General features: G+C 35.2%; 4 protein-coding genes and 1 long non-coding RNA gene across 7 annotated transcripts; 1 reads left to right on the top strand and 4 right to left on the bottom strand.

The window, feature by feature from the left end:
• Window positions 1–24,592: 24,592 nt before the first annotated feature.
• LOC121321454 lies at window positions 24,593–26,043 on the bottom strand. Of its 2 annotated transcripts, none has more exons than XR_005950941.1 (3): window positions 25,956–26,043; window positions 25,476–25,528; window positions 24,593–24,904 (listed from the first exon to the last, which is right to left on the bottom strand). It is a non-coding gene; the product is annotated as an uncharacterized LOC121321454 (long non-coding RNA). The 2 variants fall into 2 exon arrangements; XR_005950940.1 differs by lacking the exon at window positions 25,956–26,043 and adding an exon at window positions 25,650–25,728.
• On the top strand, window positions 24,903–31,908 carry LOC121321453 (polypeptide N-acetylgalactosaminyltransferase 5-like). Of its 2 annotated transcripts, XM_041260415.1 has the most exons (10): window positions 24,903–26,490; window positions 26,641–26,807; window positions 27,023–27,142; window positions 27,771–27,906; window positions 28,334–28,453; window positions 28,596–28,713; window positions 29,698–30,027; window positions 30,235–30,315; window positions 30,940–31,095; window positions 31,526–31,908. In XM_041260415.1, the coding sequence occupies exons 1-10, from the start codon at window positions 25,289–25,291 to the stop codon at window positions 31,664–31,666; spliced, it is 2,571 nt and encodes an 856-aa protein (XP_041116349.1). In that variant the 5' UTR covers window positions 24,903–25,288; the 3' UTR covers window positions 31,667–31,908. The 2 variants fall into 2 exon arrangements, with proteins under 2 accessions (XP_041116349.1, XP_041116350.1); XM_041260416.1 differs by lacking the exons at window positions 30,940–31,095; window positions 31,526–31,908 and adding an exon at window positions 30,869–30,937.
• A 323-nt stretch (window positions 31,909–32,231) lies between these two features.
• Window positions 32,232–36,175, bottom strand: LOC121321615 (zinc finger protein jing homolog). The gene is made up of 3 exons (XM_041260621.1): window positions 35,259–36,175; window positions 34,999–35,097; window positions 32,232–34,065 (listed from the first exon to the last, which is right to left on the bottom strand). The coding sequence occupies exons 1-3, from the start codon at window positions 35,992–35,994 to the stop codon at window positions 33,653–33,655; spliced, it is 1,248 nt and encodes a 415-aa protein (XP_041116555.1). The 5' UTR covers window positions 35,995–36,175; the 3' UTR covers window positions 32,232–33,652.
• A 7,025-nt stretch (window positions 36,176–43,200) lies between these two features.
• LOC121321581 (cytohesin-interacting protein-like) lies at window positions 43,201–49,248 on the bottom strand. Its single transcript, XM_041260585.1, has 8 exons — window positions 48,523–49,248; window positions 47,646–47,695; window positions 47,441–47,495; window positions 47,113–47,215; window positions 46,884–46,977; window positions 46,455–46,521; window positions 45,663–45,729; window positions 43,201–44,725 (listed from the first exon to the last, which is right to left on the bottom strand). Exons 1-8 carry the CDS (start codon window positions 48,688–48,690, stop codon window positions 44,253–44,255), a joined length of 1,077 nt encoding a protein of 358 aa, XP_041116519.1. The 5' UTR covers window positions 48,691–49,248; the 3' UTR covers window positions 43,201–44,252.
• Window positions 49,249–53,298: 4,050 nt separating this feature from the next.
• LOC121322436 (activin receptor type-1C-like) lies at window positions 53,299–71,870 on the bottom strand. The gene is made up of 9 exons (XM_041262403.1): window positions 71,655–71,870; window positions 68,727–68,951; window positions 59,811–60,047; window positions 59,332–59,562; window positions 58,485–58,652; window positions 57,192–57,348; window positions 55,825–55,949; window positions 55,297–55,427; window positions 53,299–54,709 (listed from the first exon to the last, which is right to left on the bottom strand). The coding sequence occupies exons 1-9, from the start codon at window positions 71,782–71,784 to the stop codon at window positions 54,602–54,604; spliced, it is 1,512 nt and encodes a 503-aa protein (XP_041118337.1). The 5' UTR covers window positions 71,785–71,870; the 3' UTR covers window positions 53,299–54,601.
• Window positions 71,871–72,089: the final 219 nt, after the last annotated feature.

The following is a 72,089-nucleotide window of genomic DNA, read 5'->3' as shown; positions in this document are numbered from 1 at the left end:
ATCAGATCTACTGGAAAAAATGCATTTAAATGTTTACAATAAGCAGTATAAACATTACACTCTAAGACCTTCTCTTATTAAATCTTGCTACTGGCTCCTAAGAGCAGGCAGGAGTTGGGCTGCTCCTTCTTTGGTCAAGAGCTCTATTTCTTTATAATTGTGATGTTACTATATTTAACATTTGTAATGGTATTTTACATTATTTGGTTTAGTTTTGGTTTTGATTGTGAAGCTGCTTCCTCCAACCTAATCTGGTTAGTTAGACTTTCATTGGCTAGCCTTTCTAATTTAATAATGCGTTCATATTAATGTTCTTCCCTTAATTTACAGTAATATAATAGGCAGTTAATCACATATTTAACACATTTGTTTAACTAATTGCAACTACTGTGTGGAATGAGAAACAACTGTCTGTTTAAAAACAAAAATGTTCACTGTTTTCTTTTCTGAGAGACAGTTAGAAACCGTACTGTCTGACATATGTCTATATCTATCAAAAACAGAGAGAGAGCACTATAACAAAGCAGAGTATGGATCCCAAAAAATCACTAGAAATACCATTACTGCTACTAATATTGAAGTGCAGAGTATCAATGTATACTGTAGATTCTTAGACCAGTTAATAAAGAGCATAAGTCACTTTTTAACTTTCAAACTTAAAGAACAACACCAATCTATCAAGCTACAGTGAACTTCATTTCATCTGTGCTATCCAAAGAAGGCGATGTTTGAAACGTAAAGCAAATTATTAAAACAGTGAGGAAACAACTTCATCTTTAAAAAAAAAAACTGCTCAAGCAGCAACATCTGTGAATAGTCCTTCATTAGATCTCAAACCTCAGAGATGCATACAGATCATGTACAGAAAGGATTGATTTAACTGTTCCTAATCTCATGCTCTGCTCCATACTACTGCAGATTCGAATTTCCTACCGTAGTCTTAGACCTGCTGTCATCACTTATACCAATTTACAAACTCTATTAAAATAATGTAATACTAAAAGTTATTTTATTTTTCATGTAAACTGCTTTTCAGTTTGAATGCTGGCAAACAAAACAACTAAAGTCCTAAAAGCATGTGTCTCAGGTTTCACAACTAGGTAAGGATGGAAATATATCAACCTCTTACGAGTGGGTTTTCCCAGCAAATATTTTCTCAATATTCATATTTAAAATCTTGACACAACACAAAATAGAATGCCAGACTGTGGTTAAAATAATTAAAATAATTTAAACAAAACACATTTTAGTAATTCTACATTTTCAGGTTTGTTTTTCCCTTACAATTAGAGAGCGTTGTACAATGTGACTATATTAGCTACACAAATGAAAGATAGACAACTATAAATAAAACACACACACGCGTCTGTGACCAGTTTAAGCCAAGGTCAAGAAATCTGCTAGTATAAATGGGGGAGTTAATTGTTAATTTCTTCATAGCAAGAATTATAGAATTTATAAACTTGCTCTGGCCTAGCTTATGCGCAATCAGGTTATGAGATGTCACCGTGCTATTTGCTTAAATACAACAGCACCCTCTGCAGCTTCTTATGAAGAGTAATATCTGTTGCCCACATGTTTCTCAAGATCAACTGCAGACAGACTTGGAAACAAATTGCCAGTGTGTAGAAAAAAAAGCATAATTAGAATATCTGAGAACAGACTGTAGTAGGGTATTACTATTAATGTCTTATGAATACAATGACATTATAAACACAGGAATTATTTTAAAAAGCATGTTGTTCTATATATGTATATTTAATATATTTTAAATGAGGACAGCATGCAAAAAGGTTTTTTTGATGTTTGCAGTACTTACAAATGTAAAATTGGTAAACATGACTGCATGCAGGTAAAATAACTATCCATGGGTAAACAGATTTTCCGAATTCTTGTGGTGTTTGAGAACATTGTATTTTTGTTTTTTTATAAGGTTACTATTACTGGTAAGTTGGTAACACTTTACATTATATGTCTCTAATTGCTGTGATTTTGCATAATAGTTACTTAGTAAATAAATGTGTACTTACACATAATTACAATGTTATTATGCATAGTTACAATGTGTTAATCTTTTTGCGCATTATAATTAGAAAAACGCGTAAAATATTGGGATTGGGAATTAGGATGGGGGTTATATAATATTGTGTGTGTGTGTATATATATATATATATATATATATATATATATATATATATATATATATATATATATATATATCATGCAAAAAGAGTTACACATTAAGTACAATGTAACTATGCATAATAATGTGTATAACTGTGCGTAATAACTATATTGTAAGTACATGTGTACCCATTAAGTAACTACTATGTCAATACTACTTGGGGCTAATGTAAAGATAGGCGTAGTGCAAAATCAAAATTGCCTGGCGGCCAGGCAATTATTTTACCCTGGGGACTATGTAAGTTTAAGAGCAACGCAAATTAGTCAACATGCATAAAATAATGAGCTGCAATCTTGATAATGAGTGTCTCAATGAGTGCCACCTGTGCATCAGGCTATTCAGTGGCCACACTTACAGCCCAGAGGTGAGGCAAGAGTACAGAGAGCAGTAGGTGCTGTATGAAATTTGTGGAGCACGAAAATCAAACCAAACAAAAAAAATATGTCAGAGGAAGGGCAGCAAAGTCCCCTTGGCGCACAGAAAGGAAAAGAAAAGTTTTCTGAGGAGGAGCGAAGGGTCCTTACGGCTGAGGTCACTCAGCATGAAATTTAGTTATTTGGAAAAGCCTCAGCCAACATCAGTTATGCTACCAAAGAGGCCATATGGTCCTCTACAGTGGAGAAAGTCAATGCTGTCGGTTTTACCAGGAGGACAGTCAACCAGGTGAAGAAAAGGTGAAATTCAGTTATTAAGTCTAGGATGATCATCAGAGACGATAACACCTTACCAACGTATCCTCCGGCATCCCAAACAAAGTGACCCTGGATTTGAATATGCAGGGTCTTCTCCGTATTGTCCTTCTCATCCGAAGGTTTTCCTGCCTGTCTTCAACAAGAGCCAAGCGTCACTGCATCATGAAGAGCGCCACAGCAGCCATTCTGAAGCCAATTTCTGGTCTATGAAGGTGTATGGTTTTATACAGCTCTTAATTATTCACTTCTACAGTTGTTTGCACCTTGGAGGAGGCGCAAAGTTTTTAGAGGGTCAGCAATTGCCCAAGTGCTAGGCAAAATCCTTACAACTCATTATAATGTTTGCATCCGCTTAGTATTCCAGATCCCAGCCCAATTCCATGCTCTTTTCTTCATTTGAATACATTTCAATATCATTTAAATGGATTCATGATGGCAACATGCTAATTTGATAGCGTGTGTACATACGGCACATTTTTAGTGGCTGCTAAAGTCCCACGTTACGGCCACTAAACACGGTTTGCGTGTACCAAATGTTTGGCAGCAATATGGTATGTGGTCGGAAGTTCTAGTGCATTGCATCACCTCAAATTGTGCAGACCAAGATCTAGGGATATTTTCTTTAATTAATCACAATTACAATTACAATTGCAATCACATGAAGGGTTTCAAGCTTGTCAGTGTCCAACACGAACACAATGAACTTTTGAACTCTGAATGAAAAACCCCCATGCTGAAAGTTAGCTGAATGTCCAAAGGAAACAATAAAAAAGGATAGTCCTATATCAGAAATAACAAGCAAAAAAAGTGGATTGGCTTCAGTATATTGTACATAGCCCAGATCTACATAATTACAGCAAAGGATTTTGCCGCTATCTTACCAGTTTCATATTCTTCCAATCACAGTCTTTCCTGATTACAAAAAAAGTCATTATATTAAAGTCATTCTTAGATGACTAGGGGAACAAATTGCTTTAGATAGCTATCACTCCCTTCAGCGTGTATAATTGTGCAATGATGTCCAATTGTAACAGAAGACAACACGATAAGATAAACTATTAACCAATTCATCTATCAAACAACGCAATTTTAAACTTCAAAATATCTACACTACATTATAGGAGGTATGGATTCTGGTTGTAACATTTTCATGCAATTATTTCCAATAACATATTGTATATGTCCTAATGCCAGCTAATCTGATATTTTACCGAGCACTAAATTGTTGTATTTCTTTTCCAGCTTACAGGGACTGTTATAACATATTTCATTTAAAAAAATGTATATAAAGTAATAAAGCCTAGCTTTAAATTTATTTTATCCCTTCCAGCACAAAATAAAAAATGACTGTGCTGCCACTACCTGATTCAATCAAATGCAATGCATTGGATACCCGCAGGCTACAAGTGTAAGAAAAAGCTGACTTGTATTTTAATTAATAATGTGATACCACATTCTCAACAGCATTTGATTTTCTTTTTTCATATTTCTTGTAAACACTTTCCAGACACCTCGTAAGCTGCTTGTTGTTGTGTTTTGTTTTGTTTTGTTTTTCTCCAGAATTCACACTGATCCTGTGTATTTGGTCCTTAAGAGAGCCGAATGTGACTAGTGCTGCCGCAGAGACAATTACAAGCCTTTCATTCAGACATTGTAATAATTAGTCACATAACTGAAGGAAAGGAACTGACATAACAGTGAAGTTACTTAATGAAACATAATTAAGAATATATATCATTTTTTCAGGATCAGGCAGGGAGGGACTGTTGAGTGACTGTTTTCAGCACATTCACTTTTGTATAACCTGCATGTCTCTAGGTACACAGTAGCAGGAAGATGTAAATTTGACCAGGTACTGTACATGCTGGTACATTGACATTGAACAATGAGAGCTTCCCAGTGGTTCATCCATTAAGGCACAGCCGCTCTGGAGTGGCCAGTCACTGTTTTGAATCCTGGTCGTGCTGAGTTAGAGATCTTTGGCAGGGGCCCACAGGGTTTGCTGCATAAACATTGTGCTTACGTGGGTTGGGGAGGAAAATTGTCTGGTTATTGTTTACCTCATCATACTTCAGCAACCTCTACCACCTGTCAGGCTGGGCCCTTGCCTCCAGGACAGTAGCTTGGTATCATCTGCTTATTGGTTTCAGGAAGCTATTGGCTGAACAGCAGGAACAGTGGTCGCCTATTGATCTTCAGTCCTTCTGATGAGGCAGCATTTTTAAATTGGACAAAAGTATGTTTATTAAGAAATAAGTGTTAAGTGTTCTACTTTGAGTCGTTAAGCTTGTTCAACAGCTTTGCTCAATGATTATAGGTTAAAAGAAGTATCCTGCATTTGTGTATAAGGATTACTTGTTGGTTCCTAGATAGATTTTCCATTAACCATAGAAAGCTATAGATGGTGGTTGAGATGATTTTAAAGGGTTTATTTTTGAATGACTGAGCATCATACTTTTTAATTTCTAAACTACTGAAAGTATTTTAAGAATCAGCTGTTTAGACAAAGTAAACTACAAATATGCCACATGATTCCTTGAAAACTTGGTTGCTTTTCTGGAAAGGAGAATTTGCCCCTAACCAGCACGTCATGATCAAGCACCATAAAGGTTCCGTGTGGCTTTCACTTATCTTGCTTCTTTTGTTTTGGCCTCTCAGTCACATGTGATGAGGCCGAAATGGGAGATGACCATATTAGAGCCTGGAGGAAGGGCTACCCTCAAACATGGATTCCCTGAGGTTTTCCACTACCAACAAACCTGCAGGGAGAGCTAAAAACAAACTGGAGAGTTTGTCAGACTGGAGAGGCTGGGCTCTTCCTTTCACTTTCATGCTTTTTTCTTTTTTTTTTTTTTTTTGTTTTTTTTTTTTTTTTTTTTTTGTTTTTTTTTTTTTTTTTTTTTTTTTTTTTTTTTTTTTTTTTTTTTTTTTTTTTTTTTTTTTTTGTTTTTTTTTTTTTTTTTTTTTTTTTTTTTTTTTTTTTTTTTTTTTTGTTTTTTTTTTTTTTTTTTTTTTTTTGTTTTTTTTTTATTTTTTTTTTTTTTTTTTTTTTTTTTTGGTTTTTTTTTTTTTTTTTTTTTTTTTTTTTTTTTTTTTTTTTTTGTTTTTTTTTTTTTTTTTTTTTTTTTTTTTTTTGTTTTTTTTTTTTTTTTTTCTTTTTTCTTTTTTTTTGGGGGGGGGGGGGGGGTCAGTATTGCACCATTGCAGCTTGTTGCATTAATCATTCATTATTATTTTATCCATACATGGTTTGGCTACATCGTCTTTTGCAGGGAGGTGGTCCTGACTGCTTTTCTGGAATGAGAATCCACCCCTAACCAACACGTCATCACCAGGTGCCATAAAGCCGTGTGGCTTTCACTCATGTCACTTCTTTTGTTTTGGCTGCCTCTTCCCCTGCCACCACCTTGCAGCATGCCTTGTCCTGGGAGGATATGGCCCTGAGTGCCACTTTCTATCTGTGGCGCTAGGATGCATGATATTGTTAGTTTTTTTCCTAGCTGGCTTCTCTAGAGGCCTCTCTGGCCAAATTTATCATCGTTAAATCGTCTGTTCAACTGAAAATCAATAAACATCACATTGTGGATTTTCCATTCTGAATATACTTTTCCATATCATTATTATTAATGGTTTTGATTCCAGTAAACTCTGTAAACCTGGGCAAATCAAAGATCACAGTAAAAAAAAAAAAATTAAAAGTCTTCGTCACATAATAAAGGTTAATAAAGGGAGTGAACTTGTACTTTTTTGAGCAATATATTTTAAGTAATAATTTGCCTTTTTTCTCTCTTCTCTCTGCTTAATTCAATCACAAATAAAGTATTTTGGAGAATTTCAACTAATATGTTTTAAAGTACAGTGTGAAAAATGATCCATTTACCAGTAATATCCTTTTCATACTCACCTGTTCTCTCACCTGAATCTATTATATGTCATTTAATATCAAGATTGTTTTTCCCAAAAAAATCTATTAATTTTGAATGTCTCAAGGTTGACATATTTTCAGGTAACAAGTTGATCTGAAGTTATCTAAACATGTTAGGAAGGCATTGATGTAAAACCATTGGATAAATACAGCCTTGTCATACAACACTAAAAGACATTTTTGTTTAATTTTAAAATCTGCAGTATTTGTGTGGCATTGTAACATTCACAAGTGTTACATTTGTATTTCTTTTGTCTAATTAATTATTAAATAGGTTTGTAAAAAAAAAAAAAAAAATAATAATAATAATAATAATAATAATAATAATAATAATATTATTATTATTATTATTATTATTATTATTATTATTATTATTATTATTATTATTATTAATAAACTTGCTGTACAGTCTTTTTCTGTTTATTATAAACATTAAATATGTATTTCATGAATTATGAAAGACAGATAACCTTTGTAACTTAACAACAAACTATATTATGCATGAGAAATATGTTAGAACACTGATATATCAGAATGGGCTTTGCTTACAAAGGGTTGTAAGCAGAACATATAACCCTACTGTTCTGCTCTGAAACCTTCATTCAAAAAAGCCTGCAGAATGCCTACAGGGGGATACACTTGGGCTGGTAGCAACCTTTGTGATGCAGTCACATACTGTACCATGCTTTGCTGAACATTTGGATATTGATGCATCTATTTAAAATTTTTAAAAAAATATGCATCTAAGGAAAGTAATTGGCATCAGTTACCAAATATACGTTTAAATAACTTTCTTTTACAAAAACAATGTACATGTTATACAGTATAAACAGAATACCTCATGAACCTTGATAGTGCTGTGGTTATTTCCCTCATGAGGATAGCTGTGCAATAACTGCAGTATTCTAAGAGTGTTTCTGTAAGCAATTCAAATACTCTCTTCTCTCTCTCTCTCATTCTCTCTCTCTCTCTCTCTCTCTCTCTCTCTCTCTCTCTCTCTCTCTATCTATCTATATATATATATATATATATATATATATATATATATATATATATTATATATATGGAAATTCCAAGTTTATATAAGGTTACTGTTTTATAATAGTACTGTAGTTTTAATTGTGACACAAGAAAATGTGTACTGTACTCTTATCTAAAGGAATTGTATTTTAAGAATGCCTTCTGCATAGTTAAATGTTCACAGATTACTGAAAAAAAAATAAAAAAATTACTTATGAGTAAACAACTTCGCAGCAAATTAAATATGATTATTTCTGCCCTAAAAAATGACTGTCTCTTCTGTTCTGTCGAAAGGTCAATCATTGCCTCAAACCCTGATGTGTTCACTATGACCTGGAAGCACCACTGATGACCCTGCAACCAGAGGCCGTAAAGAGTTGATCATCTAACATGCAAACTGCCCTGAGACATGGAAGTCTGACATGTTTCCTTATTAAAATGAACACGAGCAATATGCATCTGAAGCAACTGGGAAACCTGTGCCAAAAATAAATATAAAGAGGCAGCATTTCCTTTTATAAGCCCTATGGTATGTTTATAGCTTTCTCTCTGAGCAAAGTAAACCAGCAATCATTTTAAAAGGGTCTTTAATACCAGTTTTTCCACCTCAGATGTCTTTTTTTTCTGGTTATTATAACTTTAAACAGAGACAAAGAACCCAAATACATGTGTTGTAAATTAATGACAACAGCTGTTCTTTTTGTCTACAGCCATATAGGTTATGCAACAAAGAAATCTAATAATTAAAAAAAAATAAGGGGGTTGATTTGTGATATTTTTACATTGACAAAATGCTACGCTAGTCAGCACAAAAGTATCCAAAACATGTCAATTATTATTAAAATAAGTACAATAAAATAAAAATTAAAAGTATACAATAATACCATTATTCCATCAACTTAAAAGGTATTTGAAATATATATATATATATATATATATATATATATATATATATATATATATATATATATATATATATATATATAAGGTATGTATTAATGATTACATTATATATAATGATATTATGAAATGATTAGCAAAGTGCCCTTCCTGTTACTAAACATGCTTTCTAATGACCAATTAGGAGAAACAGTTTGAGATGATAATGATTGGGAGTTAATAGGGCATTGGAGGTAAAACGCAATCCTAGCATTTTCTCTAACATTTACCAAGTTAGTTGCTATATAATATATACAGAATTTGTTTTAGTCTTTCAGTTTTTTCAGTCCCTAAGCATTTTCTTATAATCTAGCCCATCTCTATCAAGAAGGTTATGGCAATTATAGATTTTATCAAACAATAGCCAGTCCATGCACTAGTCAGTCTTGCTAATTGAACTAACTGAAATACCACTATTGAGAAATGTTCCTTTGTATCCAACTGTGGAAGGCAATTGAGTAGCTGAAAAAGGGTCAGGTTTTGTGACCCCTTTTATACGAGTCAATGTAGTGCTACAAAGAAAGCGACTCACAGAGCTTCTGTGAATCCTACCATGAGCGCTGGGCAAAATATCTGTAACATTGTGCTTCAAATCAAAATATCTGCAACATTGTGCTTCAAATCAAAATATCTGCAACAATGTGCTTCAAATCAACCCTTTCTTTCAGACACATTATAGGAAAGCAAACACATTTGAAAAGCTACATCACTCATCTATGGTGTGAAACAAATACTAAACTAAATGTACACTTTTTATTCTTCAATTTTCAAGGTGTGGTATCCAAGCATAATCAACAAGTACAGAGAAACATTATCTGTAATTGACAATCCTAGGAATGGAAGACCAAAAAAGTTGTCTAACAAGGATGAGCAATACTTGAAGATAATATCTTTATGGGATAGAAAGAAGACAAGCTTTGAATTAACAACAGAACTGGCAGAAGACAATTCAAAGCTTCTCTTCTTTCTATTCCTTAAGGATATTATCTTCCATTATTATCTTCAAATCAACAGTACGAAGGTCACTTTTGAAATCGGGACTTAAAGGATGTGTTGCAGTAAGAGTACCTCTGTTGAAAAAGGGGAACAACAAAAGTTGTAAAAGGCTAAAATATGCACACAAAAAAAAACAGAAACTGGACTATGGAACAATGGTCAAAGGTTTTTTTAACTGTTTTCAATACCATTGGCTTTCAGGGTCCTACAGGTTTTGTGTGGGCAATTACTGCATCTTTTGCTCAGAGCACCATGGATACAATTACAACATAGACCTTTGTATCTGAGAGGTACAAAACAGCTTATATAAAACTTTGTAAAGTTATTGATGATGGCTGCCTTTTAATAATAATTCCAGATGAGAATTTTATATATATTTTATATATACACACATGTGGAGAACAGACTTTTAAATAACACTGTTAGTCAAACTTGTAGCAAAAATTGTTTTATGAAAATATGTATACATTATTTCTATGTAATTGAACTATATGAATAATCACTGCAGGCCAGTCACTGTGCAACAGACAGTGTGAAACTCCTCTTCCGACTGCAAGATGCGAATTCATCCCCATTTGAATTCCTGTAGTTTTGCCATGCTTATCCCATTGCAGTTCTATGGGCCCGTTAACAAGACACAGCTACGAACGATACAGTAATTCTGTTACTCTTACAATAACAAATGGCTGCAAACTTTGAAATAACTTAAAAGTAGGACCATGCACTTTATGTTTATTAAAATGAGTGTTTATGATCCTGATTGTGACTATAATGAACAGGTGTACGAGCCAGCAAGAGCTTACTGTGCCTCCTCTATTTGTGAGGGTTGTTGTGTCTTCAGGGGTTTCAAGGAAAATGAGTATAAGAAGGTAGTCTGAAGGTAATTTGAAAGGACTGAGTACTAGAAATTATTTTTCCACTATAGAAAAGATGGGGTTTGTTTGCCTTTAATATACTTCAAGACATCAAAACAATGTAATACAAATGATTTTCTGCACACAGAATCCAATCATTTCACTCACAAAGGTAAAATATTAAAACAAAATGGGAAATGGTTATTTCTATCATTCTAATTCACCTCACAAGCAACCTAAAAACATGCATTAGTTTCATTCAGTGACTTTAGCCTCTGGCTATTCAGTGTGCTGTATATTAGTTTTAAATACAGATTGCTTGCAATAACACTGCAGTGTGATCCCTGCTTGAAGTGAAAAAAGGGTTAGGATTGCCTTACATCTACAGCCCCACTGAAAACGTTTATTCAATCAAAGGGAGAAATAAATGTAGTCCTTCAGTTCTGTCAACTATAAACTATTATTGATCCCCTAAATGACATTTTTTCATGCTGATCGATCAAACACATTATCTTTTTTTTCCAGTCTGTTACCAGCAACTGGAACCTCTGGAGTGTCAGTAAAAGTGACCAGATCATGTATGGTCGGAAATTTTGCTTAAAGCTAAAAACAAAAATTGTTAACATAATGTTAGCCCTTGTGTTCAACAGCAGTGGACCAATATGAGCAAAGTGTTTCTTGCCCGAGGTTAACCATTAAACTGTATAAAACCTATTCTTTGTGAGTATTCTGTCCTTGATATTCTGTTGCCTCTGCTGTATAAGCCTTCCAGCTGGCATATCCCTTTGCTTGGCAGCATGAGAACATGAGACTAAAACCTGTATTGCCTGTTACCGGTTTCAAATATCAGCTGAGACCAGTATTCCACCAGGGACTGCTCAGAAATCATGTCTAAAATATAAATTAGCAAGGTAAAGCTAGGGCTTGGAAAATGTTATTATATTGTGCAACATTGTGGAGCGACTTGCAGCAACATGTATAGTGTCTCTCTACAAACCTTTTGGCAAAATTATGGGCATCCATCTATCAATGCATCTGGAATGCCCTACTATGAAATTATGAATATGCGTACCTTATAAATAAAATGGCTGTAATAACAATGTAACAAAAGAGCATTCATATTTATGTATTTATTCATTCATTTATGATAGCTGTATACTGTATATACTTAAAGAGCATGGAGTATAGGAAGGAAATATCATAGCTGCTTCAGTCGCCACATGCTGGGGACTTTAAAATGTAAACCTTTTAAGCATCCCTGTAGCCTCAGTGGGGCTCTCATCATCAACCATTAATATAATCATAAGGTTGTCCCCCTGCAACACTGCCTCTAGTGGATGTAAGTGGATGTGATGACTGAAACAAAATGGTAATAAGCAGATCTAAACAACAAGAATATATTATTTAAGATCATTCATAGTCATAACCGTACACAAGCTGCTCTTTAAACAGTTGACTGACCTTCAAAATGTCAATCATTTAACTTTATTTTTAAATACTACTGTTAATGTTACTAATCCATAGCAGAACCATTAGCAAACCATGGCATTATCAACAATAGCAACACAATGTATTTGGAACAAATCTTACACCTGTAATCTTGATTATTACGGTAGCTCACTGGTACTGAAATCATACAGTACAGGATAACTCAGTGTATTTTGGTTCATTGTCAAAATATGAAAATGTCACCAATGTGGTGCAGTATCACTTCCATCCTTATCTCATACTGTTCTACTGTAGCTGTCTTTGTGCTGTCATTGCATTGTAAATGCAGACTATTTAGAGGACTATATCTCATTGCGGTTTTCCTTATTTTGTACAAATCTGTCTTTATGCTTTAAAATTACTGTCTGATTTCAAAGTTGTTGATATTAAACAATTTGTAGATTTTTCTATTTCTACCTTAATGTAAAATTTTGTGATAGTCAGAACAAATTAGGCCTAGCCCCTCAAATTATCCCAGATCTTTTTAGTTAAACTTTAGAAGAAGCATCAAAGGTGTCCAGAGGTAACTGAGACCGTGATTAGAAGCAGTAAGATCACAGTGAGAGGGGAGCTGAACAGCAGTACCTGTAAAAGAAAGTTCCTTCAGACCTTCACAGTTTCAGATAGGGATTTGGGGAGCTGCTCTAACTAGAGGCCAACGGTAAAACCTTTTTTGTGCATCCTGGGACATTTATACACTAGCAGGACTGACATCACAATTCACAGTGCTCTGCAAAGAAAAGTGCTTTAAACATTTTTGGGGTTCTTTACACCATTTTCAGGTTTAGTCTTTGCAGTGTTAACAACCTAAAAAACGGCCACTATCAAGGGAATTGGAATTACACTGTTTAAACCTTGTGGAAGTGTTCACACAGTAAATTGTCTCAAACTATAGTGGTACTTACACAAGAAATCAATTTTTGATTAAAAATGGTGTTTTCATGTCTAGGTAACATGTCAACACTTGACACACAGTGAAAACAACTAATAGTGTTCCTAGCACATCGGTGAAAGCTGGCTCGATCTACAGCTCTCAAAGTGAAACACACTAATCTACTTGCAGTGGACAAGTAATATTAACCAGATCCATTTATAGACATAAAACTGACAGAAAGATACATAAACTGCTAAATAACTTTATTATTTCTTAAAATAATAAGACATGTGTTGAGGCTTACACATATTGGCAGGATTGTACAATACTGTTGCATGATCATGAGTACATTTCTCAGAGATGTCCAGGGTTTATGATCTATGTTTTGCTTCTTACTATTTACCAATGATATGTATACAAATCTACACTTACTGTACCCAGTTTAAAGCTGAAAGCAGAAACACTTGAATGTCAAACTAATGTTCTTTCAAGTTAAACTGTTTTACAAAATGACTCTTATTAACATCACTGCATGTATAAACATGTTGATTTGAAACCAGGATATTCCCACATTTAATTATTATATATATATATATATATATATATATATATATATATATATATATATATATATAGTTCAAAGAGCCAGCTGCCCAACATTTCAATACATGTTGTACATATCTTTCTCAAGGGAGCATATATATAGGTTTCATGTCAGCAGTTGGAATCAGAATTAAGTCTTCTTAACCAGTGATGGTTCTGATACGGTTTACAGGCTCCAGTTTAAAAGTGATATGAACTGCTTGTCGCTAAAAATACCACATAAAACCCTAAAACCCTACCAGGAGTGAACTGACCACCCTTTGATTTACAGCTATCTCGCGTGTGATGCAGCTTTCACTGTCTCATACAAAAAAGAAAGGTATTGGCTGTGTTTCTGTCTTCATCTTAACCTTAACCTTGGTGGTTCTCATTAGATAGTGTTCTTTCTGGTTAGTGGGGGATTAGGCTATTTTTAAGAGATTTTCTGTATGCTGTCTTTTTAAGATATTTTATTTTATAAATGCAACACATGCATTATTTACTTTTGTGGGGATAGGCTAATATCTACCTCAAGGAGGATACTTATATTAGCTGAGTGGAACAAAGGAAATACAGTAAAACTAGCAAAAATAAAATCCCCAAAGATAACACTGTTAATTAAGGTGACTACCCATCCTGCAGTACACCATTTGCATACTTCTGCATGTGCACTTCATCTATTACACAGTACCACCTGTTATTAATTGTTTATATCAATATGTCGCAACTTGATACCCACTTGTCAAAGGGAACTTTGTGTAATGCAATGTGTACAATATAATTATAAAAATATTGGGCATGAAAATGTTTTTAAGACATGCACTTCTGTGCAAGCAATCAGCTCCCAACTACATTAAGAAACAATGAATAGATCTTTAAAGCTCACTCAAAAACTGAATGCTTTCAGAGTTGATGGCATGGCCAACAGCAGCAAAACTTTAGCACAATACTTCTGGCAGTTGTAATGAACAATATCAAAAGAGCGACAGCTTGTCTACTAGCAAGACAAGCCTCCTAAAAAGTAAACCTATTCTGGTTTTAACCTATTCTGGTGATAATTCTGATAATTCAATTATTATGGAAAATTATTTTAAACAGCGTAAAATGTAGGAAGTTCAATTTTTTTTCCTTCTGTTTCTGCCACTATCACTCCAGCTATTGATAAGATGTCTAAATTTATTGCAGAATAATTCTGCAGGAAAAGAGATAAAAGGTTGCTGAATAAAATATGAGGCGAAGGCTGTAAATTGTAGCAATGCATATCATTTCATTCAAATGTAGGAGGCAATTACCATCTGCTATACTCATCAGTTCCATCCTTTATGACTTAATTATATGTTTAATGCTATCAGATCAAGGAAAGGGCACAATAGATGAATGAGAGAGAGAAACAGAAAAGATTCCGCAACAAGACAAAAGGCAGATGAAAAGTAACATAGAATAGAATTGATTTCATTTGTTGAAAAATATAGTTAATTTAAATACTATATTCATCCATCCCCTTTGCAATTGTGAGATAATAAAAACCATGTGCTTTCCCATGCACTTCATACAATTTTCACAAAAGCAGTTAAGTTTCTGAAAACTGGAAGTCTTTTTTTCCCATATTTGTTGCCAGCTATGTAACATTTCAAGAATGATCGCTGATGGAAACTTCAGTTGGTCACCTTGTTTATATTACAGAAGTTATGTATGCAAAAACTTGTAATAATAAAGGCTGTAAAAACTTAAGACAACATTCTGCAATAAAATCAATTGCTGCTTTGTGCAAAGGAACTTTTGATACCAAATAAGTAACATTTATAAGTAGAAATGGTCCAACGAGACTTCATGCAGGATCAATTTTAAAATGTGCTTTATGGGTATCCCTTTCCTTTGGTAAATTGGTTATTTATAGCATATTAGAAATATTGTATATATGTTACCCTTCAAGTGTTTATACAATGATTACATGGTATGTATTTAGCCAGGTATAAAACCTGTTGCATCCTCTGGGATGATCTAGCCTTTGCACTGTGGAGATAGGGAGAAAAATCCATTGTGATGAAATATATTATTCTTCTTAACACAAAGCCAAATGCAATATATTTACATTAAGTGCCATGTAGTCAGGTGATCATATTGTATCAACTGTCATATTACTATATGAAGCAAGGAAGATTGAAAAGAAGAAAAGGATTTGTGTTGTATTGTATTGGCTTTGAAGATCTAAAAGCCAGAAAATCAGCTCTTATTAAGCTGGCACCAGCAGTGTCTTCTTTGAAGGGTTGTTTACTTGCAGGCAATAGCTATATAGTACAATTTAAAACAAACCTCTGTGAAAATGATGGGAAAAGAGCCATGATGTTTAAAGTTTATATCATTCTGAGTGGTTACTGTAATAACTCAAATATTGTGTTTTTTTTTGTTTTTTTTATACGGTGCTCTGATCTGAGTTCAGAAGCTGCTCTTCAGTTCTACAGTAGTTGAAGTGTCTTTATATTAGTAAGTGTCAGCACAATCTAATGAACAGCTACTGTGGATCAGGTTACCTTTTGTATAGCACTGGCTCTTACTGGAATACAGACACTTGTGTGTGTTACTTATACCTGTGTCTGGAAGCTAAAACAGAAGAGCAGCTTCTGAACTCAAGTCAAAGCTCCTTAACTCAGAATTTAAAAGAAAAACTGCATTTGAGTAAAATTAAAAGAATCTGGTACAGTAAAATGCACACGTTTCAGTTCTTTGTCTCAGTGTGGTTTTGAGACTGTAGTAAACAGTCTGTTGAGCATGTAGAGTGTTCAATATGTCTCTCCCGCAGATCATAATCTGATATGCTACTTTAGCAGCACTTAGCACTGATAGACAGATAAAAGAAACATGAAACTCTAAACACAAACTCTATACTTGCCCTTTCTTATCGCAATGACCTGCTTTCAGTCTACATGCCCAACCATACCCTGCATTAACAAGCAGGCTTGTAATTTGAAGTAATAAATAATGTATTATTAATTAATAATGTTGTTGTTGACATTGGTTTTTGTTGACCCAAACGATATTCTAATCAATGCATTTTTGTCTTCTAGAACTGACTATAGCTAATCCCTGTTCACAACCTATATTTCATAAACCTATTTTATAAAACAGGTAATATTTATGAAGTTGCTTTTATGCTACAAGCACAATAATTCTAAACTTTTAACGCAAACAGTAAATGTTCACATTGCCAAATCAAATTGTGTTTAAAGATCTACTTCAAACAAACAAAATCAAAAGCACCATCTTGTGGCTAAACCTGGACATCTGTTTTATTACTTACACTCAGCATACAGTACTAGGAGAGTCTGGTAATCGTGTTTTAAATATTACTGAATCGCACTATTACATCTTTTAATGTTCAATTACCAATAGGTTTGCATATTTGATTCAACATGGGATCCAAATCAAGATGGCCAATATATCGACAAATATGAAAGAATTAAAACCAGTGTAAAAAATCATAGAAAACCATTTTAAAACGTTATAAAACTTTATTAATTTCATATTCAAGCTCAGTTGTGTCATTCTCAACACTGGTGCCAAAACACAAAATAGTTTGAGGGGCCAGAAAATATTTGGCTGAAGCAGTTTTGCACAATGTTACAATTATATAAGTGACAGACAGATGCCCACAAATTTGCATTCTGGGCTTCTTTGAATTAATCTGTAATGATAAGAACTCAAAAGGGACCTTGCTGACTTCTCTGTGGGTTATATAGCAGGGGCTGTGTGCCCTTTCTATTGATTAATGGATATCATTACAAAGTGAAGACATTCTGTACCTCATGCCATTGTCGTGCATTGAATTCTGACACACTGGACATTTATAATCATCTTAACTAGCTACTGAGCTGTTAGTATTCACTACAAATGACTGAATTTAAAACCTGTGATACAGTTTGCTTATGTTTTTTATCTTTGAAATGCTGATTGGTTCCTCTAACTTATTTATTGCATTTCATGGTCCATTTAATAAAATTTTGCAATGGATAATTGGCAAACTGTTCAAACCACATTTTGCTGACTAATCCCAAGTTTTGGCACCAGTGTTGAGAATGACACAACTGAGCTTAAATATGAAATTAATAAAGTTTTATAACGTTTTAAAATGGTTTTCTATCATTTATTACACTGGTTTTAATTCTTTCATATTTGTCGATATATTGGTCATCTTGATTTGAATGCTGTGACAAAAAAACATAAATAAAGGAGTAAGCATCTGATCTGTGCTTTGATGTTAAAACTTGAAATAGCCTTATCATGTTTTTATTACTGTACTTACAATGTTCTTCCTCTCAGACAGAAATTTATAAAAACTACAGCTTATTAAGACAGACTGGTTCCTAAATATATTTCCATTAGGAACTATAATTGTAGAGCAAATCATAATTCCTTTCTAGTAAAAGAGCAGACACAAATATTACAATTGTATTTAAAAAAAAAAAAAAAAAAAAACAGGTAATTGCATTTAAATGACTTGTGCAAAGGTCTTGTTTCATTGATAGGTACCATCTGTCCAAGCAACAGCAGCAGATTTACTGCCTTTACCACTTTAATAGTGATTAATTAAACTGCTAATAAGTTGCATTCATCACGGTTAACATAAAAAAAAAAAAAAAAATAAATTACCAGAGGAAATGTTATGTAACAAATTAGGATTAACAATGATAGAAAATGACTTCGCATAACTAAATATTACACCCGTTTCCGTTCGCCATATTTCTTAATGAATTCTCTAATTAATTTAATTCACACGTTGTGCATAATTTGGAATTTAAAATGTCACTGGGTCAGATTCTACTGTAGTCTTTTACAGCCTGTCTGTTTCGACAAGAGACATAATAGCAAAACATGACCTCCATGCAAATTACACAGACCAACTGTTGTTTAATTCCAATCCCTGATTAGCATGTTCTTAAGACATCTGTAATTTATTTTTTTAAACAAAGTTATGTGCACGCTGTGTCATTTTCTTCTAGAAAACTGTTTTTGTTAAGATTACCATCTATGCTTTGATACAGTATTTCTAATACAAATGATTAATAAACACATTATCTTGGCCATAGGGATATTTCAATAGTTAACAGTAAAATAAATAAAAGAAAACATGCTGAATTCTTATACTGACTGCAATTTTCAAAAACTGTTGGAAGGTTCTTATGTGAATGGTTAGAAGGGACACTTTATGGTTAATGGTGGCTTAAACAACGTCATTTTCCATTTGCAAACCACGACACGATTTGTATTCCACCACTTTTTAACAAGATAACTAAAAGTACTTTCCATCTTAAATGATCTTGCCAGTTATTTATGAACCTAGACAGGAAAAGAACCTCCAAACTCTTGTTAGCAGCCCATCAAGAACCTCAAATGTGTCTTCTCATTTGCAAGTCATATACTGTATGAGGCACTGGAAAATGCAGCAACAATGGTGTTGAATTTCACAGTGAATGTGAAGAGGGGTTAAAATCCTGCAATGTATTTAGTTGGCACCCAGATGTAGCCCTCTCTCTATGCTCCCACAGACACTGTACGTACAGGCCTATCAGTATTGCTCCCCCCCCACACCAGATGATGTTTGTAAAAAGATCAATCTAGTTTTTGGCAAATAAAAAAAAAACACACACACACGCTTTCAACTGGAGCTGGAGGGGGTGCCTGAGGGCAATCATTTAGCAAACATTATAATAAAACTGGGGGTTTGTATTCAAGGCCAGCCACCAAGGAATGCAGATCCGTCCCAGGTTAATCTGAGTGGGATTTAATTTTATTTTTTTTCTCCTAAAATTAATGACATTGAGGAGACGCGGCAGATGCAGCAGAGGGTGCTCTAGGGATGCTGCTGTGTATGGTTACAAACTTTAACCGAGGCAATCCAAACTGAAGGCTTCTGAGGTCTCTACCCCCACCCAGTGGCCATATTGAAACATTACAAGTACAGCTTGATTGAATGTTCGTGACAGTAAATTGTAGACTAAATAAAGAACTACAAAACTGGAGCAGAGGCATCAACAGAGAAAGGTATGTTCCCTTTCAATTTGAGGACGACCAACAACAATACTTTTGGGATATGCCTGCCACAGGTCAGGTATTTACTGAACATTTTATGTCAGAGCTGCCGATAGGATCCTCCAGGGATTGATGTCCGAGGTCCCGCCCAAGGAGGGAATAATAGCCACTCTGTGTAGATCATGTTCTCTTTTTTGCGTCTCACAACCAGGTAGGTATAAACCTCTCCAGTTGTGTGATTGATTCTTTGTAAAAGAGCTCACACTTCAAGTTTTCTGGTAAATTCCACGGCAATTTATTTAGGCTTGCCTCTTCCCAGAATCAGAAACTCGGCGTCTGAGGACTGAGCTGAAACGCTGCGCAACTGCTCTCCGTTTAAAAAAAAAAAATCAAAATAAATTCTTACTTCAACAGCCTACACCGCACGCCAACTGCAGTCTGCTCTCTAACCTACAGCATCTGCTATTTGTGTTTTTCCTCTGCTTTTTGCAGCTATTTTTTTTTTTTTTTTAAATACAATTATAAAAACAACAAAGAGAGAAAAGAGAGACGCTTCCTCCAGTAGGGTTAAAAAGTAAAAATACTACATACAAGAAAAATGGACAGTTCTAACCAGGTTAACAACAACAGACTGGAAAGCAAATCCGTATACCACACAATTCCAGGCCATAATTACGTCTTCACATACATTTGGTAAAGTGCTTTCAAGGTAATAGCCTTTTTTTTATTTTTCTTTTTTTTATTTTCTCCCAAATTTAGTCGTGTCCAATTATTTTTAGGCTCAGCTCACTACTACCACCCCTGCGCTGACTCGGGAGTAGCGAAGACAAACACACGCTGTCCTGCGAAGTGTGTGCCGTCAACCAACCACTTCTTTACACACTGCAGACTAACCATGCAGTCACCTCAGAGCTACAGCGTCAGAGGACAACGCAGCCCTGGGCAGCTTACAGGCAGGCCTGCAGGCGCCCAGCCAGACCACAGGGGTCGCTGGTGCGCGTTGAGCTGAGGACACTCTGGCCGACCTAGTCTTCCCAGCTGCCCCACCCAACCCCCACCCCATATTCATATTCTGGAGACCCGTTTTCTAAAGGTGCTCGGCGGCTACATCCTCCTAGGAAGGACATCCTCCCTGAGTGGAGTCTAGATGTAGTATTGGAGGCTCTCACTAAGGCACCGTTTGAGCCCATACATTCCATAGAGTTGAAATATCTCTCTTTGAAGATAGCCTTTTTGTATCACCTCTGCTAAGCGGGTTAGTGAGCTACAGGCTCTGTCAGCGCACAGCTCCTGTATGCGTGTTTGGGATGATGGAAACAGGGTGTCGTTACTCATGAACCCCGCTTTCCTCCCTAAGATGGTTACGGCTTTCCACTTGAATCAATTAGCGTAACTAGAGGCTTTGCATCCCCCTCCTTTTTCTTCAGAGGAGAATCAGAGATTGAATTTCCTCTGCCCAGTTCAGTCATTGAGATGTTATGTGGATAGGACGAGAGCGTTGTGTCAGTCCGACCAGCTTTTCGTCTGTCAGGGTGAAAGGAGCATGGGTCAACCCTCTCAGAGAAGCGACTGTCCCACTGGGTTGTGGACACAGTTTCGACTGCATATACTAATGCTGGCCTACTCCCACCTGGGAGGGTGGCCGCGCACTCTACCGAAGGACTGGCTATGTCATGGGTCTTCTTTAGAGGTGCCTCATTGACTGATATTTTTACTGTGGCTAGCTGGGCTACTCTGCCTACATTCACCAGGTTCTACCAACTCAATGTTAAGCACAAATTAAGGACAAGGGTCCTTGAGGTTGCATGCTCAAACCACAAAAATTAGTTTGGCGATAGCGAGACATCACTCATCTGCTGTCCGCTCACGCTCCCTTGCGATTTTTGTTGGTTGTCTTCAAATTGAAAGGGAACAATAGGTTGTAACCCTGGTTCCCTGAAAGAGAAGGCGACCAACAAACCTTGCGAGGTCACATCACTCGCATTCGCAGGTTCAATGCAAAAGAGAACATGATCTCCACAGAGTGATTACTTCATTCCTCGATAGGCGGGACTGAGGACGTCACTCCCCAGAGGGGCCTATCGGCAGCTCTGACATAGAATGCTCAGCAAATACCTCACCTGTGGCAGTTATATCCCAGAAGTATTGTTGCTCGTTGTCTTCTCTTTCATGGAACCAGGGTTACATCGTTTTACTAATAATTCTGTTCAAGTGTTTAAGATGTGTCAGTAAAAGTGCTTAGCTTGTGAGATCTATCATGTCACAGCAACTAAGCAACAGCAAAATAATACCAGAGAGGGCTGGCATAAGCACCAGGGCAATGCCAGAGGGGGTCCCACACACATACAGAAATAAAATTGCAAATATGAGAATAAAAACTACTGGTGGCACGAGTTTAGATTTTCGTTTTCACTCAACTAAAACCTTCATTAAGAAGTTACTGAGTCGAAGAGGGAAACGAAAAGCTAAACTCAGGCCACTCGTAGTTTTTATTCTCTTTTTGAGCTGGTACAACTCTAAAAGGATACTTGCTATTACTTATACTTATGTATTACTTAAAATCATCAAGGTAGTCATCATTCGTCCAGTAACCCTATTTACAAACTTCGATGACCTTCCATGTGATCTGCTTGTAATGGCTGCTTCACTAGGTTTATGCATGCAATGCCAGAGGGGTTTTTTTTGTTGTATTGTTACAGAGAGGGGGACCCACCCTAAATACAAGCCTTTTGTGAAGTGACGCCCCTAAACTGGAGACTACAAAATAGAACTCCTATAGGCTGACTTATTTTTTCTGTATTTCTAGGAGCTTGGCCCACTGGTGAACTCTACTAGAACAGACAGAACCACCCACCCTATTAATTTGTCCTCTCCAACAAGATGAACATAAGAACACAAGAAAGTTTACAAACGAGAGGAGGCCATTTGGCCTATCTTGCTCGTTTGGTTGTTAGTAGCTTATTGATCCCAGAATCTCATCAAGCAGCTTCTTGAAGGATCCCAGGGTGTCAGCTTCAACAACATTACTGGGGAGCTGGTTCCAGACCCTCACAATTCTCTGTGTAAAAAAGTGCCTCCTATTTTCTGTTTTAAATGCCCCTTTGTCTAATCTCCATTTGTAACCCCTGGTCCTTGTTTCTTTTTTCAGGTCGAAAAAGTCCCTTGGGTCAACATTGTCAATACCTTTTAGAATTTTGAATGCTTTAATTTGGTCGCCGCATAGTCTTCTTTGTTCAAGACTGAATAGATTCAATTCTTTTAGCCTGTCTGTATATGACATGCCTTTTAAACCCAGAATAATTCTGGTCGCTCTTTTTTGCACTCTTTCTAGAGCAGCAATATCCTTTTTGTAGCGAGGTGGTCAGAACTGAACACAATATTCAAGATGAGGTCTCACTAATGCATTGTACAGTTTTAACATTACTTCCCTTGATTTAAATTCAACACTTTTCACAATATATCCAAGCATCTTGTTGGCCTTTTTTATAGCTTCCTCACATTGTCTAAATGAAGACATTTCTGAGTCAACAAAAACTCCCGGTTCCGAGTTCTGAATACATGTAGCACTAAAATCTGCTGTATAAGTATGAGTTTAAGGTAATACCAAGTTTTCAAGTATCGAGAAAGACATGATAACATAATATTCTACTTTTCTATATACAGTAAATCACAACTTTCAAACTATATAAGGGCTATGTACATATATAAAATCAGAACATTTGCAGTCAGAGCATCTAAAAGTAATTTATGACAATGTTGTGCATGTTGCAAAGAGCAGGCAGGCACGCTATGTACAGTATTAAGAATGACGTAAAAGAAAACAGTTCCTTTGGAATCTAAAAAGATTTACACTTCTGCACTGATGTAACCATTACATGGTATGTTTCACTGTTCAGTTGAAAATACTGTCCCAATACAAAGACCTGGAAGGATACAAATTGTGAACAAGCACTAGTGTCGCACAAATTGTATATTTTACCGGATGAATGTTATTGGCCAGATCATTTATGTATTTGGAAGGTCCTGGATATCATTTGTTTAGTCACTTGGTAGTGAGGTGCGTAACCTGGTCTACTGGGGATGCATCCTGTCAGAATGTGGTGCAACTGGGTGCAGACATGCATTGGAGAAGTTCTGTAGATATAGCTATATCTTCAGAACTAGTCACCCCAGTTTCACACACATCAGGTATGTTTCAACATATGCATATGCAGGTCAAGGTACAGTGATATACCAGCCTTACGTGTTTTACCACTATCCTCAACACTACCCATTGAACTGTGTTAAAAGCTGGTGTGCCAGTTGTCACAAACTCTCCGAATCTAGCTGATGGTGACAATTTATGCATAATTTAGGGTTTGATAATTAGTTACATTAAGAAGGGACTGTGTTTGAATTTGACCAATACTTACACAAACTTTTAAAAATGACAGAAAATGGTTTGATCTAACAGGTTTACTATGTATTGAGTTTTTTTGTTTTTTTGTTTTGTTTTAAAAGCTTCATGTTTTTGTAAGTCCCACCCCAAGGTGTGGCTATGCTGTCAGAGTACCAGGCAGTTGGCCAACTTATTGTGAAATAAAAATGTACGGTACATATATGTATATGTATTTAATTAGCTGCTTCACCTGAAATCAAGATATGAAGATATACCTGTTGATGTATGCTTTTCATATGCAAATTGACTTAGTCATTAAAATAAGTTGTGCTAATGAATTAACTTAAAAAAAACAGCTCAGTGTAAAAAATAATTATTAAAATGTAGTTGCTATTTTTGACTGTTTACACAATGTGGTATCTCAGTTGTGGATCAAGAATATAGGTTTAAATTAACTTTAAAAAGTGTCAATTTACTTCCTGTTTAATGTTTAGGAAGCAACAGGACCCCATCTGACTGACACATGCATCATAATAAGCCAGTGAAAGGTATAGGTAAGCGTTTTGTTACCTGCAACACATGATTGTTTTTTTTTTTTTTTTTTTTGGGGGGGGGGGGGGGGGGGGGGGGGGGGGGGGGGGGGGGGGGGAGCACGTACTGGTGTAAATTAAGTAAAACAGAAACCAATAATTTTTAAGTAGTTCTCGGTATGCATGCTTCAAATGTAGTTTTAAAAAAAGTAGAAGCATGCGCACAAATGAAGAAGTAAAACAAGTGTTCCATCGATTGATAGGCAGCCACAGCCTACTGTAAAAACATGCAATCTAGCTGCATGCAATAAAGGAAATGCCGCTCTGGGAGTGTCAGGTATTTATTTTATTTTTTTCTTCAGATGAGCACATGCACCCGTCAGGAAAAGAAATGCTGGACTCTTTCCTCTGGTTCTGTTGAGACATGAAAAATAATAATATTAAAATGCAAAGATACGCTTTACACGAGATAACGTGGTTTGACAGAGGCGATTCAAAACGTCCTTTGTCTGGTAAGATTTTTTGGTTCCAGTAAAAAAATTGACATTTGTTTAGGTGTTTTAAACGTTGAATAATAACCATATATTATTAAATGATCACGTTAGCACTACTTACAAGTACACATTTCATCAAAACCAGCCGCCTAAAGCTTTGTTTTGCCACGCAGGCAATCGTGTGTGCATGTTGGTTTAACTCTACAGCACAAGGACACTGAGAGCAGACGTTCCGGATTTACACCAGGTACAGCCGGATGCATTACGTACAAAGTACTTATCACGTTTATTTAATATTAACGATATGAAAAAAAGCACGATGAGGATACAGACATATTTTAGAAGCAGTGGAAGAGCACTCGCATTTATTTTCATAGCGTCTGTCATTTGGTTGCTTTTTGACATGGCAGCACTCAGGATTTCATTCAGTGATGTAAACAGCAGACTTACAAAATATGAGATCATACGAAAGGAAAGGGGGAAATACAAACCAAGAGAAGTCATGAGCAGTGCCTCTATCCCGAACAAAAAAGATCAGTTCCCACTGAAACAAAATGAAAGAAACGGTGAATCCAAAATGCAAAACGATGTCAATAAGGATACATTTTCTGAAACAAACAGAAATCCGAGTAGAAAACAGAAACCATCGGTAAAGCCTGACAAACCTGTTTGGCAACCTGGACTTAATACATCGCTGGAAGAAAAACATAAAGAAAAACGTAAAAGCAATGACGTAAAAGCGTTCAGTACAGCCATTCCAAAAAAGACGAACATGTCTCCTAATGCAGAGGAGCACAACAAAGAAAGAAAGGTCAAATTAAAACAGAAAGCACCCAATAGGGAAAATACTATTGTAATAATAAATAGGGATAACAATGCTGTTGGCAAAGTCGCAGTGCCAGTAGACCTTGTAAAAGATTTTACAAAAGTTCACCCTGTTGGGCAGAAACAAGAATTGCATTTAAACCGACCTGACAAAAAACGTGTTCTTGTGGCCAGCGATGCTCAGTCGAATAAAGCAGATGAAAAACGTGCCTTGGAAAAAGTTGAAATATCTCCAAAAACCAACACAGATGATAGTGTTCGGTTTGGACACGACCACGGGGGCAATGATGTCATTCCTCCAAAAGAACAGGTTCCCCAAGATAACAAAGAAATTTATCCCAAAACCGAAAACAACATTTCAAAGGCAGTGGAAAATGTAAATAACAAGAGTGGGAAGCACTTTAAATCCACTTTTCTAAACGCAATGACGAAAGCGGAGACTCTGAATGTACATTTTACACTCCCAGTACAGCATCATGTTGGAACGCACAAAGTGTTACACGTGGATGCAACACAAAGTCCCAGAAATCCGAATGCCCCGGGCCAGTTTGGTGAGCCCGGTGTTGTTCCAAAGGACAAAGAAATGGTGGCGAAAAATAAATGGAAAGAAGGATATTTTAATGTGTATCTCAGCGACATGATCCCATTAGACAGAGCTGTTCCTGACACTAGGCCTTCTGGGTAAGTAGACTACGTTTGTATTATTTATTTATTTTATTTTTTTTGCATCATTTTATTAACCTTGATTTAAAAAAAAAAAAATAACACGTTTCCATTTTCTGATTGACATACAAGTATATCATTTTTTTTTTATCCTGTATACATTTGTAGGTGTGCAGAGAGCAGAGTACACAATGACCTCCCCACCACCAGTGTGATCATGTGTTTCGTGGATGAGGTGTGGTCCACCCTTCTAAGATCTGTTCACAGTGTTCTAAATCGTTCTCCACCTCACCTCATCAAAGAGGTCATCCTAGTTGATGACTTCAGTACTAAAGGTAGGCAGGAACCGTGCAACAGGTGTCATGTAAGATGTGTAGAGGTTTCTCCAGTTGCATTCTAAATGCAATATTACTGCTTAGTTTATAACTACTGTATATGAAATGTACGGCAGGATCAAGCTCCAGATTAGTTCCTCAGAGTCCATTCTACAAACCTCTGCAGAACTTGTGAAAAAAAAATGCACTCCAATTTCAAGTTTTCTTTGTTCTAGAATACCTGAAAGATCATTTAGACAAGTATATGTCCCAGTATCCAAAGGTCCACATCCTTCACCTAAAGGAGAGACAAGGTTTAATCCGAGCTAGGCTTGAAGGAGCAGCCATCGCTACAGGTATGTCAATCTTTTGCCGCTACTGTGTTTACATATTTCTTTCACTTGATATATTTTAATTTTATTTTTGTGGCAACTGCTAGTGAGTAGGTAATATATAAATTAACTCCTAGATGTTAGAGAGAACATTCACCGACAGTCACAGTTTTATGGCTGATAACTTATGAATGAGAAATAAAATAGACGTTTTCTTAGCATTTAGTTTCAGTGTTACCAACTTAACCCTTTTTATAACTGTGCCGTTTGTTTCTCATACTTTTCATATGAAAAGTCTACAAGGATACAGCGTGTACCTCTTGCACAGTAAGGGATTGGTGAATGAAACAGCTTTGAAGTACAGTAGTGTATACCAACATGGAAGGAAAGGCTGATTTAGTGTAGTGCGTTTAGGGATGGTTCAATGACAAGGAAGCATTAGAAATGAAAAGTTGAATATATAAAAGGTTAAAAGGGAAGAGGCTGTGACAAGGGTACAGTACTAAGATTTAAGTAAGAGTATACAAATGAATTTTTAAAGATGCTATTTATTACTGAAGTAGTTTTATTTAATAATAAAAGCGGGTTGGTGGATGTTAATCTTTCAGTTGGAGCATTTAACTAGTTTATTATACAACTGGTTTTATTGCAGGTGAAGTTTTGACATTTCTGGACTCACACATTGAATGTAATGTGGGCTGGTTAGAGCCACTTCTGGAAAGGGTGCACATGGACAGAAAAAAGGTTGCATGTCCAGTAATTGAAGTTATAAATGACAAGGATATGAGGTAACAACTATGAAGTTCAACTAAATTATTACATACACACACCCTATATGACCTGTATTATGTATTGTGAACAGTTGGAAAAGGGATTTAGATATTCCTTGCAAATAGTTTAACAGATGCTGACATTAATTGTTCAAATTTGGTGGATATCCAATATGTAGGGGCTCTTTAATAATTTTGAAGTGGTCTGAGAAACTCCAGAATTATTATTTCCATTAAAATTCATTCAATATGTTATTTAAATCAGTTTTTGGGTGTGAGTGTGCAGGTCACTGTCTTATCTATTACAAGAATCTTAGTTATCCTTGTATGCAAAAAAAAAAAAGTCCTTAAAAACATATTCCATTGTGCTGACCTAATAATGGCAGCATAATGTTTGTTGACTAGAAACAGTGGGATTCATATGTATTTTTGTGTTTTCCTGTAGTTACATGATAGTTGACAACTTTCAAAGAGGCATATTCAAATGGCCCTTGGTGTTCGGATGGATGGGGGTCCCTGATGAAGAAATTAAGAGAAACAACATAAAGGATTCAGACCCAATAAGGTAGGAAGGAAACAGCTTTCTCATAAAGAAAACCAAGGATTCGCTTACTTGAAGCTTTTTGCCATGGAAGTGATATGTAAGGACATGTGTTTTCAGTATGTTGCTGTCATCACCTGTACCTGTGCTTGTATTTGTTCTGCAGGTGTCCTGTTATGGCTGGAGGTCTGTTTTCTATAGATAAGAAATATTTCTATGAACTCGGCACGTATGACCCTGGACTTGATGTGTGGGGTGGAGAAAACATGGAGATTTCTTTTAAGGTATTACAAGTTTCCTTTAAGCGACATTCTTTAGTTTCAAAGAAAAGTAGAATCAAAACACGAATAGTGAAATTTGATTTTAGAATGGATAATGCTTTGGTGAGAGGGTTTTCAGTATGATATTTTAAATCAATAACCATATAAAATGATTGCAAAACTTTTTCAAAATATATGCAGTAACAAAATCATTTCTTTAAGTCTGATCTAGAATGTATTACCATTAGAGCTCCCACCCTCCTACTGTAAATGAAAGAGGCAACATGTTAAAGGTGTATTTTATTTTTGTATTTATTTTTTTCATTGCAAGCATATACAATAAAAGTGGTGAACATCTCTTGTGCTCTTTTGCCTTTTGTATTTACCATTGATGGAACACGTCCGACACACAAGTTCCTTCTGGGAGTTTGAGTCCTTCTAGGAAAAACAATTCTCTGACCCTTCCTGAGAATGTTTTAATTTTTGTATGTATATTTCTCCAGAATTGTTTTTAATAAAATGAAACATTCTAAATGTTTTCCATGTCATTTATTTAAAAGAACTCAAACTCTCAGAAGCTGGAGGCACTGTCTTGCATTTGAGTCCAGTCGCTGCTTTTACAATGACTGATGACTGCTTTTACAATGACTGATGACTGCTTTTACAATGACTGATGTGTTTTCAATTGCGACGTCATTCCTTCACGCGACTGTAGGCAGTTGGCTGGAAGTACGGCAATGACAAACCTGCAAGGAGCATCTTCTCCAACAGCTTCAAATAAATTCCAATTGAAAAAATCCACCTTTTACCATCATTTCATATAGGAAAATCTGACACCAATGAAATATAGCAATATATATTGGGTGAGATTTACTGGAATTAATGTACTTTCACTATGGGCTGCCTAATACTTGTAGCCATCTTTTTTGTATTAGCCACTTATACATAAGTTAGCTGTCCATTGATAAGTCAATTCTGTTAACAAGCCTGTTTTGTTTATTGCCCTAGATTTGGATGTGCGGAGGAGAAATCGAGATAATTCCATGCTCCAGAGTGGGCCATATTTTTAGGGGTGACAATCCCTATAAATTTCCTAAAGATCGAGTCAGAACAGTTGAGAGAAATTTGGCCCGCGTAGTTGAGGTGTGGCTGGATGATTACAAAGAACTGTTTTATGGGCATGGCTACCACCATCTTCTCGATAAGAAACGTATGGATATTGGAGACCTGACTCAACAGAAAGAACTCCGGAAACATCTCAAGTGTAAAGACTTTAAATGGTACCTGGACAATGTCTACCCTGACTTGGATGCACCGTTAGTGAGATCAGATGATTTGGTAAGTTTACAGTGCTTAATTGGAATGCTTTTAAGAATATTTTAATGACAGCAGTGGATGGCCAGGAAATCAGGTCGATGCATGGATTCATAGGTCCTTTTTGGTGTGTTAGAGCAGCTGTTGTATGTATTTATAGTCCTTATATATTTCAGCTATGCTGTGTCGTGTATATCAGTTATTTTAACATGCTTATTGTTTTCATTACAGCTTTTCAATCTCGGAGTTAGAAAATGTCTTTCAATTGAGAATAGCACCCTGTCGTTCCAAGTCTGTGATCTCAACGAAAAGGTAAAATATGAAAACCTTCATTTCACTTGTGAACTCTGTATCCTAACTTTAATGTAATTCAGTATTCAGGTGAGGCTACATTTTGCAGAGTTGATGTATTGCTGTATGTAGAATGCTTTCCATGTGTATCCATACAGTACAGTCTAAGCTAATACTGTCTTGAATCTATTCAAAGTAAGATCATATCTGTCAAAAAAGAGCTGATCTTTCTTACACTCGTAAGGAAGCCTTGATAACAAATATATAAAGTACTTTGATAAACTACACTGCAATGAATTAGACCACTGATAAGTAGAATTAAAAAGCTGTAAATAAACTAAAAGGGCTATATTTATAATACATTTCACTGCCAGTAACATATGATATATAGAATTAAAAGTTTCGAATCTGTGTTTTGCTTTCTAAAAGATGTGTGACTATCTTAGCACAGCCCTATTATAGCTGTCGAAGTTTCTGAGTAGGGTATTGTATAATTTGATTGACACTGCCGCGTATAATATATTGTGTGTTTGCCATATTTGTGAAGTGAAATACTGAACATGTTTTTTATCAGCACACATGAAGCAGGAATGTTTATGTTTCTCCACCACCACCACCACCACCACCCCCCCACCCCCCTTCCAGAACCAGCACTTCAACCACACCTGGTTGAGACTGATCCACCAGCAGAACTTGTGTTTGACTGCAATAGATAAAGGCACAGTGAGCCTAGAGCAGTGTGACAATGCAAAACATCACCTAAGGTGGTTGCACAAATCACTTATATTGGACCCACCGTTTGTGAGTAAAACACCTTTCTATATAAGCTTGTACAAATCTGTTAATGTACAATTATACAGTACTGTTGTTCAGCAGACACCTTTATCCAAAGTGACTTTACGACAGTAATTAAAACTTCACCCAAACTGTTGTGAAAATCAGAAAAGATGCTCATCATCTTACTTGTAACAGGAAGATAGATTATAGAGCTCTGACTTAAAAAAAAAAAAAAAGTGTCTTCACTGGAGACAAAGTGAAATTATTGTAAAAGACATTTTAAAAACACATTTATATACAGGTATTGACAAATATTATTTTGAGTTGTTTGCTGGTTGATGATGTTGTATCCCTCATTTTAAAAATTGGTGCTAACTTTCCATTCAATTTAAAATTGTAATAAAGTAACACATTGATTATCCTTAATATTATTATATTCCCTTCCCCCTCCTAGATGGACCACCTCATTTTAGAGCATCTGCAGCAGCCCTTCTGTCTTGAAGGCAGCCCCTCAGGCAATACCATTAAGATGGCAACGTGTAATTCAAGCAGTCCATTTCAGAAGTGGAAATTCACAAACTACTATGCTCAATAAACAGAACCATACGAACCCCGGAGACTGGAAAAACACACACAAACACACTAGTGCCTTTTAAAATCTTCATGGTTTACAATTTTATTTTTTGTTTAAAAACAACTTCTTTTTGTCAAGTCACCTGCTGTGAATTGCTGTATGTGATTTTTTTCTTTTTTTTTTTTTTTTTTTTTTTAAATGAGATCCATATTTTTTTGTTTCATATTTGGAGCAGTCATACAGTATAGCATGGTCTGGCCAGTTCTCACCAGTCTTTCACGAATTGATTAAACAGAGATCAAAGTCAACAAGTCAGAACTATAACAAAATTCCTTTCCCGTAACACCAAAAGTTTTTTTATATTGATTCATGTACACCCCAAACTCCAATTTCAATACTCTTTTATTTCAATAAACATTTGTACAACTTTTATATAATATTATCTATATAATAATAATAATAATAATAATAATAATAATAATAATAATAATAATAATAATAATAATAATAATAAAACTGAATTTTTATTAAACAAAAACAATGCCAATAAAGGTTTTTATTTACTGAATTCTATTTAAAAAAAAAAAATGCTGTGTTTTTTTTTCCTTACATCGTATACAGTGTTACAGTGTAAATGTTTTTGATATTTTTAACAGTATGGTGTTATGTGTTAAGCTTATTGATTTTGCAGAGGTGTACTCATTTGTTATGGTTTTACATTATTCATTGTTCAGGGAAATTAGGTTCTATGAATCTTTTTTTTTTTTTTTTTTTTTTTCAGGCTGACGATGCCCTTTGGACTTGATTTATATCTGTATTTATGTATATCTTCCTTTTACCACCAGAGGTCACTATTGACTTAAATATATTCTTAAATATATCGTGCATAATGACCATCGTCAGATGACGTAAATCAGGTCAGTGACAGAACAAGATTCTGTGTGTCTCCTGCGTTGAGTGTATTTTACCATATGTTTGTAGTGTTCATAAGATAATAAATTGATGCCTTTATTACTGCTTTGTGTTATTCATTTGTGTTTGCTCTTTTGTTCATATTCATGTTCTATAATTAAGCTGGTGATATTTATATACAAAAGCAGGATACAAGGCTAGGCTAAGATGATGTCTACCAAATTTTGTTAGAAGTTCAAACTCCAACATGTCTATAATTAATCATCTTCTTATTAAAATACATCTCTGTTTCGTCCATGATTTGTTCAGTGCCAGTAGCAAAATCTAGCATTCTATGTTAGCTAGATAAGCCACAGCATGTGTTGGTATACATAAGAGAATACTATTCTTGCAGTTCAATACAAATCAAACTTCAAAAGCGTCTGGTTACTAAATTCTATTACATTATTAATTTTACTAAGATAAAAGGATATGAAGGCTATTGATCTACTCAGCTGCCCCTTTGTTATATCAGGGATGTTACTCAGTGAGGCACAGGTGATATACCAGTTTTACTGTTGCCAATTAATACAAATAGAAAACTTTATAGAATCAATGTTGCATAAATGTTTATTTTCACCTCCCTTTGCTAAACAAATAGAACTACTGTACTGCTGCAAGACAAGTGATGCCTCCCTTACCAGTTCATATTCCCGGTTATCACAGCAAAATCTCGTAGGGTTTTTGTTACAATGGGTCCCATTCACAAATGTTAACATGATTTATCACTTGTGCTTTACAACATTCAAGAACAGGTTCATGAATATCGAACTATAATATGTTGTATTCATAATAAAAAAAGATGCAGATTGAACAAAGGTATCTTAAAAACTTTGTGAATAGGACCAACTGTTTTTTTTATTATTATTATTTTGGCACATGTATTTGAAGGATTCAATCAAAAAGATGAGTAATTGTGTAAATAAAATACAATATATTAGCTTCTACATGTAAACTCAACATTATAACATACAGCATGAGTAGTAGCATGCTTTGTCAAGTTTGCATATCCCAGCTAACAACAGCTAGTAATAAGATATCAAAGTATGTGTTAGTTCATGCATGCATCATTGACTTGAACTCATCAATTCTTTGCTTGGTGTTTCCTCTTCTGATTTTGCGATAGGACACGGTATTGTACTTCGAAGAGCTGTGTTTGTTGATGCATGGCTTCTTCCCTGCCCCTGATATTTCTCCACAAGACTTGGAACCAGGGATCGGACTAGTAGACTGAGAATCCTGAGAGCCATTTTCATGCTTTGTTCCATCCCAAGAGACCACCTCGTCATTGTTATCTTGACTCCCCTCCAAAAATTCCTCTTGACAGAAGTCCTCCGTTTGTTCTCCCATGGCCTCCTCCCAGCCAGCGCCGTCGGCCTCTGGAGGTTTCTCTGCAGCCATTGCCTCCTCATCCTCGTTAACCTGGCTCACTTCTTTCACTGGCTCAGGGATGGCTTCCTCCACATGCTCTGTATTTCAAAGGCACAGTTAGCTTGGGAATACATACAGAGTGCAGAATAAAGGTGGACAAACTGGCCTTTTCATACAGAACAGTGCTCAAATATTTTAATTCACTTAACGTTAACTGTTCAATATATAAGTGCTATCGTGGAAAGCCATATCCATAGAACAGAGCACCTTTTGTTATTGAATCCTGCATTTTTTATTTTTTTTATAATTCCTGTTTACTGAAAAGTTAAAAGGCATTTTGATAGTACAATAGAGAGACTTTAACTGTTGTGTGACAATTTTTCTTGACGTCTTATGTAATGCCCTTGTCCAAAGCCAACAACAGAGCAGTGTTTGATTCAAACCGCTGCTGCAATGATATGGGATTCCTACGATGCACAACTTCTAACTCAACCCTTTTCATTATCTACCTTTCAAACACCTCCATCTTGAATCTCATGCTATCCAGTCTACAGGAAAACATTCAAGATGCCCGATGTTTGGCACAACTGTAATGTCTGGAAAGCAAGCCCACGTACTGTAACTACGGTAACAGCGAAAGACATTTTCAAACAACCTTCCTGGTTGATTGAAAACATCCCAATTTGTGGCATATAAATTATACAAAGCACATGCCTCCAGACTTGCTCAGTTAGTAGAAAATGTTGTGTCATGTAAATCAAATCTGATTTATTAATAAGCCTATATATTTACAATGGACTCGACAGCTTGGAAAATCAAATTAAAGATTAGAGAACCATTTTGCAGTCCAGCACCTCATAACTTTTAGCACCAGAAGAAAACTATTCATTAAGATTAAGTCTTAACATTGAATAAACATTTATAGTATATAACATTTTATTACTTCATTATTCTAAACAAAATATGAGGACAAATCCAATTCCCCCATGTTAAGAAATGATATTCCCTACTAAAGAAGGACAGTTTCTTACCTTCCTCCTGCTTCTTCTCGTGTGTTTCTGAAGGCAGGGGCTCAGGAATAGAAGTGTCCTCCAATACTGCAGCTGTTTTCTCTTGCTTTGAGACGGGAGCTTGAAACACAGTGACAAAGCAGGCATGAAACTCGGTGAATAGTTTGAAAATGCTCTATATTTTTGTTAAGGGTCCTGAGATACGTGTGCAGACTATTTAAATAAAATTGGTATGGTAAAATGTTTCTCTAGCAGTTAATGAAACTGTGGTGGTTCCTTACCTTCTTTTCTATTTTCCTCAACCACTATCTGTGGTTGAGATTCAGAAGGAGCAGTTTCAGTTTCAGTGTTCTGCTCTTGTTCATCATCAACAGAAACAGGTGCAAGAATTCCAGCATCAGAAGCTAGTGTAATTATTTCAGCATCCAAAACCAGGGAATTTACATCAGCTTTGCAAACAGGTGCAATAGCCTCAGGATCCAGTGCAGATGCAGCAACATCAGTATCAGAACTATCTGTCAGTTTAGGTTTGGATGGAAATAGGTCAGCATTAGAAACAGGCTCAGTAACTTCAGCTTCAGGTTTATTTCCCTGAGCATAAGATTGATTTGTTTCAACATCAGTGGCATGTTCTGTAACTTCAGCGTCTGGTGGACTCGCATCAGATTTAGGTTCATCATATATATGTTCAGTTATTTCAGCATTAGACTTGGGTTCAGTATGATTGGCATCAGATGCAGACGTACTTTTATCAGAATCAGACTCTGGTGAATTAACATCAGAAAGCATTGCAGGTTCACTAATTTCAGCATCAGAAATGGGTGAAATAACATTTGCATCAGTTGTAGCAGCATCAGAAAGGGTTGTATTGATGTCCACTTCTGCATTTTCAGGTTGAACAACCTTGATTGCATCCCCCATTCCACCTATGATTTCAACCACTTGTGAGTGGAATTCTGTAACTGTGTTCCCTTCCGGCACAGTTGCGTTGGCTATGTTGGTTGCTTCTGCTGCCATTTCCTTTAACAGTTCCCAGACGGTTTTTGAAGAAAAAAAAATATATATATATGTTGGTCTCTTTATATTTTATACTGAATGAATTTCAAATATGAAGTGCTTTTTGTTTCAAATCAATCTTATGCTGAGGACTGATTGGTAGAAGGCTCAGTAAATGTTTCTCTACCCTGCTTTCATCCAGTTGTCCAATCAAAACTCACTTAATTGGTTACAATTATGCAGTTGCATAATAAGGGAAGGCAACATCTTGCATTTTAATAAACAAATAATGCGAGGCAGTCAGGCTTTTGTGTTGGTGTGCGATATAATTCTTTAAGCATGTTTGGCAGTGGTTTTCTGTGTAACAATAAATGGCCCTTTGTCCACTGGCCTCAACAAGAGAAGTGATTGTCCTAATTTTTTAATCTTTCCTGAGTGACCCCCTTCACTCTTAACCTTTTTTGTTGGAAGATTAACATTCCAAAAGAGATTAACTGGTCATGTTTGAGTAAAGTCGCATAAGCTGATCACCTCTGTCCGTGGCGTACCCAATATATTTCTGCACGTGCCATGCCATGTGTGCTGTAAGTGTGATTCATCACACCTTTGTGCCCACTATTCACCTCTATTTTAGCCAGAACTATTTAAAACAGCACATTACTATTTGAAGAATTTTTTTTTTTAATAAACAGATCACATTTTCACCTATTATTCAAAAGAAACATGCTTTTGTGACCGGGTAGTGTGTACAATGAGACTCAGAGACCAAAAAGCTGCAGTTTAAGCGCTCATGCACATTTTAATAACAAAATAAAAGATCACACAAAACAATGCTGCACAGCACAGCATCATTAATTCTAACACCCGAGATCACCCTTTTTATACACCTGTATTATGGCTCCAGCCACATTCCCACATTGCCACCCAATAACCCCCCCCCCATACACACACACACACCCACCCACACCCATCCACATTACACAGTCAGGACTTCCACCCTGCCACAGGCCTCTAATGTACAGGGCTGGCATGAAGTATCCATTGATGCTGTGTTTTCTCTAGCTGATGTAGCATATAAGCACAGAATACGGCTTAAGTCATATCACCACACAATGCATTGCCAGAATTATGCGCTCCTCCTGGTCAATTAATCATGTAATATGTACATATTGCATCATTGTGTTCCCCATAGCATCAACACTCTACCTCAACTAGACATTCACCAGAGAGTGTTTAATGTTATGGGTGATCAGGTTTAGGCCTATGTAAGTTAGTATACCAAACACAATATCTGCTAATTATTACACAGTATATATTTTCTGAATTATTTGTTATTTATTTTCTCCTCAAACCGTATTTATTACTACTTTACATTTTACTCATAGATCTATCACTAAGAAAACACAATACTAAAGGAACCTGTTATTATGTGACTATAAACATCTATCAATGACAACCTTCACCGTTGATCTCTTATAATGCAAGCTAATTAATCTGAATAAGATGTGTTATTGAACATATGATTAAAATACATTTGAGTGACTCAAGTGTCCTGAAGAAATTGATCATTTGATCATTCCATGCGCCTCATTGAAAAAAAAAAAAACAGAAAGTTAGTGTAATTTTATTAAAATGCTGCTTAATTTTCCTTTTTTTTGTAGAGAAGCTGTTTCAGAAAAGTATTACAGTGCTAAACAAATTAAATAATGATGGACCTGTTTGGAAGAAGGTCCTTGCTTGGAATGGACTGAGAACCACTGAACTGATTTACCATAGATCTTTACAGTTACTTGTGACTGTCTGGAACTGTAACTATCTTTACATGTCATAGCTATGAAGTAATAATATAATTTATTTTTATTATTTATATATCTGCTGCAATGTAGATATACAATATCATGTACAAGTAGTTTATTAACATGTTTTAGATGGTTGATTGAAGCAAGATAATTAATTCATAAGGTATTATAGAACATATTTTATAAATACATACAAATAATGCAAAATAATGTTCTAAATACTAAGAAGTTTCCCACCACTATTCCATGTTTTCTTTAAATATTATTCATGCTCTGCATATAAGAGTGAACATCCTGTCGTGATGCTTGAAGAATATTTTTTTTATGTAAACTGTACTTGTGTGTGGTCTTGTGGTTTTACATTGTAGTATTACACTGAAGGAAGTGCTTTACAAACCTGAAGAGTTTGGGAGAGTTGAAATGAGTAGAGACAGGAGCCTGTTTGTGAGAATTGTATCAGGGGCTTTCTGATACCCTCCAGACCCCTGTTAGACACCTCTAGTGAAGGAAGTGACTAGGGTGTTCATCTACAGTCCTGTAGTCACAGTGCTATGGGATACTGTTTTCATTCCAAGTTTCCCCTCGCTTCCCCTCTGTTTGGGCTAATCTTGCATCAAATATGAATCTTGTCATTTGTTTAGCAACGTACGTTTTAATTCAAAGTCGATTATTTTTCAGTGTGCCAAAGTGAATTCATTAGTGATAGAAACACATTCTTTTGCATCAGTAAAAAAAAAAAAAATTATTCTCTAGAGAAAATACATTATTTTAAACCTCTTAAACAACTGATGGACTGAACATTTTTACAGTGTTGTTGCATTACAGTTCCCGCGGGTCACAGATCTTATCAGATGTGTATTCATTTGTTTCCATTCGTTTCAGCTCCTTGTTGTTTTTACACAATGAGACAGAGCTCTGTCTGAACCTTGTACAGTTTCACAGCCCATGACCCTCTGGGACAAACCACCACATACATTCTCCAGCTTTTTTTTCCATCTCGGAGAGTATACTGACATCAGTCCGGATTTGTCATGACAGGAAAGGGTCCAGATTCGATTCTGTAAAATGTAGAAACTATAAAGCAGAAATCAATTACAGAACAGGAATCATTTGCAGACAAATATTAACTGTGTAGAAAGAAACTGGGTTTTTTTGGGGGGGTTTTTTCTCAATAGGATCACCAGCACTATTTTGAATTTCCACATTAGATTAATATCAATCAATCAATCAATCTTTATTTTATATAGCGCCTTTCATAGAGGAACACCATCACAAAGTGCTTTACAAGATGTAGTAAATACAAGAAAATCCATAATACATCAAATACAGAGAAATGCATAATACATGATATACAGTAAAAATAAAAAAAACAATGCATAAAACATTAAATACAGTGGAAAGTACATAATACATGATAGTAGCATAAAACGTGAAATAGGACACTAAATACAGTGGAACGTGCATAATACAATACATGAAATAGTACATTAAATACAGTGGAAAGTCCATAATACATGATAGTAACAGAATAGGTGAAATAGTAGCAGAAGCTAATAGCAGAAATGCAAAATGCAGCTAATGCAAACATTTGAGTACTGTATTTTGATGGTAAGATAACAATAAAATTTGACAGATTCATTTCCTTCTATAGCTACGGTACCATTAGCATTGCTTGTCTTAGCACATTTTTTAAAAACTTTTTCAACACTGCAAACCGATATACAGGCCTAGGAAAGGCTGCAGACCACTCACAACTTAACCACAGCAGACATCGTAACTAATATTAAATATGATCATGTGTTAATAGTTTATTTTAGTTTTACTAATGTTATTTATTTTTTTAATATAAGATACTGAAACTATTTAATTGGTTATTGTTTTTCATAGTTATTTAGTGCTCAAAGACATTGGTTAACATACAATTCTGATCAAATCCAGTGGGTTTTTTTTGTTTAGTTTTTTTTTAACATACAAAACTGGCAACAGTAATATCCTTTATTTGGCTGCCTAAAATGTTGGATGAATATGCAATCTGGATGCCTACCATGTTGGACGAAAATAGTGCTATAAAACCAATTACCAAATAATGCAGACATCATTAAAGTATAGATACTATAGACACCCTATAGATACGATGTTTTTATTTCATTATTGTATTTACTGTAATGAAACTTTCTCTGAAAAAAAGTCTTAACAGGATCAAATAAAATAAGTGAAAAGCTTTTAGTCTCAATAGTAAGAACATCAGGGATATTTTTTTGTTTCTTGCTGGTCAAATATGTACTTTATCTGATTAAGCTTAGTTATTTCAGAAGTTCAGGCATTACAGTCTGTCTGTTGAAATACCCAAATGACTGTTCTTTCTTGTCTCCTAGCAGCAGGGGCTACTGCACTGTGAAAAGTTAATGAGGCAATGACATTCCATTCCTGCAAAACAAGCACTTCCCATTGAGCTTTTAGTCTTACATTTTCTGCTCATAGAGCTCTTAAAAGGAAAAACAGCTTCACACCCACACATTCTGCTTTGCGTTCTGTTGTGTACAATGTTGTGTAAAGCAATGGAAACTGCTGGTACTGTTTCTGTCTAGTTTAGAACGGTTGATACAAATGTGGTTTTGACTTAAAATGAGGCTGTATTTATAGTGATCCTTCAGATACAGCAGAAGTTTGTTTTTATTGTCGAAGCTATTTGCATTCTATATTTTGCAAATATAATATATATATATATATATATATATAATAATATATAATATAGATAATATATCAATAGTAAATTCCTTTTTCATTTTAGTCTTATTACTTTTGTTTATTTTATTTTTGTGTCACAGTCTCTATATTTTCTACATACGTTTTATCAATGATACAGCTGCTTTTCTGTAATATCTGCAACAGTACTACACAGTAGTCACCTCACATCACGCCATTACCTCAGTTGCAGCCTGGAAGTTATCGAGAGGCTTGACACTGCACAGACAGATATTCTTACAAGTAATTGCCTTTACATCCTATAAAATAGACGATGGTCTTATTTGCAAGAGTTCTGGTCATGTTTATTCATACTGAATACTTTCTCTATTTTCTGGGGTAATTCAATAACACTTCCTGGCACAGAAGGAGACCCCCCTGAGCACACCACTAAACTAGCAGAAGCATCAAAATGTGTGTTTACATTCACTAATCACTTAATTAAAACCTCAAAAAGTTAGACTGAATGTTCATCAGAGAACAGGGAAATAATAGATGTTCTGTATTGTTTGGTTTGAATCGCTCCAGTGTGATCAGGTTTAGTCCTGTATTCTGCAAAGGGAAATTGTCAGAAGAAGAGCAACCAGGCTTAATCCAGGGTTTAAAAGAATGAAGTATGAAATAACTACATCTGTTAAGGCTGGAACAAAGAAGAAGCACTTGGGTCATTTAAGACCCAACTTGACAAAGTTATGAGATCAATCAGCTACGAGGAACCAGCCGAGCTTAAATGGGCCAAATGGCCTGCTCTTGTTCATAAACATCCTTAAGATCTTCTGGAGGTTAAGCCTTGTGCTTTGTATTAGCATACACAGTGCTTGAGATGTGCTCACCCAGTAAAGATGCTCTTCTATTCCAAAAAGTACTGCCACTTGTTATGAACAGAAAGGGTCTGTTTAAAAAATCCTACTGTTAAAAGCTGAAAAGTTTAATAGTCAGCACTCAGTGTTAAAATTTATTTGATTATCCGTCAGACACCTGCAGGTTTTTTTTTTTCTTTTTTCTCACATCAACAACAAAGCTAAGGAGACCAGCTCCTGTAATGTAAATCAGTTAATCATTACACAGTTTTAGATACTGTGTATTTTTTTAATTTTTATCTGTGATCTTTAATTGCTTTTGTGCATTTTCCTTTGCTAGTGAACTGTGACATTAGGGCCTTATCGAGAACTATATTCTGCAATTTTGAATACATACTATGGACTGTTTAATTCTGGACAGTCATTTATATATATATATATATATATATATATATATATATATATATATATAATATATTGCTTGCTAAATTGCTTTGCCTTTTACATTTTATGCAGTTCTGTGCATGGGTAACATTTTTATTTAATTTTGCTGTTGGGTCATTAATGGGGAATTTTACATATTGCTACAATACGTATGTACTGTATTACAGTCCACGTGTCAACAGTTGTCTCTGTTTGCAAGTGATATTTTCAGAATTATATTCTGAATTAAAATAATTATTCTGTTGAAAATATAGTACTGTACCAACAAAACCAATTACAGTACATCTAAATGGAAGCCTACTATTTTAAAACACTGTCCTTTCAGCTATATATTTTGACATTGCATCTTTTTTGTGTTCCCTGAAAAATGGACAAGGGTTGGAACGGGCCAAAATAAAATAATCAGATATGATTCACACGCATTTAACCATCACTTTAGTCAAAATGTTATAGGGTCGGATATGTGAGTGCTGACTGTATAGATAAGTATTTGAAAAATACTTACGGCTACATTTTCTTGGTACATGCTTATTCATTTCATCAGCAATGCAAAGTGATGTGCCGGTAAGCCTTGCAAAGAAAAACTGCACAGATGTAAATATTAACTGTTTCAGATTTCCTGAATGATTACAAGCATTTCAGGGCAGATGACTGATTTTGTTTCACATCTGACTCATTTTCTAATTCACAGTTGATATCCTCTTACCAAAAACACTGCACTGCTGTTTTCACAATACTCTGGCCTTGTCCTACACTCAGGAGCTATAACTTGACATTGAAAACAAATGTCAATGCAGAAGAGATGACCTCAGAATAAACAAAACACATTTACACTATTTACATGTTGTAATACTACTATTAATTATCTGCAATTCCTCATGTAATATCATAGTGTAATTATAATGTAATTAATGTTAGTTGCATAAAGTGTTACCAATTTTTTAATGTCGGCCCTGGCAACAGTTTACCACGTGCTTAAAGTTTGCACAACCAGATTTTTTTCTGTAAAATGTACATAATTGTCTACATCATAATTATGTGTGGTAGCTGAAATAAAATTTTAAAAAATGCATAGAACAATTCAGAAACATTTACTATTTTACAGATGAATGCCTTGGGCACAACTATACATACTAGACGATGGTTTACATTATAAAATATGCATTTAAAAACAGTTAAAGACACGACTTGGTTTCGGAAAAAAAAAAAAAAAAAACTATGAAACTCTGTATGCACCTTTTTAAACACCCACATCCTGTTTTTGATCAGATTCAGGACTTTGTTCACATTTTTGCGGTCACAGTCATTAAAGCAGTCAAGATGCTGTTTTTCATTCTAAAACTATAAAACTGTATGTCAGTCAATGTTGCCCATTAAAATGGGAATTTCAGGTAACTTTACTAAACTATAAAATCACAGTATTTACACACTTGGCTATGTAGTTTACAGCATAACTACCTGTTTATTACAAAATGCAGATATTTTGCAATTGCAGCTTTTTTTAACATACAAACTACAGAAATGTAATGTCTCCCTTAATGTAGAACTTCTTAAAGGCTTCTGTTTTTAGTTACCAGCTGTTAGAGAAGCAATTAGAAATACACAGCCATTTTCCTGCTTATAAAATGTTTTAGGTGCAGTTATGTAATCTGTCAGCAATGTTTAACAGCACAAGAAAGAGGCATACAGTACAGAATACAAATATTAGCAGCACAAATGTTAAACTAGATAAGATCCTTGTGGTAATAAAAGCATGCTTTACTTAAAATATGATGTTTCTGATGTGCTAGTCTATTAATGGAGAGTTGCTACGTTTCAGTTACCCCTCCCTTCCTGTGTGAATGGTATTATCTGATCACACTGGCTGACATCTGACTACATTACTCTCTAAGTGTGTGCCCTTCCATTCAACTTGTATTGTCCCAGAGACCACAACATTGGATACAACACTGAAACTGTTTTACATAATCTAGATAATCTCATTCACCTGTCAGATTAAACTACACATAACTTGTATTGCAAGCTCCCAGACAATGCTGTTCTTCAGTCTTTAAGACCCATACATCAGAAGACAAATGATCACGTGTCATGAATCAAATGCATTTTAGGAATTCATACAACTTTCATTCAAAATGCTCCAAAGTTTAAGTAGCAAAATGTTTTTGTAGTAGAAACAGGTTTTAATGCATTAAAAAAGTAGTTTCCTGACTCTTTTACTCAGTTTAAATGCATAGTTAGGGACATCCTATCAGGCTCCACAGCGGCAACGTTGGTTAACTCAAGGTATTTCTATTGTTTTTGCAAGTTCAGACAGCCAAGCCTTTAAAGCAGAAATATTTGCTTTCCTTTTCATTCCTAAAGTATTTCAATCAGATGCTTTTTTTTAATAACAGGACATACACATATTAAACAAATGTCTCCTTTTAATGCTCTTGTCCCTAATGCTTCATGTGCTTCTACTGTTGCACTTTAAAAAAAAGTTACTGTAACATTAATGGGTTTCTTCCTCCTCCACTGAGAGGTTCAAACCTGGGATGAACTTCAAAAGACGTTTCCTGACACTTCCTCGTTTCGTTTTCCTTGGAAGAGTCCCAAACAAACCTACATTACCCGGCATGTCCCATGAAGGTGATCCAGATTCGCTGTTACTGCTTGCCAGGCTAACGCTTCTGGTTCTGGTCACTGAAGCCTTCACCCCCATTGCATTACTGTCCCTGGGAAAAAAGCATTCATCATCCACGCTTGCTTGCCTGCAGGGGCTTGCCGCCAAGTCCTCAAACACATATTGCTGGTCATCACTGTCGTCTGTCATGACACTTAGCTGGCTCTTACAGCTGCTGTTACTTGAAAACCTGTGCTTGAATCGCAGAGCCGGGGAGAATGTAGCACTGCCAGCACCAATGCTCGGTGTGGGAGATGAAAGGGAATCCAGTGCATCTTGGGGATTACATCCATTTAGGTTTCCTACAAAGTCGATAAAGCAAATTAGTTGGAGTCTTCCTTTAGGTGTATAAAGAAGCAACGTGGGTTGATGTTTAACTGTTAAAATTCAATGCTCAAACAAAACCACAAGGATTAACAAGTTGATATCCTAAGGCAGCAATTAGTTGTTCCTGGCCAAAGAACTTTAGCTTCTGCTAATTATTATTATTTTTTATTTTTTATTTTTTTAATTCCAAGAGCAAAAGCTTTTGTTAAACTCTACGTAAAACTAGAGAGCAGAAATGGTTTTCCTGCTTTTTCTCATAAACATCAAAGTATTTTTGTTTTTTAGATAATTTAACTTTTAATTGTTTAAAATTGTTTCTTTTAAACATTCGGATTCATTAGTCATCAGTTAAATTATTTTGGTTGGACCACTAATAATGCACTGGAATAGACCCATGAGCTAAGAAAGCTGCAGCAGTACGAGAGGCTCATTTAAGCCATATCACTGCTAAGCAATACATACTTAGTAAATAGTCAAGTAAGGAGTTTTTTTTAATTTTATTTTAGGCAGACCTAAAAATAATTTCTTATTGTGTAATTGAATCATATTGAGGTTACTCTTATAATAGTAAACAGAAGCTGTGGGAGCTGCAAAATGGGTTTGGTTAACAGTGGCAATTATAAAAAAAAAAAAGGAGAAAAAAAGACATTAAATTATAAAGCTCAAAGGAGCACACTTCTCATTTACTTATACCAACGTTCTGCTGCAAAGTTTTCTCAAGACTGTACATAGCAAGTTCAGAGTGAGAGGAGCTTCCAGTTAGTCATAACACATAGAATTCTATCCTTCTCAGAATACATGTCACCTATTTTCTTTGCTTTACTTATATGCATGCATTAGCACTTTTCGTACACAAGTCATACTGATGTGACAGGATGTGTTCTGTGGGTTCACAGAAGAAATATACCTTACCCTGAGAAAGGCGTTGTTCTTGTAACAGCAATTTTTGGAACTCCACCCATTTCTCACGTAAGGTTTTCTGTGTGCAAAAGGTTAGACGAGTTAATCATTTTCTAAATGTACTGACCTCATGATAAACTTTCAGCATCTTCTTGTGCATTTCTTTAACGATCCAAAAGCTTTAGTTTATTAAAAGAGTAAGACGTTTCAAATGTCATTTTAGTTGCCTTTTTCTCTCCCCTATTATTTTAAGATGTTACCTTGGCTCTAGGTTTTGTTGCTCCAATATCATTTTTCTTTAAATCTGCCTTTACCTGGTTTTAAACTTGCTGTGAGCTTGTATGGAGAATCCCACTCTAACTGTCTGGACCGATCAAACTTTCACATTCCTTCCTAATCATGTGATAATATACTCCCCTCAGCCAGCCCCATCCATGTTCTGTCTAAATCTAAGCAAAGTAAATAGTTTGGGCTGGCAGAGTTGAAAGTTCATATTGTCACATGATTTTAATGAAATGAGAAAAGCTGTTCATGCTGGCACTAAGGACTTTCCAGACAAGCTCAAAACCAGATAATGCCACAAATTATACAGGTAAATAAAAACAAAATACACAGCTCTGAACAAGCTTTTTTCTTCTAAGCTAAAGTTTCTACAAGTCTTGCCTAAAGCAAGTACCGTACAAGAAAGACAAAAAAAAACATGAATAAACCATACTGTATTACTAAATAAAATGTAATAATGTTCTTTTTGGATGGGTCATTTCAAGATTTAACAAAATCAAAAGTTAAATAAAAGGCAGATACCTGTAAGAAGTGCAGCTTGGCTTCAAGTTCAATCCTTTTGACAGCTGTTCCATTAATGGTCTCCAACCTGAAAATGGCACACAAGCACACTGGCTGTAAACAGGAGCCACAGATGAGGAGACACACATTGGCAATGAACAGCAAACAGAGCCTGTGACCCACTAAAAGTGAAACTTTGCACTACATGATCATAGTGCACAGTGTTATGTTCTAATTTGCATCTTCATAACCGTCTAATCATACAAGGTGGTCATTTGTTTTAATATTAGACCAAATGTATGGTGCTACAGGGTAAAATTGGACCATAACTAAGACACGGGTATTGCTGACAATTTAGAAAGCAGGCCATTCTGTATGGATGGAGCAAATGTTTTTGTATTTCATTGTTTTACCCACTGAGATGGATTTTTTTTTTTAAGGGATACTTACCTTAAACAGTTACTAGAAGCTTTTATCAGGTCCACAGTGTGCTGGTGAGAGAACCCTTCCGATCTGATGCCATTGATGCTTACTATAATGTCACCTACCGAACAGAGGGGGAGAGAGTGAGCCGTGGCTACAGAGGCTGCTTTCTGAAACAGCTTTTGTGGGCAGCAGAGTGCATGAGAAAAGCAACACAAGGCCAAGGTGGAAGAGGAAGTGTAAATGGGTTAGTTACCAGTTGTCAACCCTGCAGCCTCAGCTGGGCTGTCTTCATGAACTTTACAAATGAAGGTACACATCTCCAGAGAGTTGCTGTTCTGATATTGCAAACCATATGTCTGCAGAAAGAAAAATGATATTATAACAGAATCTCACTTCTGTGAAATTATTATTAATGGTACTACTCCTACTACAACTACTACGACTAATAATAATAATAATAATAATAATAATAATAATAATAATAATAATAATAATAATAATAATAATGTTGTACTGTCAGAAGTAGGCCTACAACAGGAAGAATCAATATGATTTATCAGTTTGTCAGGAAATGTCCTTACCTGAATTTCAAATCCAAACGTTTCATTGTCTTGTTTTTCTAAAATAATGACTGTCCTGTGAAACAAAAAGAAACACAAATGAGCTATAGGTTAAAGAAATGCTCCCCAACTCTTCGCATCCCACTTGTTTTTAGAGTTAACATTAGTTCAATACATGTCATAAACTGATATCTGCATCCATAGAAAGGAAAAGTTTTTTATTTACCTTGGAGAGTCAGTGTAATCCACCAGTGAGTTTGATTGACATCGAGTCAGCTGAAAGGAAACCAGTTTAATTAGGTGCCCAGTTTAACTGGAGTGGTGCAGGTTAACACACGGCCTGCCTGTTAATGTGCTACTGTTAGCAATAAAAAGATACACGTTAAATGACCACAGGGTTTATTTATACTTTGGAAGCTTTAAGGAAATTATAACAGCGCAAAATAAAGTACATCTATATATTTCTAATGCACGCTTTGACAAGCTGAAGCATTTTTATAAATTTTTCATGAAAAAAAAACAAAATTAATAAAACTTAAACATTTCTTAATATTAAATATTTTACATTGTAAAGTTTATTTTAGTATATCAAAATTAAATGTATGTTATCAAACAATCAGTAAAAAAAACTATAAAGTATTCTTTTGAATAAGATTTATGTTTTTTCACTTTCGCTTTTGGCTTTACAGTGTAAAAGAAGATACAGTACTCTGAAATGTGTTGAATATTTATGCAGACATCTCTACTTCTTTGTTATGTCTTATATAACCAACATGTTCACTAAGCATAAGAGGAAGTAACTGGGATGGAAAACAAGTGTATTTAATACAAATATAAACAATCATATCATAAGCAGGGCCTGAATCTTTAACAAATTAGACGAACTTGCTATTATCAAAGATGGGTAAAAAAAGTAAAATTTTATACAACATTTGTACAATTAAAAAAACTAATAGTTTTCTCCTATAATTTGACAATTTCTGGGTTTTTCTATTTTATTATTATTATTATTATTATTATTATTATTATTATTATTATTATTATTATTAATGTAGCGTAGTAGATTACGCTAGTTAACTTTTCTGGAGGAGTACAAATCTTACCTGTTTGTGCCCCCTTGGCAACGTCCCAAGTGTTGTTACAAGCGTCTGAAGTTGTTTATTGTCCGTCTCTCTACTGACTGAAAATACAGGATATTGACTACTTTTACGTCTGTCTTCCAAAATATAATTGTCATTGCTGTTTTTTTTTATTAGTCTTCTGAAAGTCATTTTGGGGGGAATGGTGGATACCTAATCAGCATAACCGACAAGAGTTACAGACTTGTAAAACCATACCTTGCTTTGCATGCAGACAAAATGTGTCAAAACGGAAATCCATGCCATGTGATCTTTGTGGTTTTCAGGGTAACTGCTCCATGAACATGATTTTGCAGATCATCGGGGCTTACTGAGTTTTTTTAAGCTTTTATGTGAAGGTTTTCATCTGCTTTGGCAAGGAAAAGGAATCTGCTTATGTTTCTTTTTTAGATAAAACATTTTCTTTGTACAGACTTTGGTTTATGGTCTGTCAGAAAGCAAAAATGTGGCAAACAAATTGTGGCTCTGCCATTTGTGGACATCTATTTTCCTCATTCTCAATTCCTGAGAGAGATTAAATTGCAATTTAGTGAATAACTAAGTGATTGTGAAGATGACTAACGTGAATAAGGCTATCTCTTTTAGTATTGCATGTATCCAGATAGAGGTTTTAAATAAGTACCAAATAACAAAACATAGAAGAAATAGTTAATTTTTGGCATCATTGCAGTCTCATCATAGCAGTTGTTATTTTGGTACTTTTTAAAAGCTGCTACAATGATGACCAAAATTAAAATTCAGCCCTAGGTTTACCAGGGGAATCCTGACAACAAGCTCCAAGGGTTAGATCATATTTCAAAATACAATACATTTGACCCTTGTTTTAAAAAGTGTTTTAGAGTATTTGCTGGCGGTGACATGAATCCCTAAGGGAGTAACACTGTTTTGGCTACTGTATGTTTCAAGTTATTTATGCAGAGCATTTTAAGCTGACAAAAGCAGTGTCATCTGTGGCTGGGAAGTTTATTCTTCTAATCATTCTTAGTTTTTCAGCAAAAAACCTTCTGTTATCATTTTTTCATCAATGGTCGTATATGTGGTATGCTATTAATGATTAAGTGAACCCAATTACTTGTGTAAGCTCTTCATGTATGGTATGCTTTCTGTTAAAGCAGCAACAGTAGACATTTCATATTTGATGTTATCAGATTTTGTTGTGTCAGTGTCTCAGAGTTTCATGCATTTAAATGAGGATTTTTTCCCCCTTACCTACACACCATAGATTTGGCAATATTTGACCATTCTTTTTTACAAAACTGTTCAAGATCTGTCAAGTTCCTTGGGGAGTTTTGATGGACAGTAATCTTCAAGTCATGCCACAAATTTTCAATTGGATTTAGGTCAGGGCTCTGACTGGGCCACTGAAGGACATTTACCTTTTTGCTCCTAAGCCACTCCAGTGTAGCTTTGGCTGTGTGCTTTGGGTCGTTGTCATGCTGTAAGGTGAACTTCTGTCCAATTTTCAGCTTTCTTGCAGAGGGCAGCAGGTTTTCCGCAAGGACTTCTCTGTACTTTGCTCCATTCATTTTCCCTTCTATCCTGACATGTGCCCCAGTCCCTGCTGATGAGAAATATTCCCATAACATGATGCTGCCACCACCATGCTTCACAGTAGGGATGATGTTCTTTGGGTGATGCGCTGTGTTGGGTTTGCGCCAAACATAACACTTTGCATTTAGGCCAAAAAGTTCAATTTTAGTTTTGTCAGAACACAAAACTTTTTGCCACATTGCTACAGAATCTCTGAGTTGTTTTTTTTTTTGCATACTTCAAATGGGATTCAAGGGTGGATGCCTTCTTGCCACCCTACCATTGAGGCCAGATTTGTGGAATGCTTGGGATATTGTTGTCACATGCACGCTTTGACCAATCTTGGCCATAAAAGCCTGTAGCTCTTGCAAAGTTGCCATTGACCTCTTGGTAGTCTCTCTGATCAGTCTCCTTCTTGCTCAGTCATCCAGTTTGGAGGGATGGCCTGATCTAGGCAGGATCTTGGTGGTGCCATACACCTTCCACTTCTTAATAATTGTGCTCCAAGGGATATTCAATGCCTTTGATATTTTTTTATACCCATCCCGATCTGTGCCTTTCAACAACTTTGTCCCGGAGTTCTTTTGAAAGCTCCTTGGTGCTTATGGTTGAGTCTTTGCTTTGACATGCACTACCCAGCAAAGGGAACCTACAGGAGCTGCTGAATTTATACTGAAATCATGTGAATCACTACAATTTAACACAGGTGGAGGCCAATGAGCTAATTTAGAATTGCTATTACAAAGGGGGTAGACACTTTTTCAACCAAGCTATTTCAGTTTTTATTTTTAATTAATTTTCTACAAATTTCTTGGATATTTTTTTTTACTTGGAAGTTGTGGGGTAGGATGTGTAGATATATGAAAAATATTCTAATGCATTTTATTTCCAGGCTATAAGGCAACAAAAGGTGAACATTTTGAAAGGGGGTGTAGACTTTCTATGGGCACTGTATAAATATATATATATATATATATATATATATATATATATATATATATATATATATATATATATATATATATATATATATATATATATATATATATATATATATATATATATATAGATAAATGGTCTTCAGTGAGTTACAGGAAAATAATGCCATCTAGGGTCTCTGTGACGTCATAAATTACGAGACCGAAGGTCGAGTCATTTATAAACTGTCACAGAAACTTGCTCTGGCTAATCCCTCGTAGGCTTATTTACTGTAATTGTACTTTTCTGTCTGCTCTCAATCGTTCTCATACATCACCCTCCTGCTCTGATGTATTCCCCTGCCTTATATCTCCAAAAAAAGCTGTCAAATGCAATTCACTGTAGCCTTGCGAATTGTGAAGCCATCAGTATTTAACCATTTGAACACAAAGTAGCTTTAAATAAAGATGAGGTCATTAATTAAATCATTTCATGAAATAATGTCTTATACTGAAGCTTAGCTTTAATCTTCAAAGACAAAGTTGGAATAAATTTTAATATGCCTGACAGTTTCCAGTTAACATTTAGGTGACCATAAAAAATATAAATGTCAAATATACTGGACTGAAAAGGTGCAACAAAAATCGAAACAAATAAATACTTCAAAAATACTTTACTTAAAATACAATTTGCACAAACATCTCATATAATAAACATTACAAGAAAAATCAAAACAATGATATGTAACTTAGCAAAATATATCGTAATACCTTTTTCTTTCAGTGAGTGTTCACAGTATTGACACAAACAGGAAATAAGCTATATAACAGATTCCACCATTTAATATAACAAACAATACATATTACACAGAATAATCCAGTCACTTGTGCTTTTATTATTAAAGCAATAATCTGCTTTTGCTATAAATATATTAATTAACTGCAGTGCCATAGGGTATTTCAGGTCCATTTTTATATCTATAGTAACAATTCCCCTATTTCAAAAGTAAAATGAAAGAATATACAGCAATACAATTACTTTACTTCGTAAAAACACTTTGACAAGTTTGCAATTTTGTGTTGTATCCCCATAAACCTGTGTTAAATTAAATACAAATTAGTAATGGTGAAAGTCAATGCAAATAAAACATAGCACGTAATAATTCATTTGTTACTTTTTCTTCTTCTCTATGCCATATACTTTAAAATATATGGAAGAACCTGATACAGCTATCTGGAATGTCTTAGAGAAAGAAAATTACATCATATTATGACTAACTATACTGAGCTGTAAGACACATGCGGTTTTCAACGCTGTCGAGGTTTGATCTACAGTATATATACCATTAACATTTATTTTAAAAGTGATACTATAACTTTTTTTTATAAAGCACATATTAGAAATTCTCTTTAAGGAGCAATTCAAACTGGAATGCAAGGGTTAAATATAGGACAGTGTACATTAACTGCACAATGGGGTAAACTTTACAGAAAACTGAAGCTAACCAAATATATCTGTAAGTCACTTATGTGACGCCATTATTCAATTCCATAACAGACAAGTCTGATCCTCTTTTTGAGCTTTTCTGTTCACATTGGGGCCACGACACAGAAGAGGTGTTTTTGAAATGTATAATATTTCATTACAACTGCGTATTACAGACATAATATACAAATACTGCTTGGACATTCTCAAGCCATAGGTCGTACAATCATTTAGTCATTTTCATTCTTCATACTATCTTAAACGGTGCAAAAAGTCTTTGGAGTGAAATGCCAATCACAGTTTCAAACAACAGAAATACGGTCTGGCAGCAGGCACTGCTCTTATCCTAAAGTCTAGGAAGGTAAGAAAAGTAAAGGCCTAGTTTTATATCATCATATTTCCAGTCACCAGAATAGTTAATGTGATGGGTCCAGTTAAAAAGACTACAGTAAGTCTTGTTTCCTTACATGATGTATTTACACTGAAGATCATTTATACTTCTGCACACTGCTGTGCCAGTTAAACAACAATAATAATATCACAAAATTTGCAAACTAAAGATTTTAAATTAGGATGTTGTCAATGAAGGTTAAAAAGCCTTAACTTATTATACACATTAATACAATCAACTTAGCTGTTCTCAATGAATATCAAACGATAAGATTCATCTGTGTCATTACACCTTATATCCGAAATATATATATGTGTGTGTGTGTGTGTGACTGTGTGTGTGTGTGTGTGTGTGTGTGTGTGTGTGTGTGTGTGTGTGTGTGTGTGTGTGTGTGTGTGTGTGTGTGTGTGTGTGTGTGTGTGTGTGTGTGTGTGTGTGTGTGTGTGTGTGTGTGTGTGTGTGTTTTGTATATACTGTATATTCTTCCAAGTAAAAATGTCACTTCAACATAGCGTACTGTAAACGCCTTTATATCCCCAGTTTATTTTTTTTATACAAATGTAGATGAAGCAAAAATATAAAACTGTTGCATTGAATACAGTACCTTTCATAATTAGCAGACATTTATCACTTAGCTATTAGCTTCTACATAGCTATTCAGCTATTAAATGGATATTCCAAAATTAGCTCACATGAATGTAGCACAAGTAAATGGGTGCACAGTATATTACAATAAACATGATTCTTTGACATAGGACACTGATTTGGGGGGTTATAATCGATTCAACATTAACATGTTAAAAACACTACACTAAATTACTGACAGTTCTGAACATGTTGTGCCTAATCATTTTCATTTAATTAAATTGTGCAGTTGAAGTGTTTTGATCTGTGTAACACAGAACAAGGAGCAAAACCCTTAATGTTAAGACTTAAGTGCTGGGTTTGATTTCTGATCTTGTCTTTGACTACGTTAATGAGATTCACTGAAAGTTCTGTGTTCATTATTATGGATAGTGTTTTGTAAAGAAGAGATTAATTAATTGGGGGAAAGCGATTGCAGGATGAGATATGTTATTTTTTTCTGATGCGTTAATGAGTTAGGAAGCAAACTGTTTGATTTAGGTCAACATGGTGAAAATGGCTTGGCCAACAATTTGTCCTTAATTACACTGCAAAACTGTTTTGTGAGTTCTACATTTATCATGATGTGTGTGTGTCGGGGGTTTGCAAATGACTCTTTTTTTTAATCCCTGTAGACCTGTTCATTTTTATATCAAAAAAAGATATCCTACTATGTTTAACAAAGGCAAATACACGGTACTATTTATCATATTTAGTATGCTGGCAAGGTGTTTTAAACCAGTCTGAGATTGGTCCTTGAGGCCTAATTATACTGGAATTTGAAACTTTTTTGTTTAAGGGAGATGCTTAAGGGACTGCAGTTCTTCCAAAACAACTAAATATAAATTGTCACAATACCAAGTTTCTACACATCCTTACAAAAATATGCTTGATCCATATAAATGGTGATTTTTAAATCCTCCATTAGACACTGTTTTTCGATTTTACTCATGCAATCAGGCTTGCCAGTGAATTACTCAATATTGAGGCAACGGCAATTTTTAAAAAATGTTCAGCTTTGGGCACTTAAATATAACTGAGGTAGCACAAACGTTGAATACACACAGTCAGGCGCATGTCTAAACTTTGAAATCCCTAGTTACGGTAAGCTGAGAGGGTTTTCTTGATGCGCAGCGCTGTCAGTCGAGCTGCTCCATTGGCATACCAACACTCATGCATTATTTTACCCATCATACGGAGTGCCTACCACGCAAAAAACAAAAAAAATATTATGGATGAAAAAAAGCATACATTGCAAGCACGAGTGAACAGATAGACATTGTAAGAAATCACATTACAAACAGAACAGGCAGTAAATAAACAGTTTTGCAATAACAGCTCTATTAAACCTTACTTCTCATTTGTCAAAGTGTGATTTCCTGCACCCTATACTGGTTAGGCAATAATGAATAAACTTCCTACAGGCTAACAATAGCTAAGTAGATTGTCAGGGGCATACCTCAGTTTTCCTGAGAAAAGCCTGATCAGAACAACTCAGGTCAACATACTTTATTAGAAGTGATGGTGAAACACGTTTACCATCATCGATAAGATTTACTGTACGTATTGATTACATTTAAAGTTTTTCATGCTAGTATCATACTTTCAAGTCTGTGTGAGAAATGATTTGCAAGACAGAATTGATAACTTCAATCATATTTAAGATATGGTATTATGCAAAAAAATAAAAAAACCTGAATATATTATTTCAGTTCTCCATGACTAATATTATACAGCCAGGAACCTTTGGTTTTTATACTTATATTTCTGAATAAAAAGAATTGACTTACTTCACAGCTCTGCCACTGGTTGGGAATGTTAGGTCTCAGTTTCTGGTCACAGACAACCTTTCTCATGTCTTCTATAGAAGGGTCAGAAGGCACCATATCATAGTAAGGCAACTGATAATCGTCATGGATTCCTTGAAAAACACACATGACCGTTTTATGAGTTATGCAAGAAAACTGCATCACATTCAACTTTGAAAATGCTTTCTTCCAATGTTTTTAAGTCAGACTAAAGTAATAATATATTCTGCTTGTCATTCAAAATACAAAAGGATATCGCAGATATCTGACCTCATTTGACCTCTGTTTCAGTGGAGATGGGCTGCGACACCCTGGATCATACATTAAAGATATTCTGAAATGTGTTATATTTTCTGCAACAGTCTCATTATTTAGAAAGATTCAATGCTAAAATCTGTTGGAGGTTAAAAATAAACCTCCCCTCGTGGAAATAAATAAAGAATCAAATCTCTTTTAACCAGGCTATTGTTTATTGCATTGAGTTCATTTGATGATGTCTTTCTGAATTACCTCTGATAGAGCATCTTCGCACCAATTCCCAGAACACAAGCCCCAGGGAGTAGATGTCGGTACGTTTAAATGATTCAATGTTGTTTATATTGATTTTATCGTCAAGTATTTCTGGAGCCATGTACCTAAAATAAACTCAGTACACTTGGTAAGATGATAAACAATGACACATCCTTTTGGAAAGCCTTCACTCAAAGCAAATGTCATTTTGCAATCCAAAGTTCAGGAAATAAATAAAATGTAAAATCTGAATACAAAGGTTTAGCTTTATTACTGCCAACATTCCCTTGCTCTTTTCTATATTTATATTTTTAAAGCGCTGAGTGTGAATATCTACTGAATCTGCTCTTGTCCAATTCTCAGTTCTTATCACTAGAGAAAGTTGAAGGAATGTCATTTTAACATTGACTCATCGCTGACTCCAAAAGATAAGTTACAGTATATGACATGCTAATTATTGCTATGACCAACAGTTTTGCTTCACCCTATAGAATTAACAACTTTTGCTTCATAAAGTCAAATGAAACCTGCTGAATAATCTTATGTTAACATATTGAATTACACACCGCTTTGTAGTTTTCCATATACTTAACAAAAAACTGACAGCAATGGAAAAATCTGACATTTTGAAATTTAACATGACATATTCCACTACTTGAAAGCTTCCGGTAGACTTTTGTGATATCATTTTATAGTCTCTTTGATTACAAGATGTTAAATAAGATATTTAAATTATGTTCATACAGTTTTTTGGGTTTTTTTGTTTGTTTTTTAATTATGTTTCAATCCTAAAATTCTAGGTGATGCATAACATTTGGCCATAGCTGGACTATATCTTAAAGGATCTCAATATTTCTAATAAGAATGATTAAGTTGATACCATTTACGGGACCTAGAAGACAGAACTTGAAAGTATACTGTACAAGCTTTCAGACCAAAAAGATCCCTTTGGATCCTAAAATGGATTTCAGAAGTGGTGTAGATGAAAACATAGATCTATGTAAAATGTTTAGTTCAATAAATATCGTTCTAATACAAGCTGTAAAAACTACATTTTGTTTAAAATAACTATCTGACAGCACTGGGTGAACACTCCAGAGAATATCCCAAAGCAAGGTAAAGTCTGTGGGACTTGTGGGTTGATATGGTTCATAGGAATAAGTTTGCAAATCACAGGGTATACCAATGAGTAAAGTAGACTTTTGTCTAAAGGGGGAAACAATATCATAAGAATTGTATTTTTCTGTTGCACAGGCTATGAAGATAAACTCACTCCTAAATACAAGCATGAACATAGATAAGACCTACATAAACAAATATTATACTTTAAAGAAAATACTGTTTCAAAATGTATTGATTACACTCACCTCTTTGTTCCTACTCTGTGGTTTGAAGGTATATCAATCATGTTTGTCACTGAATCATGTTTGACAGCAAGGCCTAAATCAGCAATAGCACAAGTTCCATTCTTTTTCACTAAGATATTTTTCGACTTTAAGTCTCTGTGTGCAATAGCAGGTTTTCCTATTAAGTAAAGAAAGGGGGAATTATTTCAGTGAACATTTAAGTTTTATTGTAACTGCATTCTCAGCAGAATGATATGGGTAGTTCAATCTGTTCACATTTAAATCTAAAATCTGAAAACCAAACTTAGCAGGCATGTGGCATGTGCCTTGATCAGAGATGATAGAGACATATTTGGAGAAATAGAGAATTGTTCTATTCTGTTCTCATTACACATGTCTAAAACACCTTACACTGTACACACAGTAATACAACATAATAAACATTTGACACCAAAGAGCACTAGTGGCGCAAAAAAATATTTTCACTAGTATTTCAGAGTTGGATTTTCAGAGGTTTACATGCCTATGTCATACTTAGTTTAGGTTTTCAAAGTATTAACAAACATTGCTGCTTTGCTTTTAGTTGAAAATCTAAAAAGATTATGGTTAAAATGCATAGTCTATGAATAGTAGTGAAAAATAGTAATATTTTTCATCAATGTTTGGTGAGTTAACATCTACTTGTTACACACATAAATAATAATAATATCTTTATATAGCACCTTTCATAGTGGATCACCATCAGAGGTAGGCTGTGAACTGTGCATGTATGCAGACTAACTTACAAATGGACATTGATTTGACATCTCATCTGCAGGATGGAGCACAAGCAGGTTAAGTGACTTGCTAAGGGTCACACAGTGAGTCAGTCAGTGGCAGAGGTGGGATTTGAACCCATGACTTTCTGGTTACAAGCCCTGGACTTTAACCACTGGACCACACTGCCTCCTATATGATTATGATAAAGCTTTAGGCTCCACCATTAGCTTTGAAAAAACTAGGCACACACACACACACACACACACACACACACACACACACACACACACACACACACACACACACGCACACACGCACACACGCACACACGCACACACACACACACTTCTTGAACAGGCCTTAATTATTGCTGATAAAAAAACAAATAGCAAATATGTTAAACCATGTTGTCCTGCATATGATTCTCCACTGAAGGAAAGAGAATGCAGGCTTTAAAACATGTATACCAAAGAAAGACAGACCTAAAGATCTGACATATTACTTTAAAACAGTAGAAAGTACAAAGCCGATTGTACTAGAAGTTCTGGAACTCACCTTGGGTACCAATTATCTCCATATGAAGATGCGCAAGACCACTAGCAATGGAAAGTGCCAATATTATTACCCCGTCCACAGACACGGTGTGGCAGTTTAAATAATCAAACAACGAGCCATGCTCGTGGTATTCAGATACAAGCCACAGCTGGGTCCATGTCCCATTATCTAAAAGATAGAAGTTCACAAATGGTTAGTGGTTTTAAACACCACTTGGCATAAAATTACTTCAGCTCTTATTTCAATTTGCACACATTGTCCACTAACTATAATTTAACTCACAGTGCAGTATCTATGTGTTATACCAATTCTGGCTGCTTTGTAATGCATGTTTTCTTCATTATACTGCTAAATTAATTAATACACATGTTTCAGAGTGGTTTAAGTTGTAACACTGTTGCGTGAGTAAAAGTTTTTCTCTAAAATTAAAACATGGGGTAACGAAGTGTTAACAATACAAAAAGATATGTAAACACTGTACTCTTACCCAACCGTATACAAATAGCTTAATCAGTAACCGCATTACAAATGGATCAACCATACGGCAACTTCCAACACTTCAAACTACCTTTAGTAATTTAAAAATAAACTCAGCTGAGTTATTCGAAATGTATTTAGCATTATTACCATGCATTTTCTTTCAATTCTTTCATTCAATCGATTTTATGAAACAAAATGTATGTACTATGCATCAGAGTGCTACATTGCACAGTGAAAAAAAAACTTACAGGATACATAACAAATAAAGTAACCAACTCACAAAGGGAACGCTTCTGTAAAAGATCTGTACCGGACTTTGTATCCGAACACAAACACACAACTTCAGGGAGTGCACTCCAGTTTGTACCTTTGTTATCGGCAGCAATAAACCCCAGGATATGTTCATGTCGTAGCATTATAGTTTGGTAGATTTCAGCCTCTCTGAACCAAGACCTTTCATCACGAGAGGAGAAGATTTTGACAGCCACATCCTCTCCACTCCACTTCCCCCGCCAAACCTCCCCAAACCGTCCTTTTCCAATTGTTTCATGGAGAACAATCGATCTCGCAATCGTCCGCTGAACAAGCAGAGGTAACCCTAAGAAAATGGAGTTGGGGGCCAATATAAAATGTCAGAACCTTTAATATACAATTACTGATGGATAGCATGTCAGAAATGTATAGAAACGTAAGTTTTAGCTAATGCTTTCATCTGTGTATGGATGAAGGCATATATACATTAATATAACACTATTCCTACAGGTTATCATTTGTGTACAGTTGGTTTTACTAACATATTAGTCAAATGAAAATAATCGAAATAAGTGATACTTGTGCTTTACGTACCAGATCCAGATCCTGATGTGGTCAAATCAAATATCAAATCTTTTATAGACTTCCCAGATGACATTAAGCTGTGATCAGATAAAGGCTCCTCGACGTCATGTTTTTTAATCTTATTATAAGGGCACTGCTGGTCACGGAGAGTGCAGATTGCCACAATACCAGCCAAACACAGTAAACCAACCGGTACAACTATGACTACAGCCAGCTTCAACGGTCCCCAGCTAGACAAATTCCCCACTGAAAAGAAGAAAACATTACATTACATTTATTCGATCTGTTAAAGGGATGCCAATACCATCTAAATTTCACTAATATTTACTACCCTAGTATGCGTGTTCTGGACAATCTTCTAGTGTTGTTTCTGTTTAGATCATTAATAGGCAGGCATACTAATTATTCCAGCAAAAATGTCTAGGGCAAATACAGAATGCTGGTGTTATTAATTGACATTATAGATGATGAGGAATAATAAAGAGTGACATCATGAATGATAGATGAATAACCAATAGCACCTCAGACAGGCTGGTCAATAATACAGTTCACTGATCAATAAAACAATTAATTAAATAGTTCAGCGTCAGGCTGCATAGCCTCGAAATGCTGTATTAATTCCAACCCTTGAACATGCATAGGTTACAAGATTCTTCAACAAACAGAAATTGGTACTAAAATGCGGCACAATAAACAAACTGAAACTCTACAGTGCTCACAAATGACTGTTTTAAATACTGTATAAATACTGTCTTAACAAGATATAGTAAATATTGTTTTCTAACACAGTAAATCCACAATCCACCTACAGTATGGGAATTTTTATGAGAATGTTGCGCCATCTAGTGGCTGCCTTTCTCTCGTGTTTAAATTATTAAATCTCTTATAAAAATACTTATCACACTATACCTTCTAAATCACTACCTTCTGAATAAATGTCAAATTAGCATTTTTATACTTAAGTAATTAAGCAGTTGTTATACTTTATTTAATTCCAAAAATAAAATGAATCCATGTTTCACATTAAAAAAAAAAACCAAAAAACAAAAAGGACTTTTAAAGAAGTCTCCATAATTAAAACAATAACTTAAAATTACAATATTGTGGTTAGCTAACATTTTGCATATCTTTATATCTTCTAGTATATATATCTGATATCTTATATATATATATATATATATATATATATATATATATATATATATAATATAGTATAGATACCATATATATATATATATATAATTCAAAACCCTCTTGAATTTTACTAAAGGAAAAGGAAATTCTTTATTTTACTATTTATCCAATGTCCATGCCAGTTTCATCAAAATCTGACAAATTATTAACAACACTGAAAACCCTGAAAACGTAGGTCCTTATAAAATTAATTTCCAGTTTCTGGAATAACCTCTTTCATCCAATATCACTGGAAAAGGTAATCACATACAGCCTTAGACAGTCACAGTTGGTACCGTAGTTTTCATTTACAGTAACTAAGGTTCATAAAATTGAATGTGACAATTTTATGCATGTCCAAAAAACTTTGTTTTTCAGTTGCAGTCCAATGCATTAATTTAGCTTTTATATCACTTTCCAGCATTATGAAATGCATTATTAATATTGTTTGCAATAATAATCTGGCCTATTTAAACCTGGTGGATATTACAGCAGAACTTGACAGCCAACCTATTTACTCTATGTAACACCTAGACTTTTCAATTTATTAGGCACAGACCATCATCTGCTGAGGACATAAAATGTCAGAAATGTTGAAACAAACTACTTCAGGTCTTTCGAAATTTGTTTTGCTTTTGCACTTTTGCCTAAATGTGCATTTAAAATGCCTTCAGCCAGCTGGAGAAGACAGGCTACCTCAACAGAACAGTTTGATGATCTAACTGCACATTTCCATACCAAGAAAATCTAACCTTGATTAAAGCAACAGAAAAAAAATAAAAGATTTAAGTAAAGTTACAGTACTACTGCTTATTTTTAGTCTCCTTTATGAGACTGTTTTAAACATAGATCAGGAGATTTTATGTCATATTTAGGGCAAACATTATATTGTGCTGAATTATAATAATGTATAACACTATGTAACACAATTTTTGTTCCTGGGTAGTAAGTGTTATTTCCTAATTGCTTATGCCTCAAAAGTATAGAAAATTGCTATTATGCTTTTGTGACTAGGACAGTAATATTTCAAAATATCACTATTTCCAATGGGAAAACGGGCAAATGTGTGTCTTTTTGTTCACATAAAGTCAGAAAAAATATGAATCCAAATTAACATGTATTTGTACTAAAGTAATACAAAAATGACTACAAAAGATTTAGAAGTGAGTAGTTTTTCGAGATTTATGATTATACTGTAAATACAGTATAATCGTAAATCTCGAAAAACTACTCACTTCTAAATCTTTTGTAGTGTATACAGCTGTGCACCAAGCACTAAAACTGGAACTCAAACACGTGATGTATAGAGACTGTACACTTGATCTCTATGCAAACATGTGCATAATTTGTAAATGCATGCTCAAAGTTAGCAGATTCATCTGAATAGCATAAAGGATTCACCTTTACAGTGAGTAGAGTATTGCCATCAACTATACAACCTTGAAATATATTAAGCACAAATAACACAAACACGTTTTTTTGTTTGTTTTGTTTTGTTTTTTATTGCATACTGAAAAATCAACATCTGGGAAATAAAGTAAATATACAATACCTCAAGACACTTGGATGACCTCAAGACACACCATCCCTACAGTGAAGCATGGTGGTGGCAGCATTTTGCTGTGGGGATGCTTCTCATTAGCAGGGACTGGACATCTTGTTACAATTGAAGGAAGAATGGATGGAGCAAAATACAGGAAAATACTGCAAGAGAATCTGCTTCAGTCCGCTAAAAAACTGAAGCTTGGGAGGAAATTCACCTTTCAGCAGGACAATAATCCCAAACACAAGGCCAAAGCAACACTGCAGTGGCTCAAGAACAAAAAGGTGAATGTCCTACAGTGGCCCAGTCAAAGTCCTGATCTCAATCCCATTGAGAATCTGTGGCACTATTTGAAAATTGCGGTCCACAAGCGTCGTCCAACCAACCTGAACAACCTGGAGCAAATCTGCCAAGAAGAATGGGTCAAAATCACTCCGACACTGTGTGCAAAGCTGGTACATACTCACCCCAAAAGACTTAAAGCTGTTATTGCAGCGAAAGGTGGCTCTACCAAATATTAATGTGGCTCTACCAAATATTAATGTGTGGGGGTTGAATACTTATGCAAGCAAGATATTTCAGTTTTTTATTTTTCTTAAAAATATTTCCCAACATAAAATCAATGTCATCTTACAATAACTGATTTTGAGTTTAAGTGTTTTAAAATAAAATATCGAACAGAACGAAATTTCAATGTACCATTTGTAATTCAGTAATATGAGAGAATTGGTCAGGGGTCTGAATACTTTTGCAAGGCACTGTATATATATATATATATATATATATATATATATATATATATATATATATATATATATATAAATGCATTTTAATTCCAGGCTATAAGGCAACAAAAGGTGAACATTTTGAAAGGGGGTGTAGACTTTCTATAGGCACTGTATATCACTCCTTTAGTTCACCACAAACAGCCTCTGCTGCTCTTTGTGCTTATTAAGTCCTGGACGCGAAGCTAGCAGATAAAAAAAGAAAACGAAATGCTTTGCTTTTGTAAGCATCTTCTTAACAATTCTACACACACGTCATGTTGCCTACTGTTTTAAATCTTTGGTGTTATTTAGTTTTGACAATCACTTTTGTCTAAATGAAAAAAAAAACGTTTTCACTCAACCACACCTTTCTTGTGACCTCCTCGTGCATGCGTCTATCGCTTATGAGACACCCTGGAACTTCTGTTTTAAAAAACCCAACTTAATATCAGGAAGATTAAAATAAATAAATAAATCAAACAGAAAGAAAAAGGGTTTTAGGGTAACATATCGCTACTTGCTTCTCCCAATTTTATGGATTTGAAGGCAAACTAGGAAAAGTAAAATGCTTCACTCTAATACTGTCAAACCCAACTATTTTAAGCCTTTTCACCACATTACAAGATGATAATTTTTCTGTTACAACAAAGCCTGAAGCACAAGTACACTGTGACCTAGTGATGAGATCCTCAATGGTACAGAATGAGTTGCACAACACAACAAATGCATAACAAATGTCAGAACTGTATATATTTTCTTTTACACATTTAGCATTAACAAGGTGAAAAAATACATATATAAAGTAACAATATCTACTGTTATCTACTACGTTTTCTAGCGTTACCATTGACCAACTGTCAGAAATCCTTTGGTAATCTGTATCTATTAGATGTAAAATGTATTCTGAGAATTCCTTTTTCTCCTAGCAATATCATAAAATGTTATGAGAATGAATAACCACTGGTAATCTAAATCTTGTATGTTTGTATTAATAAAACGTACTTTTGGCTTTAATAAATATTGTGTGAAATATCTTGAAATACCAATTTTTAGACAGTGAAATAAAAAATGTCACTGTGAAAAAAATACAGCCCAGATTATAATTAAAGGGAATTTGTTACATCCTGTGGCAGGGCAGAGGAAAAGCCCTGCGCATAATTAAAGGGGGCAGGGCAAAGCCAGGAAACCCACAAAATAGAACCAGAGTCCTATTACATTATTCCTAGCTGAAGTATTCAGGCAAGTAGCCTGCTTTGAACACTCAAATTTTTTCACACATACACACAAACACACACACACACACATTCCCCCTATCTAGGTGGTGTGGTCTGAACCCTAACAATACACAATGCTGGAGGGGTGCAGTGCAGGTGTCACAACAGCGGCAACGTCACGTCGGCACTGCAACCAAGAGAAAGCCTGGCAGAGTCATCTGAGGGTTTTGGTAACCCCAAAATGCCTGGCGCCTGGATAATACTGGAAATCACTTCTCACTCATCTATATGTTACTCTACATTAGCCAAACTGGATACCATATATTGGCCGGCATCAATACCATCATCTGAGTCTCTGGTACAACACAGCAGGTCTAGGTTTGCTGACTTTGCAATGGCCATCTGAGACTCTTTTTATATTGGTATCATTGCTGCCAGCCCTCCATTCTTAGCTTTCCTCTTGACCAATTAAAACTCTGTGATCTACTGAATGTCTTCTGACAGATATGTCATGCTAGACCACGATATTGTGGTGCTGTTCCTTTTTGTCATCCTTCCGTTGCTGATATCTAGATCTTTTTCATTAATTCAGCTGTAAAGACAAAACAGCCACCTTGAGATGGTATAAAAAGTGGCTGTTTGGAATGCATTACAAGGTATACAGTACCTGCTAGCTCTTTAAAATGCATTTGCCTCTCTTCTTGACTTATCTGTTGTATATGTGTAGCACTGTACACCAGGAAGGTGGATTTCAAACAGTGTTTTGCTTGTGCTGTAATGGGTGTCCTTTGAATAAAAATTAACAAAAAAAAAAAGAAAAGTTACTCTGGGCAACAGTTAGGGAACCTGAGACTAATTAATAAAGCAATGAAGAGAAAGAAAATGAATTTTTAAAGGTTACCAAGAATATCTTCTACCGGTTTGATGCTGTGTAAATGAAGATGCAATCCATTTGTACGTGCACAGTGTTAGAAGTGTATGCTTTAACTACATAATGGAATGTGCACTAGCACTATCAGATACAGATAACCTCTGTAAATTCTTAGCTCTTCCTGTAATCCAAGGCTGTTAATAAGACCAAGCAAACAACAGCCAAACACATTATCAAAGTCAGGAATACTAATATCTTTGTGTCAAGAGAACTGTGAAAATTGGAGGTTTCTTAGAACATTATAAGCATTTTGATAATGCAGATTAAAAGCCATGTGTGTGCAGAAACTTCTTTGTGTTGAATTAACATTTCCTATAAAACATGGTCATTTGGCACTATGTGTTCAGTACAAAAATACATAAAAATAGTAATAGGATATTGTGTGAATGACTAATAATTATGTTTGATATAGGGCAAGTGGCAATATTAGGAGTTTGAGTGGCATACAACTAAAAATTACCTTAGACCAGCATTTTCCTTTCTCTGTTACACAGAAGTGTTTTCCAGTCAATGTATATCACTGGCTAAAGTGAGTGTTCTGTGAGATGTAAGCTCATTTGGTCAATAGATATGAATATTCATATTGAGGTAAGCCTTCACTACTGTACACCTCGCATTCTGTATCTAACCAAGATGGAAGCAAGCAGCAGAGCTCTGATATACTGATAACAAGTGAGCACGTTAAAAAGTGATAACAATAAGAAGACCTTATGCGCACCCAATGTTAAAACTGGTCAAGAGTGAATACAAATCATTTTTAAAACAGTTCAATGAATATTGCAAGAATACACAGAAAGCTGCAATGGTAATATGTTTTGTTGTAAACTAGGCTGATCAGCAACAAGTTAATGGAAGTTATTTTAACAGTATTTTGACACATCTCATACTGAAAAATAAAAACTTTAACTCTGGCAAATCATATTTGCATTAAAGCCCACTATTGCTTCCGCAGACAGCCTTGGATATTTTGCATTCACAAATCTATGGCTACAGCTATTCATTCTTGTAAATCAATATAGGTTCATTCACCAGGGCATTGTTAGTAGGACTGATCTCCAAGGTTTGTGACATTTTTCAATATTTGAGAATATAATAAAATGTTTCAAGAAACCCGTACAACTTAAATTGCATTTTATTCAACTCTGATAAATGTGTTCATTCTTATGTTTAATACAGCTACAAACCAAGGAAAGGAAAGTATTGAGGTAAAAAAAAAACTGTACCAACCCTGCGGGGCACACTAATATTGATGTCTTGTGCATCTGATATTCTGCAGGACTAGTGACAATTATTAAGGGGGAGTGTTGAAAATGAGTGTAATACGAAATGTAATTAAAGCATTCTGTTTAGGAGTTAATACCAGAACTACTCATCAAACCAGAGACCCAAACAGAAACTTTAAACAACTCCCATTGAGTTGAGGTGAATTGTATTCACACACCCAGTCATGGGAGTAACTCCAGTAACTCCAGTCCTCAGAGACCCCTTACAGGTTTTTGTTTCAACCATTGTTTTTATTTCCAGTGTGCATTGTACTCTAGTGCACATATAGCAATAATCTGTGAGCACTGTTTTTAAGTATGTGCACTGAAGAGCAATGTAAATTTAAAGAAATTGAAATAAAAACCTGGACTGTAAAGATCCCCAAGCACAGCTGAGAACTATATATTAGGGAGATGTACAGTGTTCCTTTGGGTCACTATCTGTTTAGCAAGTGAGTAGCAAGCCATATATAACAACAGGAAATGCCACTCTAAATATAATGGAGTCTATATTCCCTCATCAGCGCTGGGAAGTGACTCATTAATACCCTTTTTTTTTTTTTTTTTTTTTACTTTAGCATGTATTAACTAAAGCTTAACAAAACATGTATGACTGCCACTCTAATGACTAAATAATCACAAAAATAAAATGCAATTTAAATGAATTACTGAGTACCACTTCTATGATTTGTCTATTTTAAGTACTGCTAGAAAAGTGTTACAGAAACATTTAATATAACTGGTACGATAATGGTAAAAAAAACAGTACATTTTTTAACAATAAAAGAAAGAAGGCTACAGAGTGTCAAGAAAATGTAAAACTGAGATATTTAGACTCAGTTTTTTATATTTAACAGCCCATTTTGGGTGGTATCGTGATCCAGCATTAAATGTTTCAGAAGTATATCTATAGAAATGTGTAAGTACAACTGTGGTGACTGGTACAGTAGTTCACACATCTTCACCTCCTTCACAAGACAAAAAGGATATTAGTGCATAAAAACAAGTTTATCTTCAGCATCCGGCCTAAAATAACACAATTTCCAGTGTTTGTATTATATTAGAGTCCTTAAATACAAATGTACCTGTTAATCATCTTATAATGTAGCCTCTGGGGGGGTGAGTCTCACTCCACGGGCCAGGCCTGGCTTCGCCGCCCAGGTTCCTCGTAGGTCAGAGGGGTTCTTTCGCAGCTCGTGCACTTTAGCCTCAGCGAGGCTCTAATCTACATGCCTTTTTCTTATCCTACCCCTCTTCCCCTTTTCCTCCAGGTCCCGCCGGGATTTCCTCTATCTATGTCGTCCCCTACTCTTCACAACCACTCAAGCAGCTAGCGGACCTCCAAGCGCTAGGGGACCTGTCCCGTCTGTTCGACTTTGTCACTAACACTCTGTCGCCCAAGTCCCACAAGCACTCCATCCCCTTCTACCTTTGCAGGCACCCCGTGAAATGTACATATCCGTACATGTCAAAGTCCTTATCAACAAAGCACCAAGATACCTCTGCCTTTTTTCCCATTTAAATCTGAGCAATCTATACAGCACTAAAACACAGACGTTATACTTTGTACCACTGACTTATATTGTTTATACTTTATTTAAAGGAACTACACTTGGGTGTTGCGAAACACCTCCATGTAAAAAGAAGCAGCTTGACTGTGTAAAGTATTGTACCTACCATAAATATAAATGTTACAAGGGGGCTCCAGCTGCCCTCTGGATGAACTGTATGAATGTATTTTTACATGGTTACCAACAGTACAACACCAATACTGTGGGTGTCCTAAACCAACATTATTACGTCACTGACAGCAGACATGAACCGCATCAGCAGAACCAGTGTCAGAGGCTGCATACGCTGGAGACCTATTAAAGGATGGAATTAGAGAAAGAAAATAGAATACTGTTTGAAACAAAAGAGTAAGGCTACCCTTTCAATATGACAATACAATGATTTCAAATGCTGTGACTGATGACCAAGTGTGCAGCATTAAGATTATTTTTACAGTATTGAAAAACTGAAGAAAAACAATTACCTTTGGGTAGGTGCAGTGTTATATTGTTACAGAAATCGGTAAAACAGCATTCTCTTCTTAAAATATTACTGGAACTTGGGCAGAAGATTTGCCCTTTCATTTGATGAGGAGATACACAAGACTTCAAAACTTCTTCTTTTCCATTAAGCAGCATCACTGAGTTCCAACAGGCCCCCTCAGTTTCACAAATATGATTGGTACACACCAGGCATATGCACTTCAGACCTGGAAAACAGGACGAGAAATTAGACCTATTACCTGACAGCTTGTTTCCTCAAAATGTAAAAGATGAATTACCACGAATGACTGCTCTTGAAGAAACAAAAAAAAAAAAAAAAAAAAACATTAATTTCAAATGCATGTCCTTGAAGCACCATTCATTAAATAAATAGCACTTAGAGCTAAACATCTTGCATGTACTTTATTTGATATTTTGAGACTTTATTGTGGTTATAATATAATGAAGCCCCTTTATCCTCCAAACACCCTGTAGATAAAATATGAATATCTTTTGTTTTAGTTTGAATTACCAAATATGCTTTAGGTGATACACTGTGTAGACTTTAATAAGCAGAGAACAGGTGCAGGCTGGGTGATAGAGGCTGGGAGCAGTGCTACTGTTGTAGACAATGCAGAAACAGTACTGAAAGATTCAAGTCAGACTAAAGAATGAAAAGTCATATACAGTGTAAGACATTTGAGTTGAAGAGTTAATCCCAGCATCACTGGTGGGCTTCAAGTTTGTGGATCCCGACCTAAAGTGGCAGAAGTCCTTGTAGGAAGCTACTGGTACTTAAATTACATGCATGTAGGCCAACAATTTGTTAACGAGCCATTTTCAAAAAACGTCTGACAAATGATTGATTTCCTTTCTGTTCCAAGACCCCAGCATCTCTTTTTCACATATTCAGAAAACACGTATAAAGGAATTTGATCATTTTTCTTAACTACGATTTACAGACCTTGGTGTCTGCGTAAATCATGCTTAGTGTAGCACTGGGCCGCAATTCCAGAACCCATTGTTATAGGCCATTTGTTGCAGCAGCTTTGACAGATAACAATGCCCAACCCTACAGAATCAGAAGGCAGAGATCACTCCGGTAGAAATGGACAACAGACACAAACGTTCCAAAGGAGTGTTGTGGAGCTATCCTGCATGGAGTGTTAACAGTATAACAGTATTAGAGACACTGTGAATGGACTGCAGCACAGAAAACAAGCAACCATACATTCATTTAGGTGAAGTGTGTTACTCATCTGTGAAAGTTTGTTTAGCCTACTTTTAAAATATATACCAGGACAAAAGTATAACTGATAAACATGCCCAACTTAGACTGTATATTTTATATAATTTATATTTCATATGTAAATTTTACAAATACAACATTGCATAATAATCAGCTCATGTAACTAAAAAATAGTCATTTATTTTAGAAATATGTCATATATACATGTTGATACTGTTGCAAAATAATAATACAGTAAATTGACCAGTATTGTGTGCAAAACCAAAGGCTAAATTATCATAATAATAATTCAAAGGCTAAATTATCGTTGCTCTGTGACTTATTAACGTACCTTTAAAATAAACAATGAATAATACAATGCTGATAAGACAACATTAGATTTTGTACACTTAACCATTTCAAAATGAACGATGCTTTATTTTTACACTTGGGCCCCACACCTTGAAGCCGCCATTTCGTCTCTGTTCACTGCAATTTCACTGACACTTGGCGTTTCAAACATTATTTCGCCGGTTCTACAAGTCATAGAGTGATCGTCAGTGGCTCATTTGAACGGTAATAACTTGAAGTAATTAACTGTCATTTATGTATTTATTGAAACTGATCTAGAAAACAAGTGGTAACCAATGTGGGAACAATATAAAGATCTCAGAGCAACTGCCCACTTCACTTGATTCTCTGTTGTGCGTTAAATCAGTGCAGATAAGCAGCAATCATCGTAATAATAATAATAATAATAATAATAATAATAATAAATTGTAATGTAAAAAACGTAAAAATGTTTTTAGTTTAGAATAATGAGAAATAACAAGGTATATAAACATCCTTTCAAAACACATTTACATAAATACAATACTTTTCTGGAAACAAGTACCGCACAGAAGCATGACCAAGAAAAAACCTCTTACGTGGGCAGACTTTTAAACCTGTTCTATTACGTTTGGGTACCCTAAATGCATGTAGACACAAATGTGACTGTGGTGAAAAATCATGTTTATCAGCTTCTATCCGCTACTACAACGAAGTTGAGGGCAGTTCATACATGAGTTGCCAGTTAAATCTATGTTTACCACATTTATTTTAACTCGAAATGATGCATTTGTATACACTTTCTTTGCAGATTTTACATTTATGGGAAACCAAATGTGTTAATACAGTTTATTAATGCAGTAAAGCTTGCATTTACAACAGCCTTATAAGTGGTCACTTGCTCTTATAATCCAGTAAAACCTAGAATTGGTAGAATTTGTACTGTAGTTAGATACAGTAGCAATTATTGTACATGATGGTACTCCCACGTTAGGCTGACTAATAGACAAGCGTGTACTGGTAAACACAATTGTTTGCTATTTTATACAAAAAGGATATCGTCTGAGGTTTGTGAATGGTCGAAAGGTAATCTTGAAACATGTCTACATGCCAGTTGTATTTACACCAAAACTGGAAATTCCAACTGTTTTTTTTAGCATATGGACGTTGCAGCTGGAAATCCTATAATCAATACATGACGGACATATGCAATTTGTCGTTTTCAATTTCAATTTGCCACTTTGACAAATGTTTACCATCTGATACCGTATAGGCTGCTACAGTATCTGAAGCTTCACTAGACACATAAAAAACAAACAAACAAAAAAACACCAGCAAACTTTCATTTTGAAATTGTAATAAAAAATAGTACCTGTGCTTAACTGAGTGACGTAGAGAAATATTAGCGCCGTCCCAACCTTAGAATACCGTTGAGGAGTCATGACAAGAGACTCTGTGCTTGATTCAGCGAAATACGGTAGAACAGTTCCACTCAAATTCATTTGCTTGAAACTGCAGGTCTGACAACCATCACACGCTGTATTGCTCAAGTCCTAATAACCGGTCACAAAACACAATACGCAATAAAAGAGCTACTCCGCCCCCATGACTGACTGGAACTAGAGAATTAATCTGCTTTCCCTGGTGTGAATATAGAGTCAGTGGCCGACTAAGAGAACAGGCAGTGTGAGTAGACTGAGTAATGTACCAATGGGCCAGTGTTTATATCAATATATTGCAAATAAATAAATAAATACTGTATTTCTTCATTTTTTTTTTTTTTAACAGTACCAGTTTCCACGATGAA

This window comes from Polyodon spathula, chromosome 10 (assembly GCF_017654505.1).
Source record: "Polyodon spathula isolate WHYD16114869_AA chromosome 10, ASM1765450v1, whole genome shotgun sequence".
NCBI lineage: Eukaryota > Metazoa > Chordata > Actinopteri > Acipenseriformes > Polyodontidae > Polyodon > Polyodon spathula.
The sequence above is the reverse complement of the archived record's forward strand: the minus strand, read 5'-3'. Positions and strand labels throughout refer to the sequence as shown.

Excerpts from the sequence above, each read along its gene's own strand:
- LOC121322436 (XM_041262403.1), bottom strand. The coding sequence starts at position 71,784 with ATGAATTTGAGTGGAACTGTTCTACCGTATTTCGCTGAATCAAGCACA. Across the intron at positions 55,950-57,191 it reads CACAGAGTAGGAACAAAGAG|GTACATGGCTCCAGAAATAC; the intron begins GTGAGTGTAATC and ends AGTTTATTTTAG. Across the intron at positions 54,710-55,296 it reads ACCAGTGGCAGAGCTGTGAA|GCACTCCGTATGATGGGTAA; the intron begins GTAAGTCAATTC and ends TTTGCGTGGTAG.
- LOC121321453 (XM_041260415.1), top strand. The coding sequence starts at position 25,289 with ATGAAAAAAAGCACGATGAGGATACAGACATATTTTAGAAGCAGTGGA. Across the intron at positions 26,808-27,022 it reads TGATGACTTCAGTACTAAAG|AATACCTGAAAGATCATTTA; the intron begins GTAGGCAGGAAC and ends TCTTTGTTCTAG. Across the intron at positions 27,907-28,333 it reads ATAAATGACAAGGATATGAG|TTACATGATAGTTGACAACT; the intron begins GTAACAACTATG and ends GTTTTCCTGTAG.
- LOC121321615 (XM_041260621.1), bottom strand. The coding sequence starts at position 35,994 with ATGGCAGCAGAAGCAACCAACATAGCCAACGCAACTGTGCCGGAAGGG. Across the intron at positions 35,098-35,258 it reads TGAGGAAAATAGAAAAGAAG|CTCCCGTCTCAAAGCAAGAG; the intron begins GTAAGGAACCAC and ends CTGTGTTTCAAG. Across the intron at positions 34,066-34,998 it reads CGAGAAGAAGCAGGAGGAAG|AGCATGTGGAGGAAGCCATC; the intron begins GTAAGAAACTGT and ends TTTGAAATACAG.
- LOC121321581 (XM_041260585.1), bottom strand. The coding sequence starts at position 48,690 with ATGACTTTCAGAAGACTAATAAAAAAAAACAGCAATGACAATTATATT. Across the intron at positions 47,496-47,645 it reads GATTACACTGACTCTCCAAG|GACAGTCATTATTTTAGAAA; the intron begins GTAAATAAAAAA and ends TTTGTTTCACAG. Across the intron at positions 46,522-46,883 it reads GCTTCTAGTAACTGTTTAAG|GTTGGAGACCATTAATGGAA; the intron begins GTAAGTATCCCT and ends TGCCATTTTCAG.